This window comes from Lolium perenne, chromosome 2 (assembly GCF_019359855.2).
Source record: "Lolium perenne isolate Kyuss_39 chromosome 2, Kyuss_2.0, whole genome shotgun sequence".
Classification (NCBI taxonomy): Eukaryota; Viridiplantae; Streptophyta; class Magnoliopsida; order Poales; family Poaceae; genus Lolium; species Lolium perenne.
Genome location: NC_067245.2, coordinates 41,840,712 through 41,911,253, shown reverse-complemented (window position 1 = coordinate 41,911,253; position 70,542 = coordinate 41,840,712). Strand labels below are relative to the sequence as shown.

The following is a 70,542-nucleotide window of genomic DNA, read 5'->3' as shown; positions in this document are numbered from 1 at the left end:
GCTGGAGAGCAACTTTTTCGGCTTCAGATGACTTGCGAGATTGTTCCATCATCACAAGTGTTTGCTTCTTTGCATACTGAAGCTGCTGTCGAAGTTCGTCCAGTTCTTGCGACAAGGTATCGTCGACAGGTGCAGATTTCGGCAAAAGTTCTCCTCGCGTGAGAAGAAGAAGGCGACACATTGGAAGGAGCGGAAGTTGGAGTATAGTTATCAAATATCAACTGAAATATAAACAGGATAAAATCAAACGACAAGCAAAGATAGAATTTTTCATTAATCTCTTGGAATAATTACAAGGGCATTACAGTGGAGCTAAGGAAATACGTGTCGCTAAACGACTAATTTGGCGACAAAAGCAAAAGAAACAAAGAAAAACAGAGGCATGCAACTAGACCTCCGGCCTTGACGAGCTAGGAGTCGACGCTGGCTTAATCCCGAGATAGGCCAAGATCTTCTTCGTGTTGGGCTTGGCCGCCTTGATCAGCGACTTCCACCTTGATTGTTCTATTTGCTCGGTGTCGCCAACTTTCATCCAAATGATAGTCCTGTCGACCGTCGGCAACCAAGGCGACAAGAGTTTTCAACGGCAACCTTCATATTCTCTTGGCGCATCTTCACCCAAGGTCTTCCTGTATTGAACATCTTGGCAAGGTTGAGGAAAGTCGCAGCTCCTCCTTCTTCGGGAAGAAGTAGGGGAACAATGCCGACAATACCGCATTAGCATTCGATACACCTTCACGAATCTCGGACCCATGAAGTTCCGTATAGGAAAGTGCGTCAAGGACCGGATCATCGACAGGATTCGTCGTGTCAAAATCCTGGTTTGTTTGGACCGTCAAGGAAACAAAGTATTAGTGAAAAGACAAGAAACAAAGATTCTCCTAAAAATAGAAGGGAGCAGAAATTACCGAAAGTACGGCGACTCGAGTCTTCAGCGCTTGAGGATCCCTTCTTCACGAGAAGCTTGCGCAGCCTTGTGCTCATCTAAAGCAGCTGTAGCATCCTTAAGCTTTTTCTCGCAGTTCCTCGACACCAGCAGCTTTCGCCTTGGCTTCATCAGCTTCGGTCTTGGCTTTGCTAGCAGCGAGGTCCGCTTTCTTGCGAGCCGCCTCACTTTGCTCAAGTTTTCGAGAAAGTGCGTCGGCGCGTTCGTTAGCCTCTGCAAGTTTCTCTGTCGAGATATGAAAAAAGAGAGGAGAAGGATCAAAAATCGCGACAAGCACCAAGAGTAAAAAATCAAGGAAAAACAGCAAGTACAAAAGTCGTTACCTTCGGCTCTATTAGCATATTCACGGTACCCAACAAATTGGGAACCGATGCGGAGAAGATCCTTGATCATAGGCTGTTCAACGTGAACACAGAAAGAAAAACATCGGCATGAAAAAGAGAAAAGGTGTGAAAAACAAAATAAGGAAAATATAGATGTCGACAAGCTTACATCATCTAGGAGCAGAGTCGACGAATTGCCCAACTGAGGGGCAGGTTCAATAATCTTTTCAACCCTTGCCCTTTTTGGTGAAGGAGCAAGGGGGCTTGATGGCGGAGTAGTGGTGACGACGTTTTGTTGAGGAGGCGAGGTTTCTTCTCCTTCAACTAGCGTGTCTGAGGCAAGTACAGTACGTGACGTGCTTGTCCGAGGAGCCACGTCAGTAGTTGGAACTTCTTCCTCGTCATCGCTAATAATTAAAAAATCGGCAGCATAAAAAGCAAGACAAGCTAAATATTTCGAGTACAAAAATAGAGAGAAATAAAGACGACTTACGAGCTGATGAGGGATTCAGCATAAAGATCGTAAGTTGCCTTCGGATGAGAAGGAACAACTTCTTCAGCCTTAGAGGTGCCAGAATCTTCAACATCAGTCCTTTTCCTTTTGTTCTTGGGAGAAACAGCAGGAGGAAGGGATTGCGTCGATTCACTGGCTTCAGACTCAACTTCTTTTTCATGAGAAGCCGCAGATTTGTGAGAACCCGCGACTTCACTTTCACGAATAGCAGAACCTTGAGTATCTTCGGCAACGATGGCCTGTTCTTCGACTTCTCCACCCTCCGGAAGAGGAGGAAGGGAAGTCATGGTAGGATGGTTCTGTAAAAAATAGTGACCAGAAGGAAAATTAAAAGAGATGACAATATAATGAGGTGCAGAGAAAGTGCAAAATAAGGTAAAAACTCGGCAAGACAAAATACCTCGGAAGTGGATTGGCGGCGCTGTACGGTTCCACGCGACAAGAGGAAGGAATTGGGTCTTTACCCAGGCGAGAAAGTCTTCGAATCAACTTCTCCAAGTCCTTGGTGGAAAGATCACCGGAGATTCTGTTGGCGTCATTTTTACCAGAATATGTCCAAAGGGGATTTTTGCGAGCCTGGAGAGGCTGCACTCTAATCCTAAGGAAATAGGCAGTGATTTGAACACCAGAAAGTTCTTTGCCTCGAGTATTTTGAAGCTGGCGAATACGAGACATGAGCGCCTCTGTCGCCTTTTTCTCTTCCTCGGAAGCTTCGGCATCCCAGGAGCGGCGGCGCTGAATTTTGGCACTTCCGTCGAAAGGAACTATGTTGTGCTCAACGGAGTTGGCGCTTTATTCGTGAATTTAGAGCCACTTTTTGCGCCATCCTTGGACAGAATCAGGAAATTTGACGACGAAATAGTCGACATCATTGAGAACACAGATAACAACGCCACCTATGTTATAAGTGACGTTGTGGGAGCCATTGCGGCGGAGGCGTAAGATGCGTTTCCACGTAGCCCAATTGGGAGGGATTCCGAGGAAGCATTCGCAAAGTGTGATGAAAATAGAAATGTGAAGGATGGAATTGGGAGTCAATTGGTGCAATTGAATCCCATAAACAAAAAGAAGACCGCGGAGGAAATCGTGGATTGGGGTCGAGAGGCCGCGGATGAGATGATCAACAAAACTAACCCGATACTCCATTGGAGGCTTGGGGTAGCTTTCTTCGCTAGGGAAGCGGATGGCGTCCTCCTTCTTCATGAGGCCAAGCCTCTTCAGCATGTTGGTGTCTTGGTTGGAGATTTTGGATCTCTCCCACTCAAGATCCTCGGCGGCCATCTTGGATTCCGGAGTGCTGTGGCGAGTCAGACGCGCGCGCGGTGGCATCAATGGCAATGACAGAGCAATGTGTGTGAGTGCGGAAAATCAGAGAGAGATTGGGCGCAGGAGAAGTTTTGCGAAGAGGAACAGGTGAGCGGCGCAAGCGAGGGGATGAACGGAGGTTGAAGAAAGGTTTATATAAGAATCGGGTGAAGCAGTGTGCCGTTGGATGAAGAAATCGTATGGTGAGAATAGATCTTCTAGATACAAGGGTAAAAAGGTATTTTTACTGAGATAGGCGTTACCGTACGTGCGCCTTAAAAAGCGGAGGACGTGTGTCCCCCACTTGCACGACGTGTTAACGTGGTGGAAGCAATGGACCCACAGGCGTAAAGATCACGACTATTCGAGAGGGATGAAGTAAATTTGGTTAAGGGAAGCATGTCGATAAGAAAAGTTAAAGAAGATTGGCGACAGGAAGAATTATTCAATACTTCGGGAGCCTTTGATCAAAAACAAGTTTTTCCCCAAATGCTCGGGGGCTACTTCGACAAAAAGTAAAAATTCGACTATGACAATATAGAAATTGCGGAGCCTACAACCAAGTACAAGTTCTTGGCTGTAGCCTCGGGGGCTACTCCCATCGGGAGCGCTGTTCGCGCACCCGAGGGGTAAAAAAAAAAAAGAAGAAGAAGAAGAAGAAAAAGATCATATTGAGAAATAATGGCAATATAGCGACAAGGTGGACTAAAATGTTGAGCCTACAACCAAGCACAAGTTCTTGGCTGTAGCCTCGGGGGCTACTCCCATCGGGAACGCTGTTCGCGTGCCCGATGAAATTAACAAAGGAAAAATAGAAAAGCAAGAGAGTATATTTCGAGTTGTAGTTAACTCTACATATACTCCCATCGGGAGAGCAGTATAAGTCATATTTGACTCGATAAAATGTGCCATTCCAACAGCCGGAAAAGCACTCGACAATATATTCTCGTAACGCCGAAGTTGCGATCAATTTCTGAATGCCGCAAATTTGCGAAGGTAAGACCCAGATCCGTTCACTGGGTGTGGCATCGCCGAAGATCGCTCTGTTACTTTTATCCGTATCAACAGATACGAAGAAAAATCCTAACGGACGCGTTAGGTACCCGATAAATTTGACTGGACTCGACAGAATGGTAAGACCTTAAGCGGCACCTGTCGAAGTTTACACCAAGATCCCGAGATCATGTCCAGGGACGTGATTTTGAAGTAGGTTTTTGCGGATTGCCACTAGAGCAGTTAACTAGTACCTGATCCGTCAGATGAACTAGCCCCAACTACCATTATCCCTGTACAATATAGAATCTTATGTGAAGAAATATAAAAAAGTTAAAGCTTTCGAATAAAAATAAACAGTGGAGATTTTCCCTGATTCTACGATTCAAGCAAAATCTCGGGGGCTACTGACATAGGCATCCCAAATGGGCCTGCCGAAGATAGTACCCGGGGTTTACTGAAGGCCCACTACCCGAAGAATAAGAAGATTCGGGAGCCCAAGATATATCAAGGAAAGTCAAGAGTTGTAATAGGAAGTGTTATTTGTAATCTGGCGGGATGAGTTAGAAACCGTCCCGGACTCTGTAACTTGTATAGCACGAATCTCTCGGCTCCACCTCCTATATAAAGGGGGAGGCGAGGGACGAAAAGAGGATCGAATCATTGTCTGCAAACCCTAGTTTTCATATTCGTCGAGTACTTTCCGGCTGAAACCTTCGAGATCTACTTACCCTCTACTTCCAACTAAACCCTAGCCTACAATCCATAGGCATTGACAAGTTGATACCTTGTCACTGGGTTCTCCAGGTGTGAGCTCTGATTCCAAGTCGTATACAGGTCTAGAACTCATCATTTGTGACCTCCCTCTAATGCATCAATCATCTCGCCTCCAAAAGATGAAACATTTCCACTCACACTCCCATGTTTTTGTAACCTAGAAAATACCCCATTTCTCTTCAAGCCTTTTGGAGACCTCATAATGGGAATGATGTTTCGCTTCTCTCTATTTCCACTCCCAATCCCATGTTTTTGCATCCCTGGAAATAGATTGCCCTTCAAGCCTTTTGAAGACCTTATAATGTTGCTTTTCTTCTCTTCATCTTGAATATCCCAGTCATTACAACACCTCCCTGCCGAGCTGCATGTATCAAATTGCTTGTTCGGCATATATATCAGTGGAAGAACTTGCAAGAGAAGCAAGCTTTTAAGGAGGAAAACATAGTGGTTGGTTGAGAGAAGGATATGCATGTCCCTGGGGATATGATAAAGATGGAGGAACATGGGGTAACATGGACCTAAGAAGGGTACTTTCATGCCATTGCAAGAAATCCCCTCTCTTTGCAGGTGAAGACATGCATGCATGCAATCCCTTCTGGATTACATATGCTTCTTCTTCCTACCCCTGATTGCAACCATCTCAGCATGTGTCATCACCTGTGTGGAAGCCTCCGTTTTTTATTCACCTGTTTTGTTAGTAGATTGTAGATAGTGGTTTGGTTGGGTACGCCAGCCAGGAAGCAAACTACTTGTTGCACTTGCACATCTCAGCCTGTTAGTTACACTGCACCGGGTAATTAAACTAACCAAGTATTTGTCATCACTCATCAGATCCAGATAAAAAAAAAAATAGAATGGTTTCTTGCACAAAGCATGTGACGTCGTGGAAAAAGAAACTTAACCACATCCTTGTCCACTATTAAGACCATTTTCTATGACAGTGGAAGGAGAGGACTAACCACAATTTCTACTTGCTTGTCCGACTCATTGTTCTTTGGTGTTTTGATTGCATCTTGAGTTATTCTTTTCGAGAAAACTACGGTAGGTTCAAGGCCAACCCCGGTTAATAGTATTCAAATGGTACCAAGATCAATACTGTACAAGAGAACCACCTCTTGTTTCATGTTTGAGTTGAACTTCTCCCACCAGAGTTAATTTGTTGCTCACATTTAAACGTTTGGAATGTGATTCGGCAGGAGATTTGTGGATTTGCAGATTTGTTCTCTATCTCATGTATTTGTACGCGTGTGTTAAGATGTCATACTCCTGGGGAATCTCTACACGTAACAAGTGTGCGTGTGTGTGCATCTTCCTTGTTATTTGCAAAAACACAAACATATCCGTTTCAGGGAAAACAAACATCAAAACAAAGTTCCAAATCCTATTCATGTTCTTGAAAAAAAAATAGACTTAATATTGATAGTGTAGCCTGGGGTCCCTGGGTCCCTCTTTCTTTACAAACCAGAAACCACATTTTAAGATTTGGTTAATTCTGAAAATTTTGGCACAAGTACAAACACAACTTACCACATTTGAGTACTTGTAATTCTTCATAAAAAAATGCTAATTTGAGGGCTGCTGAAAAAAATGAGGATATGCCCACATTTTTATGTTTTCTCCATGGCCCACAAATAAAACATATAAGTAGCTCACACATATATATAGACCTGGAATTTGTTTCATATTTTTCGGTAAAAATAATTTAGAGTTTAAATATATTATGGAAAGAATATAGAGATGTACCATTTTACTCTTATCTTGTACTTACTGTTGGTGTATCTATTCACTCTAGCACCTTCCTTTGAATGAATAAGTCGTATAAATTTAGCCAAAAGTCAAAGCGTATGAAGCTTAACCAAATATATGTAATAAACTATCAACGTCTACAATTAAGTAAATCCATTATGAAAATATATTTATGGTGAATCTGTTGATTTGGTATCATAAGTATTTATAATTTTGTCTATAACATCGGTCATACCAAAAATATATTGACTTATGACTAAATTTAAATGGATTATTCATTGAAACAGAGGGAGTACAATTTATATGTAATTAATAGAATTGAGAACCAACTTGTGGTTGAATGGTTTCCCATGGCACTATGGATCAAACCCCACATTTGATGCCACATATGTCTCACTAAGCCAGTTGTATTTAGTGTTTCACACAAAAAATAGTATATGCTACAAATATGTGTTTTAATATTCAAATGAACAAATTCTCTTCCAACTTGTCATTTTGCTTGTTTTGAAGAAAATAATCTTCCAATTGAAATCATGTTACTAGGTAGTAGTATTTATTGTAGCTTGGAGGAGTGTCTATTGAATACTTGGTTTTTTATGGAACACTCAAGTAAATATTTAGAAGCTCTCAAATATTCAGACACTGATTTGTAGCACCTGAGCTCACTAGAGCTCGGTTTTGAATTTTGTTTTCAAAATGGTACTTTTGTGTATTGATAAATTACAAGAAGTGTAAATAAGTACACATGCTCTGTATATTTATGCAAAGCTTGGGTCCATTCTATTCTAGGCAGTAAAGAAGACAAAGTTGTGGTTGTATAATGAAATGAAGAACTTTTCTATCCCAATATTTGTCTTTCTGTACACGGTATTTGTAACAAAACTTCCGACGTACTGTTGTGATGTGTATATGTATTTGTTTAATTGTTTTCATACTTTTTGAAGACCTATAAATACCATTTTCAATTATTATTTTCAAAAATGGGCACACCGGTGCCTAGGTGCATCTAGCCGTGTACGCAAAATTTCCTCTTATCTTAGAGCATCTCCAACTGGTGATGTCAAATAGGGCACCAAAAACCAGTCTTACGGACATCACATGTCTTTGTGTGTTTTCTGTTTTTATATCTCCAAAAAAATTGTGTAATTCCAGGTGATGCAAAATAGGGCACCCGTGCTCCAACAAGTGATCTAAAATAGGCACCACACTTCTTTCATCTTCACAATTTCACACAATAATTCAAATTACCCCAAAAACAGTAAAAATTTGACCCAAATTAGTCCAAATAGGGCATCAGGTCTACATGCATGTTAAAAATCGATCCAAAGATATGTGTTTCGCTCGAGGGTCTCTCGGCCGCTCTGAGGCTCCCGCCCGACGTCACCGGTGTGATGCTCCTATCGAAAAATGGTGGTGGCCGGCGTGGTCGTTATGGCCGCAGGGCCATGCAGCTGGGCAGGACCCTCGTGGAGCTATGCGGGTTCATGCACGACCTCTCGCCATCGTGGAGCTAGTAATCGATGGGAAGCTGGCCAATCGATTCTGGCCAATCAATCGGTGGTGGCTTGCTCCCGCGCAGCTGAAAGAATAAGTTGTCACCTAGAGGGGGTGAATAGCGTTTCAAAAAACTACGGGTTTGGCTTGTAAGAATGTGGAATTAGATTAACATTTATTTTACAAGCACAAAACCTAAATAAGCTAAGATTACCTCACTACTAGGGAAAGGCTTATAGCAGCACTTATTACCGCCGGCAAGTCCACTTCGAGGTGGCCGGCGGTAAGTTACCGCCGGCGAACTAGTTTGGGGTCGCCGGGGATAAGCCCCTTACCGCCGGCGAGTTGGGGCTGAAAGAGCCGGGGGTAAGTTGGGCCGAGAACACCCAGATGGACCTCCCATTACCGCCGGCGATTTGGCCCGAAAACGCCGGGGATAACTTTAATACCACCGGCGAGAACGTTTTATTTTCGCGGGGGGTAAACTGGGCCGGTGTGAGCGAGTACGGCCGAATTTACCGCCGGCATTTCCAGTTGAAACTCGCCGGGGGTATTTCGCACTTATCCCCTTCCACCCCCACCTACCTCCGTCTATCCCCTTCCCCCGCCCGCATCGCTCTCCTCCGCACGGCTGCCGCCCTCGCGTCCCCGCCTTCGCCCGCCCGTGACTCCCCACGATGGCCATGCGCCGCGTCTCTCGCCTGCTCCCGCGGGCACCGACGCGACCGCTCCACGCTGTTGACTGCCAAAACCCACCGGCGGGCAGCGGCCTGTCAACACAGGTAGAGCCGGGAAGAGCCTAGAGCTGCGGCTGGCTGAGACCCCTCCGAGCGACGGCCCGCAATGCTCTTCTGGTCACACGCGGCGATGCGAAGTGCAAGGGCGTGCCACCTGACCTATACCTGGTCAGGAAGGTGATGGGGATGCCTCGCTTAGTTCCTGCATGGCATACACGTAAACATTAAATACGGGCCTCGATCGGCTCTCAGGTTATCCTGTGAATCGGCTCAAAGAGCCGATCCACCCGTGATTCGTACGGGGTGCACGAATACTTGGTGATCCTGCTTGAACAAAATATAGCTAATGAGATCTACGACGATTTAGGGTTTTCACCGCATAATCGGATCATCCTACTCCAGGTTGGGCCTCGCGGCCACGCACGGTGCTCATAAGCCGATCCTAAACAAGGCCTAAAAACCAACATGACGTTGATCCTCGGAACATCCTGTTTAGGACTTGCGAACGCCACCCTACGTGCCGCTGGATCCTCCCCCCCTTTGTAAGGCCTAACTATTGCAGATATTAAACTAATCCTTGCAGAACAAGGAGCAATCGTAACGGATCAGATCTACTAGATGATGAACAAGCAGGTGCCGCCCCACACCTGAGATAGGCGTGAGGGCGGCTAGACATGCAAGGGTTGCACTACGTAAGCATGTTATACGAAGAACTATGCTAACCCTAACACATCTATGATAACTACGTTGCTCGCCATCAAAGACGCTTCAGTACGAGCAACGCATGAACAACGTGGAGCTTGTGCTGCCTAGATCGCAAGATGCGATCTAGGCAGCATGTCGCTTACCTGATTGAAACCCTCGAGATGAAGGAGTTGGCGATGCGCCGAGATTGGTTTGTTTTGGGTTGAACGTGAGTTGTTGTTTATTCCATAAACCCTAGATACATATTTATAGTCCAGGGGACTTTCTAACGTGGGAATATCCCACCGTGCACGATACAAACTCTAATCTTAATCTAAAACATAATCTACTATAATTAAAGATACACGGCAAATCTAGCCCAAATTCTCCGTGCAAGGCCGCTTCGTAGATCTTCCACGTGTAGTCTTCCAAGCCCATCTCTCTTACGGCCCACCTCTGGATTTGTCCAAAATCTGGTGATAACACATGCTCCCCCTGGTTTTGGAAATAACATTTCCAAAATCATTATGCTTTCCTTTCGAAGGGTCATGCCGTGGCGTATCGTAGCCATCTCAGCATCCGTCATCATTATGCCCTGTCCTCTCGCTTCTCTCGCAAAATTTGACAGCTCGACATTACCCCTTCGGAAAATGTAATGGCAGAATTCCCACCAGGTTTCTCATTATTTAACCGTGCCGATCGATTAGTCATCTTTATCCCCTTCCTCTGTTCCAGCCATCGGCACCCCAAAAACCCTTCGCGCACCATGTCTTCTTCTTCCTCTCGCCTCGTCCGGACTTTCCTTCGAGTCCTCTTCTCCCGAGCCGATGCCAGCACCGAGCCCACAAGAGGTCCATGCGGCCAACATCCGCCGCGCCATTGAGGCCGGGGAGGAGTCAGACCATGACTTCTCCATCTGGTCCGAGGGCGACCAGTCCTCGACGGACGGGGAGAGCGACCTCCGCTTCCTCACCAACGGGGAATCGGAGGAGGACAGCGATGACGATCGCTTCTCCTGGGATGACTTTACCTCCTCCGAGGTGAAGGAGGAGGAAGAGGAGGAGGAGGATGACGACGACAGCCCCTCCGACGAGCCGCCGGCCAAGCGCCATTGCCCCTGGTCAGGGAATCTCAGTGATTATGATAGCGACGACGACGACGACGACGTGGAGGACGAGGACAATGAAGGTCCTGCCGGCGGCCGCTACGGCAGCGACGACGAGCCCGCCGGGAGCAGCGCCGACAGCGCTGACGACGGTGACGACGAGGGCAGTGATGGCCCGTAGAATAGGACCTCTAGAATAGGATCAGCAACAGTAGACGGGGCAATGTATCCCCTTAGTACTCCCTTTTGAGAGCAATCAGCTCTTCTATGTAAGAAATCTGGTTTATCAATGAAGAACTTTTCCCCAATTTGATTTTGCCGATTTCTTCGGAGTTTAATTGAGCCGATTCCCTCTTCTGCTGACCCCGCCGATCGCTACTTAGCCAATGCCCAACGAGCCGATGACAACGCACCGGTATCTCAATGTCCCATCCCTTTGAGCTCTGGCGGACAACTAGGCAGATCGACGTTCTCACGAGAGCCCCAGAACCACTGCCGACACGACTTGCTCGTGAAGTCGATACCACTGGGTTTTCAGCCCGATGAAATTTCAATCGGCTTCTTAAGAACGGAAGTTCTGCGCCATCAGTTGCCCCCCGAGCCTCTATCAAGGCGAGCATATCAGTGGACTAACCAAATGTGTCGCCATCGGTTCCCAAGTCATGATGCGGAACCAGCCGATTTCAGCAAAATCGGCTCTCCAGAGCAGGGAACCTTCAGGGTGAGCTGCCCCCCGAGCTTCTTCAGTCTACTTCGCGCCTTGTAGGTCACTGACCGTCGATGCCGGTCTCGCTTCGCTTCTTAATTCTGAAGTCGATGCCCTTCCATCGGCTGAATTTTTTTTTTTATTTGGCCGATTTTTCTTAATCGGCCCCCAATATTCCACTGCACGCATGTCTGCACATGTTTATCTGCACATGTTCATCATGCCCCCCGAGCCGAATCTGCCAAATGACTGCAGATATCGGCTTTCATGGTTAGTCAGGGCACTGCACTTGCACGTCGGCTTCGCAAAGATTCATGCTGACTTTCATCTGCCGACGTGGCCGCTGCCCAGTAGATCGTTGCTGACCACAAACAGAATATGTGCAGAAGATAATTTTGGCCGATTGCTGGAATCGGCCTCCACATTGCTTGTTCGATGAAGGTTTTGTAATGTTCCTCCATAAATTTTTTTTTTTTTTTTTGGGGCCGATCACAAGGATCAGCCTCGCACAGTTTGCTCATTGGTTTAATATTGCTACTCGGTCAGGCTGGATAAAACCAACCCAACCTCTGACTTGATGCGCCTGTTGTTGTCCACCTTGAGTGCATCGTAGACTCGTGGAGCGATAAGCTCTGTCGGCAAGACGAGCACCATGTTTGTGCCAGCCGATGTTTCATCATCGGCTTTCTTTTGCTTGGGACGCCACTCCATTCTCCGTGGACGACCCTCTTCATCCAGGGCTCGCTGAACCTTTGCAGCCAGATCAGGCCGTGCCTTTCTTAACGTATGCAGGTATAACCTTTCGGCTTCCTCCAGGCCGCGCAACCGCTGAACCCTGCGTTTTTGTGAACGGCTGAGTCCGTCAGGGCACCACCTTGGACGGTGGTACCTGTCTTCTTCTTCTTCTAGTCCCTCGTCTTCGGAATCCTCAAGATCTGCCCAACGAGGTGACTCAGCACGTTTGCTCTGTGGCGGGAGAGGCCCTAAGCGCTTGAACACAGACACGTTGGCTGCCTCCTTCTTCTTCTGGTTGCATTCTGGGCAATTGCCGATTGTGGGCAATCGGCTCATTCCTGAATCCCAGCAGTGTCTGAAGAAAGGGCAGTCCCAGTGTCTGGCGTTGTCATCTTGCTCCCTTGATGTGTCCGTGGCACGGCGCTCGTGCTCCTCCTCATCGCGATCCTGCCGACGATGTCTTCTGGCTTCTCTAGCCAGACGATCTCCTTCATCATCATAGTTGGACCGTCGGCGTTGGTCATACTGACTCATATATTTGTTGAGGAGGTGATCAGAGAGAGGTCGTTGATATCTTATGTTCTTCACTTCTCCCTCTGTGACGTAGCGCTTGCCATCATGATGGAGCCGATCGCGTGGAGCGGCCTCCTTTGTGTCCTTGCTATGAGAGCAATGCCCTCATCTCCATCTTTGCCAGAGTGGTTCCCGTGTCCTACCATGTTGATGCCGAACGTGGGACTGGCCGGCAACCCTCGTGGTAGATGACTTCCACCATGTTAACGGCGGGGAAGGGTTGGGTGTCGACCTTCATGGCGTACTGGTTGAAAATTAGACGCCCCTTCTCTATCGCCGCTTGGATGTGCCGACGCCACACCCCCGCAATCGTTGGTGGCATGGGAGAACGAGTTGTGGAATTTGCGTATGGCTTTCCGTTCAGCTCTTGCGCCGTGGGGAACTTGAGACCTTCAGAATCGTCAACTGTTTCTCCTTGAGCAGGAGGTCGAAGATTTGTTCGGCCTTGGTCACGTCAAAATCAAATCCCCGGGCGGCCCCGGTGGCTTTACCCATTTGCAGGACACAGGGTTCCTCCCCGAGTCCATTCAGCCATCGCTACTTCTTGGTCTCCCGCAGCACTTCACCTTCCTCTCGTATCGACCATGACTATCGCACGCTTGAACTTGTCTTGGTACAGTCCGGTGGCGCTGTTCATATGCCGATAGTTTCTGAACCATGTGCGCGCCGAGGGATAATCGCTTGGGAGGCCATGTCCTTGAGCTGTGTTGCAAGGCCACCATCGCCAACTCGATCGTCTTCCTTTTCGCTTATACGAACCGAATAACATCGGTTCCTAAGATTCCCGAAGCGCCGGATGTATTCTCGTCACCGTTTCTCCGCGCTTCGACGTAGTTGTGCTAGATCGGCAATGCTAAACTCGGAAGCTTCTGAATGGTATTGCGTGTGGAATTGTTCTTCCAATTGCTTCCAAGACCTGGATGGAGTTTGCGGCAAAGAGGTATACCATCCAAAGCCGATCCCGTGAGGGACTGTGAAAAGAGCCTCACGCGTAGCTGATCCGACACTGAAGCCGGTCCTAGTTGCGCCAAATATCGGCCGACGTGCTCGATGGAGCTGGAGCCATCCGATCCACCGAATTTGGAGAAGTCGAGGGGAGCCGATATTTAGGTGGCAGCGGGATCATCTCGTACTCGTTGGGGTACGGCTTGGAATAGCCGATTGCCCTTCTTTTCGGCACCATGCCGAACTGGTCTCTCGCATGGTACCGATCTGATCCGCCGTGTCGGGCTGCAGGAGTTGCACTCAAGATTCGCCGGGTGGCGTACTTAGCCAGCCATGTTTGCTTTTCCAGCTCGAGCCAACCGCAGGAGCTGGGCTCGAGTTTCGTCGGGGTGGCGTACTTAGTTAGCCACGTCTACTTCTCAAGCTCGTCGTTGACGTTCCTCCGTCTTCGCCGGAGTCCCCGATGTTGTGGCTCGGTTTGAGAGTGCCCACCGCCACAATCCGGCACATACGTGCACGCGTATCCTTGAGGGATCTCCTTGGGCGCCTCAGCCAAGAACCGGTAGTCACTAGGGTCACCACCAATCTTGTAGACGACGAATGCCGGTGTAGCCGCACTTCCGCCTGGTGCTGCCAACGCATATGGCAGCGGTGGACGGGACCGGAGCGGCAACTCTCCTTGATGCGTCCCGAGAGCTGGTCCCGACGGCGAGTACCGGTGGCTCATGATCTCCTGGATCACGCGCAGAGCGAGACGCTCCAACACGTTGACCAAGTTTTCGCAGTGGCGGTGTAGTGAGTGAGCCACCAAGTAGTTGATCTCCGCCGTAGGCCCTCGGGTGCGTTCCTCCGACGGGCAGAGAGATCTATCCCATCGAGTGCACCTTGCGGTGAGAATCCCTTCCATCCGATGCCATGGGAACGGGTTCTCGAAAAGAGCCGATGAGGTCGGCTTCGAGGGTGACCTTGATCTCGTCATATTTCTTCTTGAGCTCGTGCAGCAGCTCCTCGTAGGTGACCGGCGTGCCGTCCGCCGCCATCTCGTATGTAGATGGCGATGTGGTTGATGTAGACGATGGTCCCACCGGCGTGCGTAATGTGTTGACTGCCAAAACCCACCGGCGGGCAGCGGCTGTCAACACAGGTAGAGCCGGAAGAGCCTAGAGCTGCGGCTGGCCGAGACCCTCCGAGCGACGGCCCGCAATGCTCTTCGGTCACACGCGGCGATGCGAAGTGCAAGGCGTGCCACCCGACCTATACCCGGTCGTGAAGGTGATGGGGATGCCTCGCTTAGTTCCTGCATGGCATACACGTAAACATTAAATACGAGCCTCGATCGGCTCTCAGGTTATCCTGTGAATCGGCTCAAAGAGCCGATCCACCCGTGATTCGTACGGGGTGCACGAATACTTGGTGATCCTGCTTGAACAAAATATAGCTAATGAGATCTACGACGATTTAGGGTTTTCACCGCATAATCGGATCATCCTACTCCAGGTTGGGCCTCGCGGCCACGCACGGTGCTCATAAGCCGATCCTAAACAAGGCCTAAAAACCAACATGACGTTGATCCTCGGAACATCCTGTTTAGGACTTGCGAACGCCACCCTACGTGCCGCTAGATCCTCCCCCCTTTGTAAGGCCTAACTATTGCAGATATTAAACTAATCCTTGCAGAACAAGGAGCAATCGTAACGGATCAGATCTACTAGATGATGAACAAGCAGGGTGCCGCCCCCACACCTGAGATAGGCGTGAGGGCGGCTAGACATGCAAGGGTTGCACTACGTAAGCATGTTATACGAAGAACTATGCTAACCCTAACACATCTATGATAACTACGTTGCTCGCCATCAAAGACGCTTCAGTACGAGCAACGCATGAACAACGTGGAGCTTGTGCTGCCTAGATCGCAAGATGCGATCTAGGCAGCATGTCGCTTACCTGATTGAAACCCTCGAGATGAAGGAGTTGGCGATGCGCCGAGATTGGTTTGTTTTGGGTTGAACGTGAGTTGTTGTTTATTCCATAAACCCTAGATACATATTTATAGTCCAGGGGACTTTCTAACGTGGGAATATCCCACCGTGCACGATACAAACTCTAATCTTAATCTAAAACATAATCTACTATAATTAAAGATACACGGGCAAACTAGCCCAAATTCTCCGTGCAAGGCCGCTTCAGAGATCTTCCACGTGTAGTCTTCCAAGCCCATCTCTCTTACGGCCCACCTCTGGATTTGTCCAAAATCTGGTGATAACACACGCGCCGCTGCTTAATTACGGCCAGATGTGCTCCCGACTGCGGAGATTGGGGGCCACCGACGCCGATGAGGCCGCGCAGGCGGCGACGTAGGTGAGGTTTCGCGCAAATGGTAAGCCACTCCACTCTCTCCCTCCTGATCCGTCCGTCCCCAACCTGCCGATCTGCGCTGACTCGACCCGCGCCGCCCGCGCGCGCCGTACGTACGGTCTCCCTCACCTCCTCCCTCTTCTCCTTCCAGGTCGGCCACATCGGCCGCCCCGCCACCGCTGGCGCCGACCTCGACACCGTCACCACCATGGAGGTAACCCTGCCCGCCCTCCTCCCACTCCCCTCGGCCCAGATCTGGCCCTCCGCGTCCGATATTTCCCAAAGAACCATGGCGAAATCTAGTGCTCGCAAGGAGACGGCCCCAGCCCGGCCGCCGGCGACCTTGCCACAGCAGCACATGTTCCCCGGCGCCCCATCGAGCTCCTCCGCCAATCCCTCCACACCACAGCACCTGTACCCTCACGGCAGCTCCTACACAAACCCCTTGAATCAATGGTAATCATTCTCTGTTTCTAAATCAGTGGCCGCCACTACGTATTTTATTCCAGTTTGCAGCACTTGGTAATTGCCTGTATACCCGATGGTACAAGTAGAGTTCAGCTAGCCATAGTCTGATTCACTTTGCCTAAATCTGAAACTAGCTACCCTAGCAGTACTGCAGTCTAGCAAAACTGAGATATCAATGGATTAAAAAGCACTACTAATGAGTATTTTTTTTGTGTAAGATAATTTAGGACTAGACGTTGTCTTGATTTAATCTTTAGAAAGAAGGAGTATTTCTCAATTACAAACTTATTAGCTATGGAGTACTTGAAAAATGCAGCCTCCAATAGATAGGTAGCTGGTCGTAATTGAAGAAAAAATGCAAGGCTTGCTGTTATCTTATTGTCAGATGTTGACCAAGTGATTTTTGTCCAATCTTTATGATATGTACTGTACTCCATTCCAGCAGAGTTGTAATATGCTCGTGAATTCTGCTATTTGTAATAGGAGGCCAATGTATACCCCTGCAACCGATGGCTTGCTAAGTTTTGGGCAGTTGCCGCCAATGCATCCTTATAATTTCCGATCTCTGCCTATCCACCATCTTGAAGGACACCCAAATATGAAGAATTTGCACTTTGTTGGTGCTTCTCCACATGTTTAATTTATGTGTTTATCCATGATTTTATTGAGCATATTTGGAAAGAATATAGGCCACTATAGATCATTTTCATGTGTTTATCCATGTAATGCTAAATATTATTTATATATTTTAATAACATTACATTTGCAGGGCTAGAGGAGAAGAGCAGAAGCAGTGATCTAGGCCGTGCCATACGGGAGAAGAGGAGAATCACAGCGAGATGCAGGACTTGCCGGCTAGGTGCCGTGCCGGAGGTGTTGGCTAGGTGCTGGGCCGGAGGTGCCATGCTGGAGGTGCCCACTAGTAGGCGATGTTGTTGGCGAGCTGAGACGGGCAACGTCTTCGGCCCGCTGAGACGGAGCTGGCGAAGAGAAGGCGACGTCGCTGGCGAGCTGAGAAGGACGACGTAACAGTCTTTGTGTTTTCTAAACATACTGTTGGTCTATGCGTTGTAATGCGTTGTAGACTTGTAGTATAGTACCTGTTCTGTTTAAATAAAATAAAAAAGACAACTTGGCCTTTCCGTGAATGTGTGGACCCGCGGGTTTTTTTTTTTAATTCTATACAAACTTATCGCTGGCGAACTGGGCTGTGCGCTGGGGGTAGTTTAAATTAGCGCTGGCAAATCGGCATGTGCCAGGGGTAGCAAATACCGCCGGCGAATACACGAAAACACCGGGGATAATGGCATGTTACCGCTGGCGAAACGGAAGGTGCCGGCGGTAACCACTTACCACCGGCGAGGTGATCGCTGGCGAACACGAAAATGCCGGCGGTAGCCCAATTCTGTGCGCTGGCGGTAAGCAAAATCCTAGTAGTGCCTAAGTGCACCAACAAGAAGTTATGTTGGGAAAGATATAGCACAAGATATAAATAACACAAGTGATAATCAAGATATACGTACTTCAAGCTCGATAGCTATCACAAGGAAATAAACTCAGGTGTAGAGATAACTAATACACGCGGAGACGAAGTTGTATTCATGTGTTCCCTTACATGAAGTAAGGTACATCACGTTAGAGAGATGCGGGTTACCTCGAAGGTATTCCCAACTCCACGAAGGCTCACTTTCTTATCCAAGCCCCCTCACGAAGACAAGAGCCCTTTCCTTATGGCTAGCTTTTCGTTCACTCCGGAGATGGCAAGCTCCACGAAGGAGAAGCCCAGAGCTCTTCACAATGTTTCACGAAGAGGTCACTGGAGCACCAAATGCCAAGCCAACCAGGAGTTCACGTTCCAAAGAGTAACAAGCTCACAGTCTCTCACTCAACCAAATTATAATGGAAAGCTCAATAGTATGCACGGATGCAAAGCAAGAACACTAAGTGCTCAAATCCTTCTCTCTCAAAACCCACCAAAAGCAACAAATTTTATGGAGGAACTAGAGGAAGAACAATGGTGGAGGTAAACCAATGACTCCAAGATCTGGATCCCAAGAGTCCCCCCTCCCACCTAGAGGAGGAATGGATTAGTGGAGATTTTAGATCTAGATCTCCTCTTTCAAAACCCTCAAAAGATGCAACAATCATATTAGGGATGGGAAAGGAATAAAGCTTAAAAGGTTCAACAGTGGTGGGAGAAATAACCTCAAGAACCCTAGAAAACATTGGGGAAGAAGGCCTCTTTCATAGGGATCCCCAAATATGACTGTTTTGATTATTTCCCACTTCACGGTCAGACCTAGTCAAACCGGACAAGAGCTGGGCACCCACTGTTACAGAACTCCCCTATTAGTTTTCAGTCCTACGGCCAGTCCCACCGGACCAGTTGGTCCTAGGGCCGGTGGATCAATCATGGTACCAGCAGAAACTGTCCTTATGAAAAACATGACAAGTATTATATCCGGACTCCGATTTTAGCAAACTTGGGGTTTTTGAAAAGCTAAGAACAAGATTTATATCATAGAGACTTTAAAAACCAAGAAAGGTTAAGAGATGAAATACCTAATGTGGAGAGGTGCTAAACCTCCCAAGACGAAGAACCAGTAAAACCTCCAAACTCGAAAACGCAATAGAAGATGCATACGAATTCAGTTTTCGATGAATTTAGGCTTGTTGTAAAGATAGCAACAAGCTCTAAAACCTCACATAGATAAATACCAAGAAGAAAAAAGTAAGGGAATGCAAAGTATGCAAGATATTGAGCTCCCAAAAATAACGTGATCAAGCTACCCAACCAGAAGCCTCTCTTGATAGTGCGGCTATTTATACTATAAACCGATCTACCAATAACCACCTTGAGACTGGTAAAAGAAAAACCTAGCAAGACCATACCTTTGCCTTGCGCTCCATTCAAATCGGAATTTTTCACTCGATCATTGTTGCTTCGTGAAGACTCACAAATTGCTCCCCATACTCCACTATGGGATAGCTTCATTAAGGAACATCTTCACACGTCCATTATCACCGAATAGATGACAAGGTTCAAGTATATGATCTTCTCGAGATGCTCATCTCTTGAACTTTCCCTTCTCAACCTTGATAGCAGTAACCACTAGATGTCATCCTCTCATGGGCTATCTGGGATCTTACTTTTCATGCATGCCCATGAAATCATACCTAACCCACATAGAAAACACGAAGACACATATGATGTGTTAGTTCACAAAGCATAATTGATAAAGCTTAATATACCACAAGATCACATGATCACATGTGGTATATTCTTTATGTTTCATGTGTTGGCCAATTTGAATCCAATCTTCGCTCTTTGTTTTGGTCAATATTGTATCTTCTCATGGTGCTCTATCACATTATCTCGAGGCATATAAAGAACTCCTCATTTGATTGCATGCTCTAAATCTTGGTAAACCATAGCTCAACTCATGAGTCTATCATGACGTCAAATTTACAACCATGTCTTGAATTCTTCTTTTGAAAAAGAACACTCAAGATTTTTATAATCCATTGCCTAATACTTTATCTAGAGCGTAGAAATATTGATTCCCACACAAGAACTCTGTATTCTTTCTTCGTCTTGATATCATATTCTTATCTTCAATTCGATGATCTTGATGCCAATACCCAAGATATGTCATTATCTTCATGACATCCATACTTGAATCCAACACATGGACTACATGCATTACCTATGAAATATTCCTTCAAATAAACTTAAAGAAAACATTAATCCATCGGAATTGTCATTAATTACCAAAAACATACATAGCTCCATCTCGGTTGCCTCTCGTGCACATCTCCTAGCCGAGCTTCATCGCTCCCGCATGCTATCGCTGCCACTGCGCCTAATCCCACCACCGCATGTTGCCCCCCAACCTCGAATCCGTCCACTATGCGATGAATTTGAGTGCGATGAGTTGGTGAAGAGCCGAATCTGGCAGCAGCCATGCGGGATGGAGCTTGGAAGGCCGGTGCGGCATCCATGGAGCGGGATTTCGTGGCGCGATCAGGGACAGTCGCGCGAGGCAGGAACGGGGAAAAAGACAAAGTGATTGCTATTGGTTGTCGTAGGCACTGGAATAGCCTTTTTTTTACATCACCTGTTGCATATTTTTGGGCATGCTGTAAAAGTTTTGGGCCGTTTTTTCTGTTTGCATCCCCTGCTGGAGCTCTTTTTTTCTCCAAGGTGACGTATATAATTATTTTTTTGCATTTTCATCACCTGTTGGAGATGCTCTTATAACAGGAAACGCAATTGTTGAAAGTTGAAAGTACTTTATGCTAGCAGTTTCCCTAATTTAAAATTCGGGTATTATATTTTCTGGAAAGGATTAATGAAAGTGAAAAGAGATTCTTTTAGTAGAGGAAAATTTGAGGTAGGCTCCGGAGAAGGAGTGCGCTTTTGGGAAGATAGATGGCTAGGTGATTAGACTCTTGCATCTCACTATCCCAACTATACAACATAGTACATCGTAAGCATGATACGGTGGCAACTGTTATGAGTACAACTCCGTTAAATATAGGTTTTCGGAGAAGGCTGGTTGGTGATAAATGGGATCAATGGGTACATCTATGCCATAGATTAATGGAGATAAATTTAAATGACGATCTTCAGAAAAATTCTCTGCTAAATCTATGTATGGAGATATGTTAAATGGGCATACAAGATATCTTCGTAAATATCTTTGGAAAATTAAAATCTCACTAAAAATTAAAATCTTATGTGGTTCCTTAGTAAGAAAGTTCTCTTGACCCGTGATAATCTAGCAAAGAGAAATTGGAATGGAAGTACGAAATACTCTTTCTGTGACGAGATGAATCAGTTGAAAATTTGTTTATTTTATGTCCTTTTGCTAAGCTTATTTGGCGGGTAGTTTTTGCTGCATCTAATATTCCGCCTCCATCCAATGTCACAAATATGTTTGGGAATTGGCTTAATGGAACTGACAAAACTGATAAAGCTAGGATTCGCATTGGTGTTTCGGCTTTATGTTGATCAATTTGTAATTGCAGAAATGATATTGTTTTTAATAGAAAGAACTCTACTAATTTTTTGCAGGTTATCCACACTATGGTCCACTGGATCCAGCTATGGTGTTTCTTGCTCCCGGAGGACCAGCGAGAGTGCACGGTTTCTGGATGCAACCGCCTTCGAATGGTTGCCCATGATATTTTCTACCAAACTACTTGGCGGCCTATTAAGAGATTACATGATGCCTAGATTGCTTAGCAGTTTTCTTTTTTTTCGGTGGTTGATTTTTGTATCGACCCTCGTTGATCGTTGAATTGTAAACTTTAAATTTTCGTTTGATTAATAAAAAGATGTTTGCATCAACCGATGCAGAGGCCGGGGCTCACCCCATTTCGAAAAAAAAAATTCAACAAATCCCTTTCAGGTACTTGAAGATAGAGCCCTTATTGGCCACTCCTGTTCAAAACGACTACATGGACAATGCAAGACCAACTATGTACGGAATCTTGAGCTGATCGAGTCCAGAAGAACATGGAGGAGGTTTGACTAATCAGAGCTGGAGCTGTATGATATTTGGACTCAATCAATCTACTTGTCATTACACTGATGTTTACATGTACAAAGCGCGTTGAACAACTACTTCATTCTACGGCCAGACATGGGTCTACGCACTACTAACTAACCAATATGTTTTGCCCCAAAAAAATAAGAATGCCGTTCATATAATTCCATGGCTAGAAAATTAAATCTTAGTCCAAACCTAACATCCTTACTTATATTAGCCTGACAAATCCCTGCAGTTGCAACTAATAAGATTGCTGTTGCTGGCTGTCTACTCATCTACTCAGATCAGCGTGCATGTATGCACACGCTACATACACTACAGGTGTACAGCTCATGTATGTGAACTTGCGTTGGAGATCACTCACATCAAAGATCTCCTTTTCTTTTCCATGCATTATCAGTTCCTTGAGACTTAATTAGTCCTATCCCGCTAGCCACTGAAGAGCATCAACTCGTTGTCATAATGGCATTGACTTGGCCTAGCCTGCTTGGTGTGTTGCCATCCTTGCATTGAACACCGGCATGGTCAAATGAGCGTAGGCTCATCGTCCCGTCATCCATGGTTCGTTTCTTAAGCAAACCGAAAGAGTTTTGGTCAGAAGAGCAAAATCACTTTTGAGGTTGCACTTGCCACTGAGCCCCCACAGGCCACAGGTTGGCAAATGTAAGGTCATAGTTATATCATCACAGTGTTGCATATGTCATGCTCTTGCATGCAACCAACAACAACTCCATCAGCTCATGTGTGCTAAGCACATTTGCTTTCCAGATCCTCATGTGTCATCTTCCTGACATTGTTATTCATATCTATCCATGATGATCCATCGCACTAACGTGAGCAGAAGAAAACAAGCTTCTGAATCAACCTTTTCTCATGGCTGATCTAAGGCTAACTCAGAGAGACTATCATAACCCAACGAGCCGGCCGGCAGGCTGGCCATCGTCGCCGGGCGGCGGAGAGACGGCGACGGAGGCAGGTAGCCGGGATGTCACCGTGTGTCCCGGGTCAGATGAGATCTCCTTGATGGCCAAGTTGGCATGGCATCCTGCAGAAGTGCGCGTTGTGTATGTACGTATCCTGGTGGCTGGACCATGCTGGTGCTAACTGACAGGGATGTCGCCACCAGCATCGATCAGTTATTAACACTTGTCACAGACTCAGAAACAGACAGACATAAAGACAGAAGGAAATCTTGTATTTATACACCAGTTTGGTCTCTGGTTATACTATTGTTGCTGCTACATGTAGCTACTAGTACACGCAAGCAAATGTGGATGTGCATTGCCTGCAAACTGTAAACTGAGGATTCTCTAACTGATGCTACAGTGTGGCCCTCATTGTAGTGAGAAGCACGTTTTGGGGGTGAAAAAATGAATCATGCAGATGGTCAGGCAAGAAGGGTCGGATCAGGTAGTATAGACAAATAGTACCTCAATTTGCAAACATATGTCATATGTAGGTGCTGTGGAGATGAGTACGGTTATAAGTAGCAAATTAGGCATGCATGTGCATTCAGCTGCATAACAATTCTCCTCTCATGTGGACTGGATTATGCACCCAATCATTGGGCAGCCAATCAACCGATCTCTATTTTTATGTGTTCATCTTCTGTTTTTGTGAAGAAGGAATCTCTGCGCCACCACACACATGCATGTAGGCTGTGCCTGCAAAAAGCAAGCGAAGAAGTGAAACCATGCAACGCTGCCAATGGTGTAGAGAGTTGTCACTCTTCTTTTTTTTCACTTTTACTTTATCCTCAGCGCATGCCCAGTAAATTGCTCTTCTTTTCGTACATCCTTTCAGGTGTTTGGATGGATGCCACTCTTTTCCTGTCCTCCATTTGACCTGACTGACTCGAGCATCGGATGCGGCTGCACAAAAGCTAGAAAGAATCCAATCAATCTTGATGCCTTTTCTCCTCTGATGATGAAGCGAGATACCTGCAATCCAATCATGCTATGTGATGGAGGGGCGTTAATCTAGGTCACACGGGAACAGTTGTCTTGATGAACATGGCTAAGTTACGAACATTTTTGGTTCCTAAATGCAGCCTTTGAGAATGTTTCTTCTCCGTTAAGTGGTGTTGGTGAGTCAAAGTGTGAAGCCGATTTCGATGACCTTAATTAACACGAGCTTATAAAACAAAATAATCGTCACGCACAACCTTAGGACCTCTTTGGTTTGTACGATTTTAAAGATGGCAATATGAAAAATGTAAAATTAATCACATGTCATGGCATGCCTGAGAAAACAAACAAAGATGAAATAGATCAGAAGAATCCAGGAATGTTCTGGAGGATTATGTGCATAACATAGACCGTAGATGTCATCAAAAAAAAATAAAAAAATTCACATGATCCTTGACCCAACGAAAATTTATATTGAATTGCATACTGAAAAGATCAAAGGAAACAATTATATGGTTTGTAATCTTACAAAATAACAAATTTATTTAAAAAACTCTCATAAGATATAGAATCCTATTAAATTATTTTGAATGTTACCTTAATAGGTGAACAAAAATGAGTCATAAACAAAGGCTGGTTCCCATCAATTGTCAGGGTTTGATGGGAGGTTGCTAGTTAATAACCTCGATGTTGATTTCGCACACCTAGTACTAGTATTTTCAAAGTTATGACGCTACACAACATGTCCAAATGGATCTTTAATTTTGTTGGTTGCAACTTAGTGGGTGAACGGTTTCTTGAACTCCAGGGCACTAATCTTTTTCATTTGCTGGGTGGGACCAATTCCAACCTCCAATGGCTAGCCAACCTATGCTCACAAGTAATAAATTATTTAAAACGTTGCAAGACCTTGCTTACGCACATTGTACACTACTAGCAAACATCCTATGATTTGACAGCCTTTTGAATAAGTTTAATGTGCGTAATCTCCTTGTAATCGGGAAAACCCCAAAGTTTTCTGAAATCTACTGTTTTGGAACCAGCCCCGGGTACATTCAGTTCCGGATTGTAGCTGAAGGTAGGCGAGGTCCAGTGCATCGTCAGTGCTAGCACTGTGCCCAACAGTCGCACACAACAATATCCGGTACAGTTTATGGCCGTCTTCTTGGCAGCAGCAGCGACTCCAAATCTGGTCTGCTTCCAAGCTACAAAAGAGCCGATAACAACGCGTCCATTTGCCTCCGTGACAAAGTCCGATCAGGACAGTCCTTGACGAGTTGTCGCGACAAGATTCGGCGAAGAGCAAGAGAAACAGAACAGGCTAAAGAACAACGCAGGAATTGGATCCATATCGCATGCATTGGCATTGGCAGCACTGGAGGAACAACATACAGGATGACGAAGATTTTCAGTGTGGTTTTGATGTTTACCTAGGTACACCAAGCACGAGCTCATGGTGATTCAGGGACTTTTCAGGCTGGGAGCATCTCAATCTTACATGATGCCACTGCTTGTGCCAGGCAGCGCTTCCTTCGTTGATTCCCCCAAGGACTTTCAGTGCCTGGTCATCTCACTGGTACCCGTAACATCGACGATGCTCGTGACCGATTCAGGTCTGTGATAATTTAAATTTTTACATTCAACCAGCTAAGGAACTGAAGCGTCGTCAGGAATGATGTTAATGTGGCAGTGTGGTATTGTTTCTTTCCTCTGGAAAGGAACATTTTTTTGCTTTCCCGATAGCAGGTTCAATATATTGCTCGTCGCTAATGGTCGCCCAGGCATTCCATCAGAAGCAATTCATCTGAGGATGATGCTGAATATGACGCCTTGAAGATGTGAGATGGTGGTTCTGGTCCCGTCCACTTCTTCAACAAGCATTCCACGTTTTTCAGCTTCCTTCAGTACTAGTGCGTCCATGCTGGTCATATGAGAAGGGAAGCAACTTGGTTAAGAGAATATACAGGTCATTTAAAACAATGTATTAATAGAACAGAAAAAAATACTGCGAGAAAAAAATAGAGAAAATCAAATGCAAACATAAAGTGGACTTCTGAAGAGTTGGGGTTGCTCTTCGATCTCACTAGTACTAGTTATTATAACATCGCAAAGCCTCAAAAGGAGTATAAAGGACAACACTGAAATAACCTAATATTCTTTCTGACAAAAAAAACATGCCACTTTCTATTGCTGCTGTTCTTGTATCATGCAAGCTTTCGCAATAGTACATTGGCCATACCTAGTAAATGTCAGTATGCTACCGATTCTAGATGTTAGCAAATGATAATCTAAACTACTCCAAGCCAGCCTGTACATGCTATTTGCTCAGGATTGCATTTCAAACTGACAAAAGAATGGGCGACATGTCACATTATCTGTCTCTATACTGGCAGCAGTTTTGTAGCTCTACATATACACATTAATCATGCATCGTAATGTGTGCAATTTGTACTTATGGGATCAGTGGCTCATTAGCCTACGCAGTGTAGGTTGTTTTTGAGCAATTGCAGTAATTCTACTTAGAACCTTCTAATGTGACTGATGATGTATCTTTAAGCAGTCTACAACTATGCGTACCTCCGCTACCTTTTATACTAAAATATTCAGAATGGCATGACATGTTCTTCATATTGGCTAGCCCAACAATATAAAAAAAATTCAATCCATATACTGACAAATCGAAGAATCGAGTGACTCTTTATTCTAACGAAAATTTAAATTCTAATATAACATAATAATCAACTATAAGGCCATTAATTTTTTTTATTGTAATCGGACCATCATGATGTGCAGCATTTATTTCTATCTTTTAATGAGAAAGTACTCAAGAATTTGCTCAAATATGTCTTGGATGGGAACTGAGCTGAAGAAAATACATACACTTTAGCTCGTGATACATAAGCCAGTATGAATCTACATTTACCGCCCTGCATACGAAGAAACTTCTCTACAGTATCAAAGAGACATGGAATGCTAGATTGCTGGAAGCTTTCTGCGAGTCAAGGTCCACGAAACAAACCAATCGCTATATGCATAAGGAATAGAAAGAGAAAGGGTCAGAACTGAAAATTAGAAAAGTTGGAAGGATATAGATATCGGCTCCAACAATGAGGTCAAACCCAACAGGATATTCCTTCATGATATTGCTTATATGATCATTATTTCCCCACTCTAGCTTCTCAGCCGTCAGCACTGCAACAGAAGTATCAGTTCAGATCCGATCAATGGACAGTTACATTTCAATGAGTGCCATGGCCATGGAATATAATGAGCTGAAATATACAAGTGCTAACCTGCTTCAGCATTTTCAGAAGATGACTGCAACTCTATATTTTTCTTTATAATCTGTGAAATCATTCAATAGGCATAATAGTCATGTCAAAGGAAAGATGCAAGTATGACATGCGCGATGCTTGTATCATTTATGATTGATGATGTCGATTTCTTGTTCTATCATTAGATGATATATCAGTACGATGGATGATTGTCACCATACAGACTGAAAAATGCTATTTTTTATCAGTTGTAAACCCAATGCTAGTATGACATACAAAAATTACTAAAACTAGTAGTCAATATCTTAAACTGACGAGGAGTCTTAAAATCCTTCTATAAGATCTCAAACTTGAACATATCAACGAAAGATATTCTGAAGGATTGAACCTTGCCTCTAAAACTTCATCATTGTGATCAGTCAAGACGACCTCTTTACAGAAACGGCTGCACAATATCCCAGTAATGCCTAGCAAGTCACAATACATCAGCTTTTGTAAGATTGCAAAACTGAAGTGAACGCGATCGAGAATTATCTCACCAATCCCAGATCCCAACTCAATTATTGAACGTCCCTTCACAGTCTCGGGGTGTTCCGATAGGTATGTGTTCATCAGAACAGCACCTGGCCATACTAACTGCCCAGTAAGGTCATAATCAGCTGCACCAAAATTTAGAATGTATGTTAGAGGTGGTGGCGGCATGCTAAGAAAATAAGAAATACATGGCAATATGTACTATGGAGTGGTATCATGCATGTACCTAAATCCAGCCAGACAAGCTAGTGTACGAACCGTGAGGCTTAAATAAGACCACCCACACCGCTGATCGCTCACTGCACGGATGCAACGGAACTTGAGTGCAGCATGGCCAGATCTAACTTTTTCGTATGGTGGACACATGACAGAACTGTGGCCATTTAAATGAGAATTACTTTGGTGAGCAAAGCTGTATAAATGTCTGGCTGTAAAACTAGAAATGGGCAGGATGAAGTAAGGCATAAGAATCTGCTCTCCAAGTGACAGAAAATTTTAGTGACAGCCTTCATTAGTTTGATCATGTGCAACATGGGCCTTTTGACGTCTGCGTGTACTAGAATGGCACTATCTCAGTGGAAGGATCCCCAAACAAGACAGGATAAAAGTGGTCCTAAACCACATGACTGTGTAATGAAAACCCACTCTTGTTACATATGCAGACAACAAGAAGAAAATGCGCAAACCAGACAACACCGGCATGCGTTTAACATTTTACCTCAAGTGTAACTGCAACCAGAGACAAGTCTTTTATTTTCTAATACAGAGGTACTAACACTGATAGATACAGCTACTGCACAAGCGCTGCTGGGTTCTAGTTAGAGCATCCCCACTCGTTGGCGCTCCCCACGCCCAAATCCGGCGAAATTTTCGTCCGGATTGGAGGAAGATTTGGCGTGGGGGGCAGTAGTTTCCCAGCCGCGTGCCCAGGCGAAGTCGACGATGCGAATTTAAAAAACGGAAACTTGACAAACTTCGGCTAAATTCGGGTGAATATAGACTAAATTTAATGATATTTAGACTAAAACGGGCGGAGTTCATACATAGAGGCCGAATTCGACTATATTTCGAATTCGGCTAGGTGAATTCAAACGCTAATTTTAAAACACGGCGCTCTACATGCCCAAATGGCGGTAGAACACCGTGTAGTCGCCGTCGCCGTCGTCGTCGGAGCCGTCGTCGTTGGCCTTCGGCTGCGCGGCTCGGCTGCTGCCCCGGCCGGCGTCTCCCCACCCCGGGGATGGCTTGTACCGCCCGTCGTCGGAGGACTCGAGGTCGACGACGGGGACAACGACGCCGGATGGAGGTGTCGCAGACGGCGGTACCGCGCGACATCGTCGTTGGCGGTTGGAGCGGCGCGGGCGGCGAGTTGGCGTGCGGCGGCCAGGTCCGGCAGCCGCCGCTGCCGCTTCCGCCTCCCGGCGCTGCGCGCCGCGCTGGCCCGATCGATGCGGCGTCGTCCGCGCGCTTCTCCTCCTCCATGCTCGGCAAGCGACCCGGCGATCGCCTCCGCCATCGCGGCCTCCTCCGCGCGCTTCGCCTCCTCCTCGGCGAGCTGGCTTGCGGCGGCGGCCTCTTTCTTCGTCTTCTTCCGGCCGCTCGCGGCGCGGAAGGCTGTTCTCGGATGACGAGGGCGCCGCCGTCGCGCCTCGGTCGCCGGCGGAGACGCCGGCTCCTTCTTGACGCGCATCGGCGTCGAAGGCGACGACGCCTCCTCTCTTCACCGGCGCCAAGGATGACCTTGACGCCGATCCGAAGACGACGAGCCGGCAGCCATGCGCCGTGGCTGCCGACGCTTCGACGGCGGCTCGCCGATGCCCTCGATGCCGATAGAGGGCATCGTGAGCACCGGGAGTTGCCGCCCTCGATGTGCTCGACGACGGCCTCGAGTGTCCGGCCCGGCGCGCTCCACCACCGTCGGCGGCCCGCGGCGCGTTGCGCGCGCGGCAGCGGAGGCGGCGGGCCGTCGTAGGCCGCCGCCTCCCGCTCCCACCGCCGCAGGAAGTACGAGTTCCACGCCGTGTAGTTGTCGGGGTGGTGGCGTGGCTCGGCGCGTTCCTCGTCCGTCAAGGTCATCCGCGCCTCCTCGATGGCGACGTCGAGGGCGTGGCCCCGAGGCGGCGGCGGGATTGGTACGCCGCCAGCACTAAGCCGCCACCCGCCGCCGGGAGGCCTCGTGTCCGGCGGGCAGGGGTACCCCGCCTGGTGGAGGAGGTGCCCCTCCCACGCGTGCAGCGACCGGCGGGGGAAGCCGTTGTTGGCTGCGCCGTCGTCGTCGTAGAACGCCATCTTGAGAGTAGAGGGAGAGTGGAGGGAGAGTGAAGCACGGGGTACGCCTCGCGGCGAGCGGACCGGCGTATATAGGCGTGGCTGGCGCGGGGATTAAATGCCGCGTGGATTGCGACGCGTCCGCGGCGAGCTGACCGGCGGCAGCCTTTAGTGCGCGCGGAAGACGATGCGTGCGCGGAAGACGACGACATTAACTCGCCGCGTGGCCGGCGAATGCGCATCGGCGGCAGGCTTTACGCGCGCGGAAGACGATGCGATGAGGACGACGATCGGTTTCTCTCGCCGACAAGTTGGGGCCACTCGCACGCGCGGGAAGTTTCCTCGCCGTTTCGCGCTGCTTTCGTCCGAGTCCTCGAGCGCCCCCGGGGCCGGGGATGTCGTGGGATCGCCGGATGGATTTAGGCCCAAATCCGGACGAAAACGAGGAACCGGGGACGCGACTGGGCCGAATTTCGCCGTCCGGATGGAAAAAACGCTCGCCGGGGGCCTGTTCGGGGGGACGAGTGGAGATGCTCTTATCCTTATCGACACAGAAACGGTAACCATCTGGGCAGCAAACTGTTACAAAGTTCAGCCAACCATCCCCTCTTCTGCTCTAGACTAAGGAGAACCTTAACGCTTCCTAGTTGAATTCACACAGAACGCGGTAGCAACAAGATACCCCTTTACCAATTCAACGTTTCCACATCACAGACACCATACTTCCCCGCTTAGCTAGCAAGGAGAAAATGGCAAGGAAGTAGGCAAAGGGCAGGGCACTAAACTGGAGGCGGAGCTGGAGCAGAGGAGGTGGAGCACTTGGGCGCCGTAGGTGAAGGTCGTCATCTCGTACCTGCACAAACCCAGCAAACGAAAATCATCAACACAAAGGATTTCAATTCAGCTCGCCTCGCCAGCAAGCCGACGCAGCAACTGCTGTAATCAGAGTAACACCCTAGAGGCTAGAGGGCGGAGAGCAAACCCCTACTCGCGATTCATGAAGAAGGACGGATCCAGACAGACGACGTCGTCTTCCTCCTCCTCCTCCTCCTTCCGCTCCGTCGGTGCGCCGACGTCCGCCATCTCGCTCAGCTCCGCCGGCCACTGCAACCGCGACTTGGAAATTGGACTCGAGTTCCCGGCGGCGCTGCCTTGCTCTGGTGGTGCGGCCTCATGGGCTTTCACCTCCGTAGTGGGCCTGGCATGGGCTCGAACTGGCCCATTAGCGAGAACATTCTAGGGCAGGGCAGGGAGGGGCAGTCTCGTCATTTCCAGCACGCCCGCCGTCGCCCTCTTAAAACCCTAAACCCCACCAACCGTGGAGGCGTTGCGAAGAGTGTAGAAGCTTTGCTTGTTTCCCAGGAAGAAGAAGAAGAAGAAGAAGAAAAGGAGATCAGCGGCGGCGATGGCGGCGATCAAGCGTCTGCTCCCGTCGTTCAACCGGGTGCTGGTGGAGAAGATTGTGCTGCCCAAGAAGAGCGCCGGCGGCATCCTCCTCCCGGAGACCTCCAAGCAGGTACCCGCCGCTCCCTCCCATTTTCCCCTCTTTTACTGCTGCTCATGTTGCAAGTAGGCAGGGTTGTGTGGCGGAGGCCTTAGATCGTGGTCTGATGCGAGGTGTTTCGCGCATTGGCATCTGCCCAGCTGGATATTGGGGCTTGCCTGTTCCTTGTGGGGAGCAGCTGCAAACATGGATGTGTTTACCTGTTAGGTTGAGCGGTTCAGATTGCCTAGTTCGAATTGTTCGTTTGATGGTAGAATAATTGGTTCAGATTGCAGTGTGGCTACGTGTGTCGATTCAGAATTTCAGATTGGCTTTGTGTAGTCTGTAGATTGTTACTACTAGCTGGAGTTGTTTAGCTTAAGCAATTAGAATTTGAGTAGCCAAGTTTCAGTCTGATTTGCTTCCCACAATGTGAATTCTTACAAATAGTCGTATCCTTTTGGCATCTGGCATGCTACTAGATTGCAAGTAGTTCCGTCTTCAGGCCTAGTTTGCCAAAACGTCTTACATTAAGGAACAGTGGCAATATTAGTTCAGCTCACTGATTCCACATTGTCTTCGAGCATAGGTTTCATAATTATACTGGAGTTGTCTTCTCTTCTTGTTGCTTTGACTTCAAAATTAGTTCATGACCTGAGAATGTTGTTGTGAATCCAGCTGAACTCTGGCAAAGTTGTGGCTGTTGGCCCTGGAGAACGTGATAGGGATGGCAAGCTGATCCCTGTTTGCCTCAAGGAAGGCGACCATGTTCTGCTGCCGGAGTATGGTGGACTTGAAGTCAAGCTTGCTCCTGAGAAAGAGTATGCCACTTATTCACCATTATTTTGATTTGCTTAGTGTACATGCTGTACTGTTTTTCCCGTGGTGCTTGCACGTCACAAAACTGTTACCTTACTTAAGCGACATCAGACATTTTCATCACTCATAGCAGCCAGTGTTTTTCTAAGTGCCCAGTATTTTATTGTTCTATCAACCTAGGGCATGGAATGGTATTAGGACACCATATGTGACACTTTTGTGATTTGTAATATCCATAACTTTACACCCTAATATGCATACTTTCAAATGCTGCTAGAGCAACTTGGATAAGACATAGATAGTACTTGGATACCAGATGGTTATTTGAGTAGCCTTGTGATTTGTACTCCCTCCATCCCATGAAAGTTGTCTGAGATTTGTGTAGGTTTGGATGTATATGGACCGACCCGGACGATTGGGACCTGGTAACGCGCGAGGTTGATATCGCCGTCGTCTGTTGGTGCCGTGAGATTAGGAACTAATATAGTACCTGGTGAATACGCCCCTGACTTTCATTTCCGTCTGTCGCATACTCAGCATTATACATGGACATGCGCGTACGATACTGGACGAACAGTTAACGACATTTATTCGCATGGTCAGGGTAGATAGGTGCATGCTGTACCATGCCACTTAATTGCCTGCGCCGGTGTGCACAATGATCTCCTCTCGCTTGACCACCAGCTCCCCACCAGCACCCAGCTCCGTACTGTAGATCTTCTCCTACCTCGAGCAACCAAGAGAGTTCCATATTTAATACCAAATATTAAATACATAATTTTCATTTTGTACTGATTAAAAAAACGTTTTGTACTAATGGCTCTCCCCATTATAACAATAATAATGCATTATTTATTAGTACATGGAAAGATTTGTTGGCAGCTACGATAATTAAAAAATGACGGAGATAGTCAAAATGATTAGTTTGAAACACAAAATCTTAAACACACTTTTTATAAAAAATGGTGCAAAAAGTAAAAAAAAATATTTTGGACTAATAAAAAATAATCATTTTTGTACTAATGGTGCAGCTTGTAAGAAATGTGATTTTGTACTAATTCAAATCAACTATTTTGTACTAATGGTTCCCTGGTATAACAATAACAGCAGCACAATTAGCAAGTTACACATGTAAACAAGAGATTGTGAAATGACATTATTTTTCGAGATGAAAGCATTCGAGCATTCAACAGAAGTTAGACTAATTATAACTCTAAATAGTTAAACTAAGACCAAAATGAAAGGAGTAAAAAAAAAGTTGCTAATCTACAGATTAATGAATATATAATGCTTCTTCACAATGGGATCCATAGTTCGTAAAACACTTGCTAAGCTGCCGCTAGCTAATTAGATGCAAACAAAAGCCACAAATCCAAGTATGAGAATGTTACATGCAAACCGTAAGCCACAATCCACAACTCTGCATTGTTTCCATCAAATACTTCATAATTTTCAATTACAATCCATAGTGGCTTCACAATCGATATTTCAGAACAATTCAGAAAAATAGATGAATTCAAATCCACGGGATCAAATGTAAAGGATTTAAGAACGCAACAAGAAGGAACCACAACCAGAATCAAATCCATATTTGCAATCTCACCTAACAAAATAATCCCCAAATCCAACAAACTATAGCGAAACCGAATTTTATGGATCAAGCGAGAGAGAAACTGAATCCCAAATCAGGTTGCTTCCTCGTCGGTCCAGGAGCTGCGGCTCACCTTGACGTCCGCTGCGCCCCGCCGAAGGCCTCCACCACCCGAGCTCGAGGTCGAGGTCGCGCGTGCCGGTGAGCTCGAGGGCGCGTGGCGTCTTCCTCCGGTGGCTTGGACAGGAAATCCTACTCCTCCGCCCGAGCTAGCCCACCCCGCCGAACAGCCGCCGGAGAGCACGAGCGGGAGAACCGGAGGGGGAACATGCACTATCCGCCGTGGCGCAAGCCCGAGTACATGCGCGCAAACTGGCTGTCTAGCGACGATAAGGCCCCAACCGGCGCAGCCCAGTTGCCCGACACCGCCGGCGCCATGGCTGTGTCGGCGGCGAGCTTCTCTGGGGAGTTCGAGCTAAGCGCTCCACGAGCTCAGCGCCGTCGACCTCGTCTCGTCCATCCACAGCGCCGTCGAACAAGCACAACAGCCTGGGGCTCCTCTTTTCATGGACGTCATCTGAAATATAGAGCACATGAGGGCAATCAACAAGGATTCGAACGAGAACCTACACATAAAAACTAGGATTTGAAGAACCGGATCTGAATCGATTGAATAATTAGGACTGAACCAAAACCAAAAGATCCAATCGGAAGATGCGAAACAGGGAGAAGCTAATGGAGAGAGAAATCGAGAAAACAAGTACTCGGCCCAGTCACCCAGATGCAAAACGAGCAAGAAGAAGATGGACTCCAGCACCTGGAGCAACACGGGCAAGAAGAAGGCGGCCGCCGTTGTGCTCGAGGACGCGGCCGGCGGGAGCGGGTGGTGGGATGTGGGAACGGAGGTGGGGAACGGATAGGCTGGGAGGAGTTGCTCGGGAGGAGGAGGGGAGAAATTTAATGCACGCTGCCTCTTGGCCGGTGAATACGTTCAATACTTACTGGATACCGTCAGATACATTGCAGATACATAACCTATACAGCCACGTGATGCTTTCTGATTGGCTGAGTTATCATCCTCGCCCGTACCCGGGTTCCGTTCAGCATTTCCGGTATATGGACACACTAAATAGCATCTAGATACAACTAAATTTTGACAAATCTCAGACAAGTTTCATGAGATGGAGGGAGCATTCAAGTCTTCCACATGATCTGTGTTTGTGGGTCAGAACGTTTTACCTAACTTGGATAAGACATAGATAGTACTTGGATACCAGATGGTTATTTGAGTAGCCTTGTGATTTAAATTCAAGTCTTCCACATGATCTGTGTTATTAGGTCAGACCGTTTTACCCCAACTTGGATAAGACATAGATAGTACTTGGATACAGATGGTTACTTGAGTAGCTTAACATCATTACTTTCGTCATTTTATACTTTGCTATTTCAAGGACAACAGGTGTTCCACTGTTCCTACTAATACCCTGGTCTTAACATGCTCTTTGTTATTACTTACTCCTTCCCATATTTGGATGCATATTAGTCTTGGTCAAAGTCAAACTTTGTAAACTTCAAACAAATGTACAGAAATTTTTATCAACATCTACAACATTAACTCAATATTTTTAGAACCATCATGAAATATATTTTCATATTTTATACATTTGGTATTATAAAAATTTATATATTTGTATATATAGTTAAATAAACTTTATGAAGTTTGACTTTGACCAAAACTAATATGCATCCTAAATTGGGAAGGAGGGAGTAGATGAATAGATGGTCACATTCTGTCCTACATTTTTATTTTTGTGACAAAATCAACATGGTCTGTTTCTGTTTGTCCAAGATTTTGATAAGCCTAATATACTTTTTCTGTATTCCCTATCTATCTGTTTTTGCTAATGGGAGGACTCAAATTATCTTTGTGGAATTTCAGGTACCTCCTCTTCAGAGAGAACGACATCCTGGGTACCCTCTCGGACTGATTTGGATACTCACGAAGTCGTCAACTGCTCTAATGCAGGAGAAGTTGTTTTAGAGTTTTGATGCTATCAGATAAACCTTGAAAAGAAAACTCATTTTATGGTGTGATAGATTTTTGCCTAGAGCATCATGAACTTGATATGGTTGTTGCCTACTTTATGTTGTGATGCAATTGAGTGAACCTGCGAAAGCTGAGGCAATGCTGTTAATTTTTTCTTTTTATGGTTGCTTCCTAGTTGCTATCCTTTGGCCACCTTCTGCTGTGGATTGATCGCGCAGTATACAATTGTTTTAGTTTCGTTCAAATTTGCACTCCTATGATCGTACTATTTGCAGACCTTGTGCCAAACACTTCAGTGTGTAGTTGATCGACCTATCTGTGATCCAGCATGCACTATACGTGTTGTTTTAGTTCTGCCAGTTTGTTACACTCCCATGATCACTGTGCAGACTTTACTCCAAATACTTCGGCTGGATCATGTCTTAACCGACTGTTCTTCCCCTCCGTTTCTGTTTATGGTCTGTATCCGGGATTGAGGTCATCCCCCATAAACTAGTACAAATCACATCATGCGGGTGGGCTGCTTTCTGGTAGCCTAGGCGTGCCTGCTGCTGCTGCCAAAACGTGCGACACACAGATGTCTTGGAACAAGCAATGGTCCAGCTGGTCAAGTCGTTGACGTGGCTGTGCCACCACTTCTCGCGCGTTGCTGTGCGCGACAATTGCTTCAACGCACGCAACACCATCAGCTCTTCCTCTTCGAGAGAGATGAAGTCGCTCTCCTCCTCGTCCTTGTCCTCCTCGCTGTTTACAATGGGTGCCGGAGCGAGAGATTTGAACTGCGCGTAGTACACATCTGGGTGAGTGTGTGCCTCTCGTGTCCAAACTCCTCGCTCACTGATGCTGCCGCTCAAAGTGTTAGGAAATAAAATATGTGATCAATTGTGTATGGGAGGGATGCCTCCCAGGAGGTGTCTGTTGGGGAAGAGGTGTCTCCCCAACACACCCCTTCAAATGTATATGTTGCCTCCCACATCAGAAACGGAAACAAGAGAATCATTTGCTCCATTCTTTGTGTCTCTTCTCTCTATACTCTAACACGTTATCAGCACATAGACTCTATCTAAGCAATCGGCCTCGTCGGTGAAGACGCCATTGGCCTTCTCGACCGGCAGTTGCATGGACCCGTCAGTATTTGCATCGAAATCAATCGGCTGAACAGACGCTGGACGAAAGATTGAAGAAATCGATCTTCATTGACCAATACATGCCTCGTTTGTCTGTTCTTGATTTGGCTAAACAAATACTAATCAACTCTATTGTTGTTGCCACACGCACATGCATCGATTGGACAGGCACATAGTCTCTGCCTACGGCCCCGAATTCCTTTGTCCGATGGTGGCCATGCATTCACGCTAAAGGACAGGGAAATTGATGATGAAGGATGCAGACATGCAGCAGAAAAATCGATCGGAATAGATCAATTAGCATGCACCCATTCAATCTATTGTGCATCGATTGATTATTTCACCGGTACACTTTTATTGGAATTGGGAACTGATCGCCGCACTGTTTCACTTGAGATTTCAGCATGGCGGCGGTTCACTGACGAGAAGAAGCGGCGTTGATGCGCACATGCCGACGGCAAAACGGACCAAAATGGCCACGGCGTGATTGGTCTTCACGGCAGGTGGCGCGCGACTCGATTCCTCCCGAGGGCTGGCTATCGGCCCGGCTCGTCCTACGACAGCGACCATCGGGACGGCCGGCGCTCCGGCTCGGCCCACGACGGCATAACGCGGGAACGGCAAACGGCACCCTCCGCAACTGCTGGTTCTTGGCGACCACGACGGACGGCGACTACCGACACCGAATCAGGGCCATCGATCGTCGACAGCAGCCGTGATCGGAACTTCAACCAGCAGTTCACGCCAGTCCCCTTGGGGCAGCAGCGACCAAGAGGGTCGACTTGAAGGGGGCTTGCCTGCGGTGGCGCACCACCACGAATCCACGGCAACCCTCTGCCAACGCTGGTGGCGGTTTATTCCCCAATGAAATTGGTAACCGCACCGAACGGAGATTGGGATTTTCTTATCCTTTGACTGATTTTACAAATCAGCCTCCGGGTTCTTTAATAATTCTGTGAAATCCATAGAATTTTTGGTTTCACCCCAGATTTTTCATATGTTGAGACTTACAGAAATTGCAATCGAGTCTCGTTGGACTCTTGCTGTTTTCAGCAGTTCGACCATTAAGTTATTGATATTTGCGAGACTTGAGAGCAAATACATAAATGAACCATTGGTTCTGCTGAATTGCATAATAATTAATTATGCATCATTTTACGTGAGGTAAAATGACGTATATATTACGTGAGTAATACTGTTGCAAAGCAATAAGTTGAATCCATTATTCGACTAGAATATGGAGTTTGCTTGCAAATTTGGAAAACATCACGTAGCAAAGTGTATGACACTTGCATAACTATCTCAAGTTTATACTTATGAATTATAAGGTAATTGATAAGTGGCATCTACTACTTAACCGTAGATTATGCACCATTACCTTGAGGTCTATATTATGTCATACTGACATAATGACCCCTTCAACTTTGCACGCAACTTATGGTCGCATTAAAGCGAGAAATTAATTTCTTTACCAACTGTGAGGTCTACACCATCATGTGGTGATTACCTTCAATGTGTTTTAATTAACACAAGGTTGTGAGAAACGCCATAAGAGTGAGATCTACACTACTTAGTAGTGATTATCTCCATGTGTTTTAAGCAAAAGTGAAGGCACAATAGTTATGGCATGGGATCATAGCAACGGAATAATTTTCGTTTGCAACTATGATGTCTACACATCTGGTGACTACCTTGATGAAGTTTTTCCAAATGCTTCGCAACTTCATAGCATTTGTCATTGGTTGTGACTTTAGTGTCACGTACTCCATCAGAACCAAGACATTGGCGACGATAACATCGCCATGTGATGCTATGAAGAGAATTATGCAAAATACTTGCAGAATTTGGTGATTACCTTCCATGGAAACACAACTTATGAGACGCCATCATAGCTACGAATTAATTTTCAGGCACAACTGAGAGGTTTAACACCATTTTGTGGTGATTACCTTCATGTGTTATAAATAACATAAGGTTGTGGAGGCTATGATCGATGAGAATGTCCATAAGAGTGAGGCACCACTAGGTGGTTGACTACCTCCATGTGTTTTAAGGAAATTAAAGATTTGTCCCTTTTGAGGTGACTAACTTTAATTTGAAGATCTACACCCTATTGTGGCGTTCTTGTGGAAGGCTTGACGTATGGGTCACTATGAATCACCATGACCATGATTATGCTCAGCCATAGCATTTTCATCCTACTTAATTTACTGATGGTAAATTAATGCATGAACATTTCATGCATCATATAGCTGACCTTTCTCGAAAGGTAGTGCGATGAGATGACATTATGTGGGAGTAATCATTTAACATGGGTCCTGGACATTGATGATTTTGTCGACCCGTGGCCATGTCGCCACATAAACTCCACATGTAGATAATGCCATGACTATTTATAAGATAGCATAATCGCAATGACTCGATTCTCAAATTGAGTATTTAAATGGATGGTGAATATCCATTGTCCCTTTTGGGACCCCCTTAAGGAGATATATTGTTATAAGCATCACACGAATGATTATTGATTCGTGTTTGGGACTGCAAGTCCGTTAAGGCTTATAAGTCTTTTGTCTATAAATCAACATTGGGTTGAGATTATATTATAAGGCAATTTCGGATACATATCTGATTGTAAGCCCTTACTGCACTTTACATTCTCCTATGATGGTAAATATAAATACCATTAGTATTTCAGGGTGAAAATATGATGAACTTCTTAAGAAGGATTGTCATGTTCAATGGGTGTGATACCATTGCCTGAAATTCATGCTAGCTCTCTTAGTGCTAAGCAATTTAGTGGTTGAGAACCACGGAGAGTTGAATGGAAAGTGAAGGCAAAATGATAAATAAAAATGGAGTATATATCTCAAAAGGGAATGGATCATTTAAGAGAAATGATCGCAATGACAACTCTCAAGTTTGCCAAAGGGGTGGTAGTACGAAATATCGTACAAATGGCTACCAATATGTCAAGTATTGGATTGAATATACCACCAACTCCTTATCGGAGAAGGCAAATGAGTTCAATGGGATAAGATTGAAGTTCAACTTCAAACGAACAACTAGAAATATCCCGGCATTGTATAAGGAAAATAACTCTTTTACAATGATGATATGCTTGTGGATGATTATTCCCAAGATGTCCTGGAGATCTCGTGTAGTCTCCTGATTATCCCAAATATCATTAGCCTATGATTGTACTACTACATGTAGTATAATTCGCAACATTATGTCCTGAGGACATGATAGTTGAGAAAATTGAGTGTATGAATAATTTCATACTCAATTTTGTTGCGTACACAATAATTTTTCCTCCTTTATCACCATGGTATGGGAAGTTAGAGAAATTATTGACAATTCTGCTGACCAACACTTGACTGTTGAAAATTCCCAACAATCATAAGATTTTATGTGCACTAGATGTGCCATAGGGGAATTAATTTAAGGCACTCTCACCTTAAAATTCAGAATGAGCCACACATTACTCTTGAAAGCATTCAAGAATGTATGTGGATTACTCAACCATTGTGTGGGTTATGTTGGTGCTTCGTGGTTGCACAGATGCATCTTGAAGATGGTCTTATGTGTGTATCATTCACACAAAACCATGTGAATACTGAATTCAGTGCTCAAATTGACGAATTTAGAGCAGAGTGTCCTAACATGGGATAATGTCATTGGAATGGAATTGTCGTTGAATTTGATTCACGGACATTCAATGGTCATGTTCAGTATATTTTGTACATACCCATAATGGTTTGGCTAGATATTTTCTGAAAGAGAGTCAAAGTGGCATGGCCAATGTTACAGAATTGTGAATTGCCAACATTTAGTTGGCGGTAACATGCGGAATCACACGCCGCTTGTTTAATACTGCGTCCCCTTGCAGTTTGTACGTGGAAATAGGATTTCCCATCTGCGGTAATCGGTTGCATCCGATATCACCACCCCAGCGTATGTCATGGGCCCTCACATATATTTGGGATCTATGTGAGGAATAACTGTGGTATGATTGTTAATCCGTCACATACCTTAACCATGAAAAGGGAGTTAGGGCCCGTACGCTGATTGCTTTTGCAATAAGGACATTTTCTGGCATTAGGGGGGAGATGTGTACCACACAGAATGCCAGGAAATGACTAAGAAATATCGTTGACATTTGATCCACGTACTTAAGAAACTGAACTAGAGGTTCAGGTTATGAGTAATTTGCATTTTATTGCAAATAATTTGCCAATATATTTACTAGTGACAGAGGTGTCATTTTGGTCATGTATCGGATTGAGTGGAGGTACCTAATAAACCACTCGTCTCCCCATATGAGAGCAAGAGGGGGAGAATTCTGATCATATGAGACTAAGTTCTCTTTGTTTTTGTTGGAACAAAAGAGATGGTCTCCCAATCACTAAATGTGGTTCAACCTGAGGTTGAATGACACCTGAAGGATGTGTATCATCCAGGACCCAGCACAGTGTGCACACATTTTTGTGTGCTGGGACATCGAAACACCTTGACTCAGTTGTTATGGGAAGTCACAACAAGTTGAGAGGCACAATGAGAATTCCACAAATGATACTGATTCATGAGAATCGCATATGAGAAAGTCTACATATGTCGACATATAAATCTTCCGGGGAATTGCTAAAATCCTTTTGGGCCCTGAACCAAAATCCATGGAGAGTGTTGTTGCACTTATATTGGTTCAAATGAAAGGAAGCAATTGAGGAAGAATAGAGCTCGCTCATCAGAGAGAGGTATTTACGATAGTAAAACCTTCTCCTCATAAGTATTTCCCATAAGGGAAGAGAGAATGAGGTGGTGATAAAGCGAGGCTTTTGTAGCACAAGGGTTTTTCGCAGAAACCCGACATCAGTCATGATGTGGCATACCATCTTGGTATGAGTGGAATTATGTTTCGATACTAAATGTCATTGGCAGTACAGATCCATGTGGTTGATGTATGTAGTAGTGTCTGCATACTCCCACAGGTCACTCAATTTGGATTTATAGATTGAAGTCATTGAAGGACTTAATATTCTGAATCCAAAGGAAAATCGCAACATGTGTGTGGAAAACTTCTGGAGTCATTCTATGAATTGAAGTAGTCGGAGATAATTTTGTGGTACAACCGACTGTGTGAGTTCTTCCATGATGAAGATAACTCTAATATCAATGATTATTGATGTGTACTCATGGATAAATTCTTAATTGGATTTTACGTCACCTAAGTGGTGTTGATGATCTTATCATCAATGTCTTCATGCGAGACATTTGAGATACACACATTATTTTAAGACGGAGATTTGGGTCAAACCAAATCATGCTTAAGTTTTAACTTGAGCTTGTTCCCCCAGGAATAAATATATATCAGTCTTCATATATCCCAAAATATTGAATAAGTTCAATACGGATATATAATATCAGAGACACATATGGTCATATTATACCTAATATGGGATACCAATCCTTGGAAAGGTGGGAAGATGGTCAAGTGATAGATGGAGCTGAAGTTCCATATCTACCATCGAAGCACTGAGATATCTTGCAAAATACGTCAGGCCTGACATTATGTTTGTTGGCAATTTATTGAGAGTGCAATCCCCCAAAAGGTATAAAGTTTGTGTATGGATTATTCTAAGATATATCCAATGCACAAAACTCTTGATTAATTCTAGTATGAAAATCAAGATGGGACCAATGTGTGATATATGATAGTGGCTAATTATTTGATCCCAACAGTGCCATATCAAAGACTGGATTTACTGGAAGAGTATTCAGAAGGAAGCCTTCAGAATAGACTCTAAATGGGTCCTTCCGGTGATCATTCTGCAGAAATCATATGAAGCATCACAAGATGTGTATGAATTCACAGAATGATTTGCCACATGTGAGTTCATGTGGAGATTCATTCGAATCACCTATCATTATCTACCAAGATAATGTCACTTGTATTGCTTATGAGTTATATTTATCCTCATAAATTACAGAAATGTAAGGGGATAATTTGCAAACAAAATATTATGATATTCACAGTATCTCTTCCAACAGTTGTATTTCATAATTAAGTTTGTGGAATTGGTATGAGACAACCTTTAGGTTTGCAATGTTGAGGGGGAGTAAATCCCTAGTTATAACTCATTGATGATCTTCCAATCACTGATATTGTACTCTTTTTTCCCTTTATGAGTTTTCCCTAAGGTTTCTCATATAAGGTTTTTAACGAGACAATATAAATACAAGTGCGGACGTATGACACATGGTTTCTCCTTAATTTTTCCCACTGGGTTTTAAAGGAGTTTGCGGTGGCATATCGTTATAATATTTCTCCTCAATTTTTCCCACAGGGTTTTTTAGGAGGAGTCTTTGGATTGCAATATACAGACGACAAATTGATCAAGGGGGAGTGTTAGGAAATAAAATATGTGATCAATTGTGTATGGGAGGGATGCCTCCCAGGAGGTGTCTGTTGGGGAAGAGGTGTCTCCCCAACACACCCCTTCAGCCTGTATATAAGTCTAACACAAAGGTTAGCAGTGGCGACTGGATGGGTTGGAGCTACAGGATCCATCCATTGGCTTGCCGGATCTACTTGCAATTGCTCAACGGAGGCGGCAAGAGTGTGGGGCAAAGGAATGGGTATGGGTATATAGAGCCGTGATGGTTGGATATCTAGTATCTGGTTGGTGCACGGAAAAGCTTAATACCGAAAACGTTTTTCGGTATTGGCCTTTTACTTGAGATCTGCTAGAGATATTCTGATAGGGGTGGGAAAATAGTGAAGGATTGCAAACTTGCTAATGGGAAGCTATATCATTTTCCTTCACAAACTAGTTCGGAACTATATGGATTACAAGTGATGGTTTACAAGAATGGCGAGGAAATGAAGAGTACCCAACAGCATATGAATGTAGACCCATCAGACGGGATAATCGTTCGTGGCGACACTAAACCACACTCAAATGACTGCAGGAGGCTCGCCCCAGCTTCTCGAAGCTGCTATTGTGAAATACAGCTTCCTTAATATTCATATTTCAGCAAGGGGGTACTAGCTGAAACCGGCTAAACCGGTCAAACCGTTTTTGCCCACCTCTAGTTCCTGATTTGTGTAAACCGTTGTGAGAAGATTCGTTCTGATTTTTCTCTTCCTTAAGTATTCTATATATATCCTACTCCAGTTTAAATATTTTGAGGTGCTTGGGTAATCCGTAACCTTTCAGATTCTAGGGAGGAACCTCCGTGGTACCGAACATCAAAACGAAACTAAAATGTACAAGCCCCTAATCAACACCACTCCTACCTCGGTATACGATGAAAACTACCAACAGAAAAAACAAGCATCGCAGAGAAATCCTTTTAGGAAAGATCAAGACGAATGCCCCAACATTTTGCAAATAAATGAATACTATGGTTCATATGAACGACTTTAAAAACAGATGCTTGTATACTTTGCATATCTTTTGAAAAGCAGAGGAAACATATCAAACTGTGATTGCAGGAAAGATTTCATTTGATTTCCATTGTATGTGTCGAGACAAGACAGTACATCAGAGAAAGGCAGCTAATCAACAATGGATTTCTCCATCACCTTCACACAAGATGAGAAACAGAAAAGCAAATCAGAAATCCTAACATCACCAGCAGTTTCCAATGATAAAAGCAGGTCGATTGGCACTTGTGGAATGCTCAGCAGCATGCGTAACAGTTCATCATCAGTTCTTGTAGACATTCAGGAATCTTTGAGCCGCATCCAGATTCAGTTCTTTGTAAACCTGGACAAGTAGACAATCCTGTAAGATCTACAGGAAAAAGAATATAGATTACAAGTAGGTTCCTGGAAAAGATTGGTCAGTACAAGTTTGTTGTGGGCTTCTTCAAATGTCTTGCAGAACAATTCTGCCTTTGTTGCTCCAACCTGAGACAAGGAATGATAACAGTGGAATCAGAAATTATGCAACAGAGTAACCGAGATAATCAATTATAACCCCTTATCTGGATATTCATTCCATCTGGTGCCTCAAAACAATAATTGTATTTATATTAAATATTGCTGCTTTAAAGCTATCGCAGACTTGAAAAGGTAAACTAAATTTCCAACCAAGGACAAGCACTTTAACCAATCACAATCATTTTACCAGATTATCTTCTATGGACTCCCAAGTCAGATAATAACATATTACTCTATTTGCATCAATGCAAAAAATATCTCATTCATTCCGAACAAACTATTAATGAAGACAAATGACACAAAATACTAAATAATGCTTTTCAAATATTTCAGCTTTTTACTGAGTCGCTAGCTACCTGATACAGTAAAAGCAAAATAAAGAATACCTTTTTTGCAGCAGCCATCTTCAATTTTCTCAGGAAGACATCTGTCAAACGTGCAACAGATTCATCATTAACTGTTATGGGCTTATGGCATGTTAGCAGACAACTGAGTCTATTCTGTTAGTCTGCTGTTAGTACTACAATAGCAACATAGCATTTCCCTCTATCAACCGTTCATGTGAACCAGATGGGATGTATCTAATGACCTACAGGGATACAGTGATTTTTTTTTTGTTGAGCCACCGCACTAGAGAATAGAGAAGCATTTATTTCTCTTCACAGAAAAATAAGTATCTCAATACCATCTCACACTTCCTCAATGTCTTGTTTGTCTCTAGGACCGCACTAAATCTGGCTGCCAACCATTCATTCACTTTCATATCAGATACAGTACATCTAAATATCATGCATACTTTCCTATCTGACTTAGTGGGAAATCCATCTACTGATTTCTCTGGTGTCCTGGCTTCCCTATTCAAATGTGCAAAGTCTGTTTGAGCAGTTTTAATTTGTGTTGTAGGAACATAAAGGACTGTTTGTAACATAGTTTATCTGGTAGTTTGGGAAAGTGCAAGTTTGTGCCTTAACTGATTACCCTTTTGATTTTATCAAAAATGGAATTCAATTCTTCAAATTTGAAAGTTTGAGTGTAACATTGAATTCTTCGAGGACGCAATTCATAACAAGTAATTAAGACGACTTGGGTTGAAGAACAATTGATAGGACCAAGCTGTTGCTCGGTTATCTGGTTCCTGCATACGGCAGTCAGCAATCAGGTTTGAATCCCGCATACCCAACACCAGGTGGCCTATGGAGTGAAAATGTGGTCCAAAGTTCCAAACCACCCGCTTAAAATAAAATAAAAGAAATTGATGTAGGTTGAAAGTAACTGATCCTTAAAATGAACAGAATCTCATGAAGGTAGAATCAATGTGAGGAAGGATTGTGACGAAACATGACTAGTCAACAACAACAGGGCACAGGCTAAATGCCAAGGAATATGTGGTCGATAATAACTGCTTGACGGGAGAGATCTAAGGCTAATTAGGGAATATGGATGTGGGCCACGAATGGCTCACATGAACAGGGGTGCTTCAAGGATGTTATGATGATAATGGTCGCTATATTAACAATAATGGCATGGTGACAGAATATTGCTGATATACCTTCCGCAGCGGATGACTCCTTGTTCGCTCCTTTTGTCTCCTGCAAGCAATGGCTCCGTCAGCGATAGTTTTGAGCATAATCAGTCAGCACACAGCTGATCACATCAAAAATACCTGAGCTTGTGCTTGCTGTGCAGTGCCTTTGCTTGATGATTCCAATTCAGCCTTCTACATTTGGCAAGAAAAGTTTGCATCAGGATGCGTCCACAAGGTCTTCATGAAAGAAGAAGAGAAGTACTTACCATTATTTCCTTTGGTTACTTTTGCGATGAAGCATTGACCATGAATGTCTAGGATTGCATATCAAAATACTAAGTACTGCAATCATTATTGCCGCTTGACCCACTTCTCTATTTATACACTTTCTATTTATAAACATGAGCAGACCCCAATTAACCGTGTCTCAGCCACAGCCCTAAAACTCACCTAACATCAGCAACATACTATTTAGGAGAGCCGCGCAACCTTATCAACATTGTACAACTAATAGCAGCCGACTTAAGATGCTAAAATTGGCGTATTTAGGTAAATGGCACTAGAGACACAATCACATGTATCACATGCTTTCAGGGGCTAGAACTAGGAATTATTGATCAAACCAGGAAAATTTAGAAGCGTCAACGCGTAGACAATAGACCAGTCACTTTTACTGCAATCCCAAATGACTCTATTCATATTCTATTTTAGTTTAAGCTCTTCAACGGGACATATGGATGGATATCTTCTTCATTTATTTTCTTTACTTAGAGCAATATCAATCTGAAATACTCATGGATCTGTTGCTGCTGCCTCGCTGAAGTAAGATTTGACATCTTGTGAGCTCCATGGGTTGCTACAAGACAACAACGATCACATCCAAGATCAGAAACTTTGCCCCATCTAACGGGTCGCCAGAACCAACGCTAAGATTATCCAAATCCAGGCCATATTCCCAAGTACACCAGCCTACGCAAAAGTCGAATCCACGGCCATCGGCACCAAGTCGCCCATTAAAATCGCGATTTCTCTAGTTTTCGATTCAGAACTGGCAAGGGCCGCCACGTACAGCGCCGCGAACACACCAATTTCCCCCATGCCCTAGGAAACAGGAGAGGATAAGAGGGGGGTGGAGTAGATGGATTACGCAGTAGTCGCGGGATCGGACGACGGGGAAGAGATCGAGCATGCTCCGGAACTCCTGCTCGTCCATGGCGACGAGCACGCCGCCGCCGCCCCTCGCCGGAGTTGGGCCCCGCCTACGCCTTAGCCGACTAGGTAGGTTCTCCGACGCCGGTGCGATTTGGTCTCGAACTCAAGGGAGACGACGAGTCCAACCGAGACGACCACGCTACACTTGTGCTCCTAATCATGGGCCCAAAATGGCTTTGGGCTTTCATATTCGGGCCGATCGCTGAACCCAAATTTAGGCCCACTATAGCTTAGTATATATACATCCGGGAGTGATGTTTTGACACTAGCTTTCTTTATTTTTAAACAAAATGTTGGTATGTACATTTTCGCATGCTACACGCTCATAAAGTTGTTTGATGAAAAAACAAATTGTTGAATCCCATGTGAAAGAAGACAAAATTCGGTTTTAAAAATAAGGCATTTCATAAGAATTGTTTCTCTCCTTTTTAATAGACCACCTGGTGCACATGGACACAAGTTATTCCTTTTTTTAAAAATAAAAAAACATTTTTTGAGTTTCAAAAAATTCTGAAAATAAATCATTATATAGTCAATGATGTATTCCACCAAAGTGTAAAATATGAACTATAAATATTTTATATTCTAAGATACACAAAAATGATAAAAGTGTATATCTGAGTAGTTATTTTCATATCTTAAAAACATAACCGATTTTATTATTTTTGTCTAGCAAAAAATAAAAATAACTTTGGGGTTAAGATTTTGGATGTATCATTGAAAATTCCCAAAATTATTTAATGTCTTTTCATTTTTTTTAAATGGCGAGAGCGTTGGAGCTCGGGAGCCAAAAGCATTTTTCCATAGATCACAAAAATTATTGGTTTTTTTGCGAAATGTGACAAACGTACATATATTATGAAGATGTACATGTATAAAATTTAATCACAAAATTTCAACACTTCAAAAATTTTTTTTTTTTGGTAGAGGAAGTATATATACCTTGGAGCCGAATTGAATTTCCGCTTTTTAGTATAAAGCAAAACTCCACTAACTGCAATTAATGTTAGTCTATCTATACATGCAAGCCATTCACATCATCTATGAAATATGTCAAAAGTTTTTTAAATTAGAGCATCTAGTTACTAAATATTGTTTAAATACGAATTCGCAAAAAAAAGTTGTTTAAATACCCGAATTTAGCCGACATGTTTCATGGAGCGGAGGGAGTACTTCAGTAGCCAGTCAAATATCCATATCATCTCCACTAACATTCGTTATTAATGCATGTTTACACTAAAGCTATATGAAAATTTAATTGGGCTTTGAGGTGTATACCTTTACAAAAAACACATTTACAAGTATTCAAAAAATTGACAAAAAAAACTTACATATACATCTCCACAATATATGTTCCTTCATCAAGTTGCACGAAAAAACAATAATTTTTATGGTGTATGTAGAAAAGAGAAATTTATCCCGTGGAAAGCTTTATTTTTAGGACCGAATTTTATCCTTTTTTTCACACGCCACGGACAAATCTATTTCATTAGCCAATCAAATATTTATATCATCTCGACTAACATTCATTATTAATGTATGTTTACATTAAATCTATACGAAAATTCAATTTGTCCTTCGAATGCATATTCCACCTTGACAAAAAAATACAAGTATTCCGAAAATTTAACGAAAAATGTTCTGCATCTCCACAATATATGTTTCGTCAAGTTTCGCAAAAATTAATAATTTTAATGGTAAATTTATCTTGTAGAAAGCTTTATTTTAGTATCGAACTCTATCTTTTTTCACATGTCACAGCATATGTCGATTTTTATGACACACCTTTGTAGGCGCGAATATGTACATATCGTTTTTTTGTTTCAAATTTTTTACATTTAAAAATGAACGTAAACATGCATTTCAAATAAAGGGAGGTTTCCTGTACAAACACATCTTTTATCTCTGCAGAAAACAGAGGCAAGAGCAGGGTACGTGCGTAGCTAGTCGATGCTCAGCGCCTGCACTGGGGACGCGTGCTTGTTGACCTGTTCTGTCGCATTTCCAGTTCAGCTCTGCAATGCCACAACTTAGCTATTTTGTCGATTGAGACATGAGATTTCTCAATCATGTGGTGTGCACTTTGCACTATGTTACAGCAAATCTTTTGTGCTGAGCAACGTGTTATATGGTAGTACATAGCAACTGAACTAACTAGAGGAATGCCATGCTGCTGAAAATGTTGTATGTGCTTACAATGGATACTTCTATTTTCTATTTGCTCGTTAGCTCTCCAATTTCACATCTTAGCCACTTCGCTGCTACTACCAAATGACAGCTGCAGTCACAGAATGCCCTGGCTACATGGTAGTCTGGAGTGCAACCATAGCTGCTAACTGACTACCTACTGCTAACTTACGAGCTTCTTTGCTCCGGGACGCCCAAAGCTGAATCAAACTAGACGAGCACAGACCCATCGTTGCAAGAGGTTGCGGACGCCGTCGTCGACGGTGGCTAACACCTCGTCGTCTCCCTCATCTATGCCTTGGTACCCTGCATCAGACGAAGAGTCGTCGTCCTCGAGCTGAACCACACCGGCTGCTAGCTCGCCGCCGCCGGCGCCCATGCTCTCCGCCACATGCTCCTCTGCGCCTACGTTGCCAGGACCAACCTGAGATATATTTTTTGTTCAGATCAGATACGCTCCTCGCAGGTGATTACAGTTATGGTGTCGATGGGCAGCTGAACTAACCTCAAGAGGAACAAACAACCGAATATGATCATTTCCACCCCTGTCATCAAGTTCTTGCTGCTCACCGTCGCTGTGGCCGTCATTATCCAACACTCACTTCGTCGGCTGCTTCATAACCTGAATCCCCAGGACCGATCTGAGAACAAATATGCAACCACCAACTGTGCATTTTTTACTCTGAAAATGCTCTGAATCCTCTTCTTCGGTGCTGTACTTTTTACTCCATGGTCCGGCGCCAGCGCCGCCGTATCCTCCGCTGCAACCACCACCTTTGCATCGATGGGCCGATGCGTCGTCGTCGCAGCTATCGCCGCCGCAACCACCTTCGGTGCTGCATCGATGGCCGCAATCGTCGACGTTGTCGTGTCCTCTGCTACTGCAACCGTCGACGCTGCCGCACCCGCCGCCGCATCCTCCGGTGGAGCCGCACCAGCCATCCGCCCCCGCTGCCCCAATCCTGCGGCGGAGCCGCACCCGCCGCCCCCTGAATCCGGCACCATCGCCGGTGCTGCTGCGCAGGGTGGACTGCGACATGGTGTTGCTCCGGTTGAGAGACGATGGTGGACGAGAATGGAATCGGGAGGAGCGGCTGCTGCCGGCCGTGTCGGGTGAGAGGGGAGACACAGCAGCGGGATGGTGGAGTCAAATCCGTGTCTGGTGGCTTTCTGCTACTGTTTAAGGACCCATCATTTTTACAGAAAAGAAGGAAAAGGAGAAAAATAACTTCTCTCACCTAGCATCTTTGTCCGAATCTCGAAGCATCCAATGGCTCCAGTAACACCCACGCCCATGCTTGGGTGTACAAATGTATTTCCGTTATTTTTAGCATTGAATTCTATCTTTTTTCACATGTCACAGGATAAGTCGATTTTTATGACATGCCTTTGTAGGTGCGTAGTAAGCAAATATGTACATATCGATTTAATTTGTGTTTCAAATTTTTTACTTTAAAAAATGTACGTAAATATGCATTTCGAATAAAGGGAGGTTTCCCGTCCAAACACATCTTTTATCCCAGCAGTCTGCAGAAAACAGAGGCAGGAGCAAGGTACGTGCGTAGCTAGTCGATGCTCAACGCCTGCACTGGGGACGCGTGCTTGTTCAAGAACTCGATGGCCACGGCGGCGTGCAGGGCCGCTCCGACGGGGAGCGCGTCCTCGTCGATCACCAGGTGCGGCGTGTGCACGTGATGCATCTCCTCGCCGGCGCCACGGACGCCCACACCGAAGAACGCCGCCGGGATCTTCTCGGCGTAGAACCCGAAGTCCTCCGCGGCCATGATCTGCGCAGACAACCTCACGTTCGCCGGGCCCAGCATGCCCTCCGCCACCGCCTTGACGTGCGCGTACACCCCTTGGTCGTTCACCGTGGCCGGGTACGGCCGGAGCTCCTCCTCCATGAAGTCCACGGTGGCCGCGCAGCGCCCCACGGCCGCCTGCCCCTCGACCACCTCCCTGATCCTCCGCATCAGGTACGACAGCCCCTCCGTGGTCATGCTCCGCAGGGTGCCGCCCAGCGTGACCGACTCCGGGATGACGTTGAACGCCGCCTCGCCTCCTCTGATGAAGGTCACCGACACCACCGCGCCCTGCAGCGGGTCCGTCTCGCGGGCGACGAGCTGCTGGAGGCTGAGCACGGCGGATGACGCGGCGACGACGGGGTCCACGGCGGCGTGCGGCGTGGCGCCGTGCCCGCCTTTGCCCGTGACGGTGGCCGTGAAGCGCGCCGCGCCGGCGAGGAAGGGCCCGGGTCTGGACCCGACGGCGCCGGCGGGGAGGTGGGTGTCGACGTGCATGGCGAAGATGGCGTCCACGTCGTCCAGGACCCCCTCCCGCAGCACGTGGTACCCGCCGGCGTGGCCCTCCTCCGCCGGCTGGAACACCAGCTTCACCGTGCCCGCGAGGCCGTCCTTGCGCGACTGCAGCAGCTTGGCGGCGCCCAGGAGCATGGCCACGTGCGCGTCGTGCCCGCACGCGTGCATCTTGCCGTCTTCTTTGCTCTTGAATTCCCATTCTACCATCTCCTGCACAGGCCAGTGGGAATTGATTTGTCAGGGAATCCTACCACACCGATTAAGAGACTGATTCTACTACGGAATCTATCAATTCCATACTGATTTACATGGCCTTGCTATTCGCAAACAAGTGATCTACTAATCACGTGCAGCATTTCTATTGGCAGTCGATATCCATTGCATATCTTGACCAGAATCAGTTTGCGTTGTCAGTCGTCATCAAATTACTAAATCTGTTCTGTTGGTATTGTACGCCGTCGCCGTCGCCCGTCGATTTCCGTATCGGCAGTTCGGCACGGTGCGGTTGCGAGACTGTATACGGAACAACCACAATGTATGCATGATGGATCCGAGATCCCTACACTCAACTTCCTTCTTAATCCTCCTTTCCTGAACCTATAGCGGCAAGAAGAAAGAACAGGCACATTGCATCCGAAGTTGTCATGTCAGACGTTCGCCTGAGCAGTTGCGAGATGTGTAATTTCTATGAACTCGATCTCGATGACTGCTTGCCTAATGGTTCCCGCCAACCTACTTAATCAGTGATATCTCAAGTCTAAGTGGAGTAAACACTAGTATATGTTTCGAATTTTATTAGGAGCCTCTCCTTCTGCATGAGCAATTACTAACAGCGAAGAGCACAGTAAAAGTAAGGACTGTCTGCATATATTATCAGTGACAGACCTGGATGGGCAGCGCGTCCATGTCGGCCCGGAGCGCGAACACGGGGCCAGGGCCGGCACCGCCGACGATGGTGGCGACGACGCCGGTGCGCGCGACGGGCCAGGCGTAGGGGACGCCGAGGGCGTCGAGCTCGGCGCGGATGAGCGCGGACGTGCGGTGCTCCTGGAAGGCCAGCTCCGGGTGCTGGTGGATCAGCCGCCGCAGGCCCCGCACCCACGCTGCCAACTCCGGCGCCCGCGCCTCCTCCAGGAGCTCCCTCCCCAGCTCCGCCATCGCTGGACGGGTGAGCTAGCTCCCTGGATCCTGGCCTGGCTATGCGAGCGAGGAGGAGATGTGGAAGTGTGGAAGGAGACGGATGGATCGATGCGTCGAGCTGAAACTGTTGATGGAGGGCGGCAGTATTTTGGGGCCTACCAGTAACGTGCTTGTCTCTTCGATCGTCGCGACATGGGCTTGGTGCTACGAAACTCCTACCTCCATGCCTGTTCGAAATGTGAAGTATCATAAATAGATGTCAAAAATTTATCTAAATTTAAATATATCTAGTCACGATTTAGTGTACAGATACATTCGAATTTAAATAAATTTTTGGCATCTATTTATGGACGGAGGGAGTATGTTCTTTGGAAATGGAAATGAAAAACACGAGATACTTTTTCTAGAAATATGGACTGATAAGGTGAGATCGATACTTTTCTAAGAGCAAGTACAATAAGGTACAATTAACTGGCTATAAAGATATAATGTTATATCTTTTCTCAGTTTGAGGAGTGAGAATAGAAAGTAAGTGCGCTTATGCAAGAGCCAACTCTAGCACGTGCTTCTAATTACTTTATGAGAGTGAAAAATGGACCATATTTCGATAAAATAGTACATTATTAAAGTTCAGTATTGTATATGATGGCTATAAGTTGTCTATAGATGACATGACAAACCACTACATCCAGCTATTGGCTATACTATTGTTCTTACTCTAACTTAGTTCAAGATCAACGGGAAAACAAATGCTAAGTTTACTGGAATACATATTACGAAATTTTGTAACGGGATTAGGTGTTAATCAAGGATTTGTCGTCGAATTCTTCTCTGCAACCGAACCAAAACTTCCTTCCAATGAATTGGTTCCACTTTTCCTAAGCTCTCTTTCGTAAGTGTAGCATTGTTGATAATAATTTGTTATACTTTCTATGTCCACAAAAGTATGTCCCAACTTTATCAAACTATGCATGCATCTAGATGATGTGTTTTAGTGCAGTGGTACGACACGAGATAGTTGCCGACATGGACAGTGTATAAGTTATTATGAGGCCCAACCATCCCCGCGTCCTCCCCACCCCCTTCGGGTCAGGCGGCTCGGGAGGATACCCTAACATCACTGCCTCCATGCCGCCGCCAGAGGTGACCACCGGCCGGTAGCGGGGGCTGGTCGGGGGCCGGCGTCGTGGGGTCCAGGGCGGGATCTGGGGCGGCGCGTCGCGCCAAGCTGCCTTGGCGAGGGCTGCGGCAGCTGGGTGATGGCTTGGCAATGCGGCTGGCGGGGGTCACCCGGACGGTTGCGGATGCAGCGGCGCGGTCGTGCTTGGTGGTTGCCGATGGGTCATCTGCGTCCCTCCCGCCCGGTAGCTCATGGTGGTGGCCTTATTCGGTGTTGGAGGCGGCGGACGACTCGTCGATGGGTCTGTGGTCGGTGGCGGTCTCATCTTCTACCGATGAGGTTGACCGGCGGGCGGCGGCATGGGGGCCTACCGATCTTCCTAATAAAGGTGGCTGGCCTAAGGTTCCTCTTGTGCAAAGATGGGGACCTTCCTGAGGCCGGTCCTTCTTGATCTGGCCGGAGTGGTGAGTTTCGGAAGGCTCCGCCGGCAAATGTAACGGTGCAACCTATGCGTAGAGTTTTGGTGGATCATGTGGCATTTGGTCGTGCGCACCCGTGCATGCTTTTATTCCGACTGTTTGGTTCTGTAGGGAGCGGCTCGAAGCTCCGTTCTTTGTTGCCATCAGGTAACATTTTGTTCCTTGGAAGTCTGAGACGGAGAATATCATGAAGGCTAGATTGGAGGACTAGCAATGGAGGTTCGAGTCTTTGCGTTGTTGAGGGACTTGTTTGGTGTTCTGAGTTTCGTAGCAGCAGTATGCAAGTGGGATGCAAGTGGGAGCGACAACACAAGTGAATTTCAGAGTCTTACCTTTCCGGGGGGGGGGGGGGGGGAAAAAAAGGTCTGACCTTAATTGATTTTGTCTTGCAATGACCTTGTTAAAGGCATTGTTTTAAGAGTACAGACTATCTTTAGAGTGAAAACCTAAAATCTTTGATCAGGCGATAACAATGCTTGTGCTATGTTCCCTTATTGGAAGCGTACTTTTTGAGAGCCTAGAGTTCATGTGTTTTCTTTGGTAGTGGATGTATTGTTGCTGTTAGAACTAAAATACCGTAGCGGTTTTTTTCTCTTAGTTTTTTCTTTTTTTACACGTGTGCATTCGTGCTACCTCTAGGGTATTACGTTGTTGTAGATGCTTAGTGTACTTGGTGCCTCTGGATATTAATACGTTCCTTCGTCGGAAAAACAAGTTGTAGTAACCGCGGCAGCCTGCACACGGTAATGCTCCTAAAATAGCACAACTTGTGAGAGGAAGCCGCCATGGCCAGCGACAAAGTGTAGGGGCTGGCCACATGAACCTCTATGTCCTTTATGTCTACAAGCGCCCGAGACGGCCAACCACCTCTGCAAAGATTGCCCCTTCACTATGGCCATTTGGAACCGGATGAAGACCTGGGACAACGATGATAGCCCTGACAATCGCCACGTCCACCAAACTATCTCCGAGTGGTGGGATGCCTTGTTCTCCGGAAAGGCTACAAAGGAACAGAAACGCATCAGCGGCCGGTTCCTATATGTCCTATGGAATGCTTGGAAGAAACGAAACAGATGCATCTTCACTAGGCGCCGACTTACCTATCTTGAGGTTGCGGATATCGCGAAGGAAGACGTCCTCCGGAGGGATCGTGCCATCAACGGCTTCGGGCCGGCCATCCCGGCCGAACCTGACTGACTTTCTTCCTTTTCTTCTTTTTCTTTGCGTGGTTTTCTGGGGCATATTTCCACCTTAATCTAAATATGCCCTCTCCTGTACAGTGGTCGATTTTTCTCCCTTATTTAATGAAAAGGCAGTGCGGCAGTGCTCCTGTCGGTTGCTAAAAAAAAGTGTTCGAAGGATGAAGTTTGTTACGGCGGTGTGGGTGGGTACAAAAGGCATCGAGGCAGGTGCATCCCTGTCTCTTCCCCAACCTATGGCAAACCGTTGTTTAATTTGAATCGAGGCTATCAATCTCAATCAGTCGTCGTCCACGGTCCACACGGTGTGCTCCTGCTAGTGCCCTACCACAGTTCACCTACTGAAACAATAGAATATGACGAGTTGACGACGATCCTTCCCTCTGGTCAAGCGGGCGCGACCATAAATCCGTCCATCGGCGATGTTCCTTCGGCACCCATCACCAATCACACAGCACTCTTCCTTCGTAAGTGCCATCACCATTCTGCAGACTGCAGTAAAGAAACGAAGTTGGGCCTCGCTCTCGCCCCTAGCTTGCTACTCTACGATGGCGGGAAAAGGTAAGGAATCTGCATGGTCTCACCAACCGGCGTCGTCTTCGGCGTTCACGTCGAAGACGAGCAAGACCAAGCTTCAACAAACTGACACCGCTCACCCGACCTCAAGGTTTGCTCGTCATGCATGTCCTTCAGCTCTGTCTCCCTCTCCGTTTCCGCCTCGAAGTCTGTACTGAACAATGCCTTATTATCCATTATGCTGCAGTCTCTCAGGAGCTCATCTGACCTCATCAGGGGCGTCGCACTCAGCAACTCATGGGAACACATCAGGGCCACCGCTCTACTCGACAGATCAGAAAACGATGTGCTCATCAGGGGCGCCGCCAATCTCAGGAACCCACGGGAACTCAGCAGTGTCATCCTTGTACTCGAACGTGGAGAAGACGGCGAAGTCATTGGCCTCGATGCTCCCTGACCCGATCGCGATGGCGAGGAGTTACACCATTTCAGGGCCAAACTTCCAATCAGGCTATCAGGTAAAATCAATCTGCAACCCAGCTCTTTTCAGAAATATTTTTCGTGTGTGTGTGTCTATATATATATATACACACTCAAACTGCTGTGCGTTCTCTCTTTCTTATAGAATCCGCAAGGCAGCAACACGAGCAACACGGCCGTCACAGGGCTGAAACTCCAGCTTGAAAAGGAAAAGAAGTCCGCTGCAAACTTACGAGGAGAGCTTGGCAGGGAGAGAGATGAGGTGGTAAGATTAAAAGGACTGCTGCTTAAAAAGGAGGCGGGATGTAAAGCAGATCATATAACAGAGCTTAAAACGCTGAAAGATGCCAACCACAGGTCAGAACTGCAATGTTCCTGAATTCTTTCCCTTTCTCAAAATGCACCCCTTTTAAACTTTGGATCGATTTTTTTCACGCAAAAAGAAACTTCAGATCTACTTACCACGGGGAGTTGTATATTTCTTCTGGTTAATAAAGCTGACAGCTTAGTAAACAAAATTTCAGATTATCAGGCCAGCTTACGGAGGAGAGAGATGCTGTGCGGGCGTTCAAAACAGAGCTTAGAACACAGAAAGATGCAGCCCACAGGTTAGAATTGCATTGTTTTCTCAAAATGAAATACAGTACCATATTTATTTATCACAACTAGTGGTACTCATGTAGTACAACTATGATAAAGAAAATTGACTCATATCATAATGCTCTTATCCAGTTTTACAACCATAAAAGCTCATAGCTAGTTGTTAGATGGGGTAGAGCACATTCTAACTATGACAGTACATCTCAGATTAATCTATTCTATTATGACTGGTGAAAAGGTTGAAGACTCAGCTTACACTGGAGCAACTCCAACTTGAAAAAGAGAGAGCGGCCATCAAAAGCATGCGAGGGGAGCTTCAAACCAAGGGAGCTGAGGTGTTACGGTTAAAAGGACTACTACTTATAAAGGAGACGGAAGTCGGGTGGGCGTTGAAAGCAGAGCATAAGACAGAGCTTAAAAAGCTAAAAGATGCCGTCGACAGGTCGGCACTGAAATGTTCCTTCGTTCTTCCCCTTTCTCATAATGCACGCCTTTAAACTTTGGATTTTATTAATTTCCTAGCAAAAAACAAAACAAAAAATCAGATATATTTACGACCGGAAGTGTCGTTTTTCTTCTGATCAATAAAGCTGTCAGCTTATCGTAATGGTAAACAAAACTTCAGGTTATCAGGTCAGCTTAAAGAGGAGAGAGATGCGGTGCAGGCGTTAAGAACAGAGCTTAAAACAGAGAAAGATGCGGTCCACAGGTTAGTATCGCAATCTATTCTCAAAATGAATCATCGGATTTTTTTTCACCAGAAATGGTAGTCATGTAGTACATCTATGATAAAGAAAATTGACTAACATCGTAATGCTTTTACAACCATAAAAGCTCATAGCTAATTGTTAGATGGGGTAGAGCAAATTCTAACTATGACGGTACATCTCAGATTAATTTATTTTATTATGACTGGTGAAAAGGTTGAAAACTGAGCTTGCACTGGAGCATCAACGCACTCCGGTGTCGCTTCAAAAGAAGGACCAAGAACTTATCAGCATGAGGAAACAGCTAGGAGAAGCAGAGTCAAACCTTAAAAGTTCAGTTGAGGTATCAAATATAATTAGAACATGAATATCCAATATGTGTATCCTGCATGAACTCAAATATTTACCTATGTTGCAGTCTTGGAAAGAGCTACAAATATCATATGACGAACTCAACAGAAAGAAAGAAGAACTCATTAGGTCGAAAACTATGGCGGAAGTTTATGAATATTACCGCCGATGGAGCGAGGATCAATCTAGCAGGTCACTTGGCATGAAAAAGTATGATTCTTGGCAGCTTGAGATGGCAGTGAACAGGGCAAGCAAGGAGTCTACTGGGAAGACCAGATGTGGCGCCGTGTATAATTCGGAACTTGACCACAAGGAAGTAGCCATTGAAATTCTCAATAACAAAAGCTACCAAAGGCAGCAAGATTTCAATCAAAAGGTAAACACACTATACTCCAAACTGCATTTTAGTTTAGCTAGCATAAGTTCAGTTTAGGAGGGTGAATTATATGTATGCATATGCCCTTACATCTTGCACGAATAATAAGTTCATTCTAGAATATGACGGAACCATAATAATGCAACAAAAGGCTATATGCATCAATCGATGCAGAGGCCGATGTCCTTCCCCTTTCCGAGAAAATGTATTATCACTTATCAGCAAAGTACACTTACATTCTCATTTATGACAAAAACTCTGAAATTTCAGGTTGATACCCTCACAAATATCAGGCATCCAAACTTGGTCAGTTATATAGGAGAATATGAAAAGAAATACGCACTCATCTGTGAACATTTACCTGACGGCACACTTCAAGATCGGCTTGTTAACAAGAGGCAAACTTCATGGGAAGAAAGAATTAGAATATCTGCTAGCATATGCTCCACTCTTTTGTTCCTCCATAACATGAAGCCTAGTCCGGTCATTCACGGCGATCTTGAAGCACAAAACATCTCTTTCGATGCAGACAACGTATGCAAGCTCAGTGTTTTCGGAATGTCCTATTCAACGCAACACACCACCACCACCACCACCAACAACAACAACAACATAGTTCCCTCAATTCAGTCGGACATATCGGCTTTTGGTATTGTGTTGCTGCAGATAGTTACAGGGCAAGCAGAAAAGGATTTGGTGAGAAAGGAGGTACTTAAGATGGGAGATCTTAATCAGTTCCAGGAGAAGGATATAGGGTGGCAGAGGGAAGTGCTTAGAAATAAAAAGATTGTGGATGATAAGTTAGATAACTGGCCAACCGAAGATGCTGTGAAGATGCTGGTATTGGGCCTCAGATGCAGCCACCCGGAAGAGAATGAGCGTCCAGACCTCGCAACTGAAGTTTGGACTCAAATATCGTCCATGAAACGGGGTGCGTCCGAAAGCCAGGGGAGACCAGGAGGCCTATTCGGACGATAAAATCCAAGTGCCTTATACTTGTACATGGTGTTTTAGTTTCCTTTCCTAAGTGTGTCTTGGAACATATACTTGTATTTTTTTTCTTTTACAAATTATCTGAATATTCTCGGACAAAATAAAAACTATGATTAATAATTTTTTAATGATACATACTTAGTGTTCTTTGATATCTTCCTGTTTTTTTTTTTTTTTGACGATCTTCCAGTGTTTTGATCATACACTATATAGAAGTGCAATTTCTGCTTTGTGAGGTGTGATTACTATTGAGGAGAGTGTCGCCATTTCTATTGTATATAGAAAAGGCCTCCCGTGTCACACCCCAGGTCGACACCGGGGGCGCAACTCTAGCGCGGCCAGAGACTCCTCCCTCACCGGCACCCTTCGCCGCCGCTGCCGCCGACGGTCTTCGCAGCGGGTGCTGGGATGGTGTGTGTCTAGGGCATCCACACGAACTGCTAGGGTAGCGGCGGTGGTTTTCCCATGTGCAGCGACCATGGTGGCACCTTTGCGTCGGGGTGGTTGTGGAGATCTCTGGCGTTGATGAAAGATCGAGATGTCGCCTAGAGGGGGGGGGGGGGGTGAATAGGCAATTACAAACTCTTGCGGATTTGTCTTGTATGAATGCGGAATTAAACTATCGTTTAGTTTACAAGCACAAACCCTAAATATGCTAAGCTCAACTAAGTGTAACAATAGCAACTAGAGCTAAGCAATATAGGCACAAGATATATGTAGCACAAGTGATAGCAAGATATATGTACTTCAAGCACGATGGCTATCACAAGGAAAGAGAGCTCGGGTATAGAAATAACCGAGGCACGCGGAGACGAGGATGTATTCTCGTGTTCCCTTGCTTTGCAACAAGGTACGTCACGTTTGGAGGAGTGGAGGTCCCACGAAGGATTCCCCGCGCCACGAAGGCTCACCCTATTCTCCGAACCACACCCACGAAGGATAATGGCCCTTTCCTTATGGTTAGCTTTTCCTCCGCTCCGGAGATGGCAAGCTCCACAACCACTTCACAAGCTCCACGAAGGAGAAGCCCGGGCCTCTTCACAATCTTCTTGAAGAGATCACCGGAGCACCAATCACCAAGCCAACTAGGAGGTCACCCTCCAAGAGTAACAAGCTCACGGTCTCTCACTCGAACAAATCGTGGTGGAGAGCTCAACACTATGCAATGATGCAAAGCAAGAACACCGGAGGTGTTCAAGTCCTTCACACTCAAATCCCACCAAAGCAACGAATGCTAGGATGAGATTGGAGAGGAAGAACAAGGGGGAAAGTCAACCAAAGACTCCAAGATCTAGATCCCAAGAGGTTCCCTCACTTAGAGAAGAAACGGTTTGGTGGAAGTGTAGATCTAGATCTCCTCTCTCAAATCCTCAAATATGAGCAAGAATGGTTGGAGGAATCAAGGGGGAGAGCAAGTTCTTCAAATAGCAACAATGGAGGTGAGAGAATAGGAAGAACTACTTGGGCTCAAGGTGGAAGAAAGGTATTTATAGCCCAAGTGGAAAAATAACTGTTGGGGGAAAAAGACAGAAAACGGGCAGCAAATTGGGCAGGAAAACGCAGCCGGTCACCAGGCCGGCCGACCGAGCAGCAGCCGGACAGCCGGTCGGCAGCCCGGTCGGACCGGCCCAGCAACCGGGCTGAGCAGCAGCCGCGCGGGCGGCAGGAAGCTGGGCGACGCGGGGGTTGCAGTCATGGGTGGGCCGCGCGGCGGTGAGGCGGCCCAGCTTGGGAAGCCGGTCGGACCGGGGCAGCGGCGGCAGGCCGGTCACGGACCGGGCCTGCGACCGGACTTGGGCCAAAAGGCCCCGGGAGGCGGCCCGGATGGCACCAGCGCCGGACCCGGTCGCGGACCGGGTGGGCCGGTTGCTGGGCCGGTCGACCGGCCGGCTCCCACCCCTTTTTCCCTTTTTCTTTTTATTCTTTTCTCATATTTCCTATTTCTTTAATAACTAATGCTCCCGAACTCCGATTGACATGAAACCAATTTTGTTGGAAAGATAACGACGAATAGAACCCCAACAAAAACTGGAAATATGGAGACTCCTCACATAACATTTTTAGATGATTTTAGAGAGGGAGTCTCCCACCGTCAGGAAACGGTAAAGACGTCCAAACTCGAAAACGCAATAGAAGATGCATGCGGATTCCGTTTTCGATGAACTTGGGCTTGTTGTAAAGCTAGCAACAAGCTCAAGAACCTCACACAGAGAAACACCAAGAAGCAATAGGGATATGCAAAGTATGCAAGGAATTGAGCTCCCTAAGACGATGCGATCAAGTTACCCAACCGAAAGCCCCTCTTAATAGTGCGGCTATCTATCCTATAATCCGGTCTCCCATCAACCACCTCGAGACCGGTAAAAGGAAAACCTATCAAGGTCATACCTTTGCCTTGCGCATCCCATCACTTGATCATTGTCGCTTCGTGTATACTCACAAATGCTCCCCCATACACAATGATGGGAAAGCTTCATTGATGCACATCTTCACATGTCCACTATCACCAAATGGACGGCAAGCTTCAAGCATGTGATCCACTCAAGATGCTCATCTTGAACTTGCCCAACTCAACCTTGTATCTTCACATACTCACATAAGATAGAGCATGGCTAATATTGAGTCTCACATAAGAACTCCATCTTCATTTCTTCTTATTGATCATATCACAAATATATATCTTCATACCGATGATCTTGATGCCAATATACAAGATATACCTTTATCTTCATGGCATCCATACTTGAATCCAACACATGGAGAGCAAGTAGTACCTATGGAATATTCCTTCATATAAACTCAATGAAAACATTAGTCCATAGGGGTTGTCATTAATTACCAAAACCACACATAGGGGCAATGTACCCTTACAGTTGACGATCTAGCAGTGGTGACACGTGGATTTGGGGATCTTCGGAAACCCAAGGTCGTGTGATACGTCTCCGACGTATCGATAATTTCTTATGTTCCATGCCACATTATTGATGTTATCTACATGTTTTATGCACACTTTATGTCATATTCGTGCATTTTCTGGAACTAACCTATTAACAAGATGCCGAAGTGCCAGTTCCTGTTTTCTGTTGTTTTTGGTTTCAGAAATCCTAGTAACGAAATATTCTCGGAATCGGACGAAATCAACGCCCATGTTCCTATTTTGCCCGGAAGCATCCAGAACACCCGAGAGCCGCCAGAGAGGGGGCACTGGGCCCCCAGACCATAGGCCGGTGCGGCCAGGGGGGCCCGCGCCACCCTATGGTGTGGGCACCCCTTCGACCCTCCTGCGCCGCCTCTTCGCCTATTTAAAGCCTCCGTCGCGAAAACCCTGAGGCGTTCGACGAAACCCACAGAAACCTTCCAGAGCCGCCGCCATCGCGAAGCCAAGATCTGGGGGACAGGAGTCTCTGTTCCGGCACGCTGCCGGAACGGGGAAGTGCCCCCGGAAGGTTTCTCCATCATCACCACCGCCATCTTCATCACCGCTGCTGCTCCCATGAGGAGGGAGTAGTTCTCCATCGAGGCTCGGGGCTGTACCGGTAGCTATGTGGTTCATCTCTCTCCTATGTACTTCAATACAATAATCTCATGAGCTGCCTTACATGATTGAGATTCATATGATGATGCTTGTAATCTAGATGTCGTTATGCTAGTCAAGTGAATTTTACTTATGTGATCTCCGGAGACTCCTTGTCCCACGTGTGTAAAGGTGACAGTGTGTGCACCGTGTGGGTCTCTTAGGCTATATTTCACAGAATACTTATTCACTGTTATGAATGGCATAGTGAAGTGCTTATTTATATCTCTTTATGATTGCAATGTGTTTTGTATCACAATTTATCTATGTGCTACTCTAGCAATGTTATTAAAGTAGTTTTATTCCTCCTGCACGGTGTAATGGTGACAGTGTGTGCATCCGTGTTAGTACTTGGTTTATGCTATGATCATGATCTCTTGTAGATTGCGAAGTTAACTATTGCTATGACAGTATTGATGTGATCTATTCTTCCTACATATGCATGAAGGTGACAGTGTGCATGCTATGTTAGTACTTGGTTTAGTCGAATTGATCTTTCATGCACTCTAAGGTTACTTAAATATGAACATTGAATTGTGGAGCTTGTTAACTCCGGCATTGAGGGTTCGTGTAATCCTACGCAATGTGTTCATCATCCAACAAGAGTGTAGAGTATGCATTTATCTATTCTGTTATGTGATCAATGTTGAGAGTGTCCACTAGTGAAAGTCTAATCCCTAGGCCTTGTTCCTAAATACTGCTGCGTTACTACTGCTTGTTTACTGTTTCACTGCGTTACTACTGCTGCAATACTACCACCATCAACTACACGCCAGCAAGTTATTTTCTGGCACCGTTGCTACTGCTTATATATATTCATACCACCTGTATTTCACTATCTCTTCGCCGAACTAGTGCACCTATTAGGTGTGTTGGGGACACAAGAGACTTCTTGCTTTGTGGTTGCAGGGTTGCATGAGAGGGATATCTTTGACCTCTTCCTCCCTGAGTTCGATAAACCTTGGGTGATCCACTTAAGGGAAAACTTGCTGCTGTTCTACAAACCTCTGCTCTTGGAGGCCCAACACTGTCTACAGGAAAAGGAGGGGGAAGTAGACATCAAGCTTATTTTCTGGCGCCGTTGCCGGGGAGGAAAGGTAAAAGGTACTCACACTCCGGATCTCGGCTACTAAGCTATTTCCCGCCGTTGTAAGTACTCGAAGCTATTTCCTTTAGATCCTGCAATTGCATCTTTTTGTTTCTTGTTTACACTAGTTTGGCATAATGGACAAGAATGAGCTTCTTATTCTATTTCCTGATTTAAAACATGGATTGTTTGATGCGAAAATTAAAAAACCTATGGAATCTTATTTGCATGTTGGTAGTAATATTAGTATGAACGCTTTGAACACCATTGTTGATAATGATATAGAAAGTTCTAAGCTTGGGGAAGCTGGTTTTCATGATCTTTTTAGTCCCCCAAGCATTGAGGAGAAAATTTTCTTTGATGATACTTTGCCTCCCATATATGATGATTATAATGATAGTGGTCTTTTGGTGCCACCTACTATGGAGAGTAAATTTTGTTGTGATTATACTATGCCTCCAACACTTGATGAGAATAATAATGATAGCTACTTCGTTGAATTTGCTCCCACTACATCTAATAAAATTGATTATGCTTATGTCACTACAAGAAAAGTTCTGATAGACAACGTCTCAAAATCGTCCGCTAAGGGGTATTTTTCGTCGCCTATGGGCCTAACCCGACGATATGGGTTCTGTTGTGGAAACTGCGTCAGGCAAAGTCCTACGACGATTTTTTCGGTCCGTCGCGCTTGGGCGCCCTTCCGCCACGGAAAATCGGACCGTTGCCCAAGTGTTTCCGGGAGCCCGTTGATCGCCGACGTCATGCAAATCGACACGTGCGTACGCCGTTAATCGCGCTAACGGCGTTAACCGCCGAAACCCCGTGGTAGATGGTAGGCCCACACGAGGCCCGCCACGTCTTAAGCGGGCCGCCCATTAAGTTTACGGGCCGGGCCAGCTGACTTAGTTTGACCGGTCAACTATATAGCTGGGCTGGTCCATTAGTTACGTGGGCCGGGCCTAACCTCTAAAGTTGACTGGTCAAAACTTTAATGGGCCGGCCCACTAAGCATGTGGGCCGGGCCGAATGCACTCGTTTGACCGGTCAACAGGCAAAAGGGCCGGCCCACAAGACATGTGGGACCCACTTTCCTGGTATCGGGCCGGCCCATTTACAAAGTGGGGTCCACATTATGGCAACTGGACCGGCCCAAGAAGTTATTGGGCCGGCCCAATTAGCATGTGGGTCCTACTTTCCTGCTATCGGGCCGGCCCATTTAGTACGTGGGGTCCACATTTGATCAAATGGGCTGGCCCAACAAGCCAAGGCCGGCCAAAAGCACCGTGGGTCCCACTTTCTGTTAAAGGGCCAGCCCATTTAGTATGTGGGGTCCACCATATAGCAAGTGGGCCGCCCAACAAGATAGTGGGCCGGCCAAAAACACAGTGGGTCCCACTTTCCACTTAAAGGGCGGGCCCATTTAGTATGTGGGGTCCACCATATAGCAAGTGGGCCGGCCCAACAAGATAGTGGGCCGGGCCAAAACACTGGCGGGTCCCACTTTCCTGTTAAAGGGCCGGCCCATTTAATATGTCGGGTCCACCGTATAGCAAGTGGGCCGGCCCAACACGCTAGTGGGCCGGCCCAACACGCGCAGCGGGCCGGCCAAAAACACAGTGGGTCCCACTTTCCTATTAAAGGGCCGGCCCATTTAGTATGTGGGGTCCACCATATAGCAAGTGGGCCGCCCAACACGCTAGTGGGCCGGCCAAAAACACAGTGGGTCCCACTTTCGTCTTAAAGGGCCGCCCGTTTAGTATGTGGGGACCACCACAAAAGCAATCGGGCTGGCCCAACTAGTTAGTGGGCCAGCCCAAAGAAGGTGGGGTCCACCTTAAAGCAAGTGGGTCGGCCCAATAAAAGTGTGGGGTCCACAAGAAATCAAGTGGGCCGGCCCAATAAGTAAGTGGGCCAGCCCGTTTAGTTGCCGTTTATATGCCGGCGTAATAGGCGCTTTAGGATTTTGCGGGCCGGCACATATGTGATTTCGCTTAATTGGGCCGTTTAAGGGATGGGAATTCGTGATTTAGATATCGAGAATATTTTCGCAAGATTGATTTCATCGATAGCCTCACTTACCACAAGCACCAAAGAAAAGATGTGCGAAAGAACTATAAAAACTAACTAAATATTACATCACCAAGGCATTGAAAAATATTACAGAACCCGTAGAAATTGAATGGTAATTAAACCTAGCAATACAATGAAGGGATCCGGCAATCTTTTAAGTTGTCCATGCGGCACCTATATCCGAAACAAAGACATTACAAGTTAAGACAGCAACAATGGAAAGGCAAAGACACTACAATATTGTTTGCCGAAGAATTTGGAACTCATCATTTCGTCGTTATAACAAGATCATTGTAATGCGCACAATAAGCAAACAAAGAGTGCATGCCGCATACCAACACCAATATAACAGAGCATGTTAGAATGAAACAAATAGACTTACTACATCGTCGAGTCCCATGCAAACCAACATGTTCAGGGAGTACAAAATTAGCATGAACAACATAGTAGCAAAGCTATAAATTTTGTAACAACGATCGAGCAAGATGAAGTTATGATGGCTACATCTACAGAGCAGGGAATGTAAACCAAAAATAGAAGTTACGATGGCAAAAGCTAAAGAGGAGGGAATGTGAACCAACATGTGCCAAGTGCAATTACTTCATTTTGGCCGTGAACTAAATAATACTCCTGAACTTATAGTGAAGGGGATGCAAATCAAGATGTTTCGGGATATAAACTTGTAATGAGCAACACATAGAGGATAGTTAATGCTGGAGCTTAGGATGGACCAGATACTTAATATTGTGGGATCACCGTGAACTTGTATAAGAGGGAATGCAAACCAATATGTTCAGCTTTCCATATGTGAGCGTCATGCCAAGTCGAGAGAAACAAGTCAATAATGCAATTTTTGAAGAACAAGATGGCACGCAAAATTATTATCAAGTAGTATGACAAGTTTATTTGTACTACGGGCTAGATAGCGAGTGATAGCATGCCAAACTAAGTCCTTACTTTGTTAGCTTACAATGAACTAGATACAAAAAATGGCATCACCCGTAGTACAGGGAATGCAAGCCAACATGTTCATGGAGTAAAAAATTGGCACAAACAACATAGTAGCAGGCCATAATTTTTGTAACAACGACTGAGCAAGATAAAGTTATGATGGCTAGATCTACGAGCAGGGAATGTAAACCAAATATAGAAGTTACGATGCCAAAAGCTATAGAGCAGGGAATGCGAACCAACATGTGCAATTACTTAAAATTGGCCATGAACTCAATAATAGCAGGATGTTACTCTAATTCCTATAATTTTTGTAACAACGATCGAGCAAGATAGAAGTTATGATGGCTACATCTACGAGCAGGAATGCAAACCAAAATGTTCAATCGCTTAAAGTTAGCAATGAAGTAGAAAATAGCAACGTGTTACGGTCATAGCTAGGAATGAACTAAAAGAGCTTCAGACAAACAAGAATCTGAACCCCGAACATGGCGCTAAAACAAGGCACTTACATTAGGAGAAGCACTCATGGGAGTCACAAGAGATCTTCCGGGGTTGATAGATCCGGTGATGAAGTACGCTACATGTGCTACTTGGGGTTGGAGAGACGGCCATTACACTTCATGATTACTCATCTCATCTCGCAAAAACGTAACGGCGCGTCGTTAGCACAAACAGGTTCCCCAAGATTAAACAAGAACTTGCAGGCAAGCAATAGAAAAGCGACAAGAGAAGAGTTTAGATCATGCACGGCGCCGGTGAAGGCAGATCCGGTTCGTGCACAGCGGTGCTCGGTGAGCAAGATCCGATGCGGTGGACGACGGATCCGGCGAAGCGGCTCCGGTGGGGTGGACGATACCGCAGCTGAAGCGACTGCGGTAGACTGCTAGATGAGCATATGGTTTCGAGGTTCGGCGGGGATGATCCGATCCGGTTGATGACGGCGTCGATGAAGCAGCTCCGGCAGGCAGCCGGATGACGAGGATCGCGAGGGCTCGGGTAGGCCAGGGAAGTCCGGCGGGGATGTTCCGGTGCGGTGGTCGTGGAGGTGGGAGAGAGGGACTTGGGAAGTTCCGGTGGGTGGTCTGAGGGAAATGAATTTTTTTTGGGAGGGTTTCCGGGCTAGGGAGGTGGTGATCCAAAAAATGACGGGCAGACCCCCCCACCAACCGACTTTGCTGCCATCTCCACAGGGGTAGAATAGGAATTTGGAAGCGTGTGAAATTTTTGTATTTTGTGGGCGGCAAGTTTTGCCGCTATGAGATTTTGAATTTGGCCACCGTCCAAGTATAATGATAAAAAATTGTGACACCGTACTAGTACCTCTGTTCAAGGCCGAGTGCAAAATCAAATCATCATCACGTTGAATATAGGTCACTACCATGATCATGATCTATCTTCTGGACAGAGATCCAGGCTCCCCACGTTCACAGGGCACAACGTGACCTGAGGCTTCCCATCCACCATTCGTTTCAATCCAACGGCAAGGAAAGCAACAGCGTGACCCGATTAATTTCTGCTAAGCTGAAGAGCTGCTGTGTTCTCTCGAACCTGAAGAAATAGAGAAGGGAACAGAAGATGATTTCGGTTCCGAGCGCATCTGTCCGGGCCAAAAATGTATCTGGTACAAACTCCAGCGGGACGACGCATAGTGACTGGGCCGTTCACAGCGACGCAAACATGCCCAAATATGTGTCTCGGATCCGTCGCGCGGACGCTGCGTGGACGCGTAAAGTGTCCGCTCGCGTCTGGAGAACGTTTCGTCGGGCCCGCTTGGCAGTGACCCAGCGTCGATGCGTCTTCTCAGCGGCGCCGCTTCGGCAGTCTGCGGTTGCGTAAAATGGCGATGCCTCGGGTGGCACGCGTCGTCACCTACCTCTGCGAATGGCGATGCCACGCGTGCAGCGGCCGTCGCGTGCCTCCGACCTATATAAACAGGAGCGTACGCATATCATCTCCTCCCACACTAAACCCTAGCCGCTGCCGCTCAACCTCCTACTGGGTTTTGTATAGAACTAGAACGCATAATTTAATCTCAAGTTTGATGTGCCCTGTGAACGTGGGGGCACTGGATCTATGTCCCTATCTTCGACCTATATAAACAGGAGCGTACGCATATCATCTCCTCCCACACTAAACCCTAGCCGCTGCCGCTCAACCTCCTACTGGGTTTTGTATAGAACTAGAACGCATAATTTAATCTCAAGTTTGATGTGCCCTGTGAACGTGGGGGCACTGGATCTATGTCCCTATCTTCTTAATCCCAATCAAAAATGCGTTTGAAATATTTCAGGATTGGTGGGAGATTTTGCCGCCCGACTGAGATTAAATTAAACCACGCGTTCGGCAATTCAAACTTGAGACCAAGGCTATGATACCATTTAAGTTCGAACTGATTGAAAAAGGCTATGCAATTAATTTATATAACATCCACAGGAACAACTACCAAGTTGATCCCAACCGCAGATAAATGCATCCACCAACAATAGTAGGAACGGTGCCTTATTCTAAGGAAACATTTCACAAGACCAATGTACTCACTATGTAGTGTTCATCTCCAATTATCTATGGCATTTTCTAAGTCTTTGGAAGATTATAACGAACTTGATTGGCCTCGTGCAATAGGGCATCACATGCTTCTAATCTCGATCTCAACATGTTAACTTTTGTTCTTAGCATAGCTGTTGCAACTCGTTC

The 70,542-nt window shown here is 45.8% G+C and overlaps 5 protein-coding genes and 1 long non-coding RNA gene across 7 annotated transcripts; 3 read left to right on the top strand and 3 right to left on the bottom strand.

Moving 5' to 3' along the window:
- Positions 1 to 16,165: 16,165 nt before the first annotated feature.
- Positions 16,166 to 17,502, top strand: LOC127329894 (uncharacterized). Its single transcript, XR_007869046.2, has 2 exons — positions 16,166 to 16,394; positions 17,176 to 17,502. It is a non-coding gene; the product is annotated as an uncharacterized lncRNA (long non-coding RNA).
- A 7,987-nt stretch (positions 17,503 to 25,489) lies between these two features.
- On the bottom strand, positions 25,490 to 31,089 carry LOC127331917 (protein N-terminal and lysine N-methyltransferase efm7). The gene is made up of 8 exons (XM_051358151.2): positions 30,934 to 31,089; positions 30,731 to 30,798; positions 27,683 to 27,802; positions 27,537 to 27,610; positions 27,162 to 27,213; positions 26,959 to 27,060; positions 26,749 to 26,857; positions 25,490 to 25,789 (listed from the first exon to the last, which is right to left on the bottom strand). The coding sequence occupies exons 1-8, from the start codon at positions 31,026 to 31,028 to the stop codon at positions 25,669 to 25,671; spliced, it is 741 nt and encodes a 246-aa protein (XP_051214111.1). The 5' UTR covers positions 31,029 to 31,089; the 3' UTR covers positions 25,490 to 25,668.
- A 184-nt stretch (positions 31,090 to 31,273) lies between these two features.
- Positions 31,274 to 36,019, top strand: LOC127331918 (10 kDa chaperonin, mitochondrial). The gene is made up of 3 exons (XM_051358153.2): positions 31,274 to 31,461; positions 32,107 to 32,249; positions 35,778 to 36,019. Exons 1-3 carry the CDS (start codon positions 31,351 to 31,353, stop codon positions 35,824 to 35,826), a joined length of 303 nt encoding a protein of 100 aa, XP_051214113.1. The 5' UTR covers positions 31,274 to 31,350; the 3' UTR covers positions 35,827 to 36,019.
- An 8,482-nt stretch (positions 36,020 to 44,501) lies between these two features.
- Positions 44,502 to 47,827, bottom strand: LOC127331916 (uncharacterized). 2 transcript variants are annotated; one of them, XM_051358149.2, is made up of 6 exons: positions 47,630 to 47,827; positions 46,621 to 46,674; positions 46,507 to 46,546; positions 45,344 to 45,384; positions 44,865 to 44,924; positions 44,502 to 44,781 (listed from the first exon to the last, which is right to left on the bottom strand). In XM_051358149.2, exons 1-6 carry the CDS (start codon positions 47,693 to 47,695, stop codon positions 44,722 to 44,724), a joined length of 321 nt encoding a protein of 106 aa, XP_051214109.1. In that variant the 5' UTR covers positions 47,696 to 47,827; the 3' UTR covers positions 44,502 to 44,721. The 2 variants fall into 2 exon arrangements, with proteins under 2 accessions (XP_051214109.1, XP_051214110.1); XM_051358150.2 differs by lacking the exon at positions 47,630 to 47,827 and adding an exon at positions 46,749 to 47,503.
- Positions 47,828 to 51,346: 3,519 nt separating this feature from the next.
- LOC127331914 (IAA-amino acid hydrolase ILR1-like 3) lies at positions 51,347 to 53,472 on the bottom strand. Its single transcript, XM_051358146.2, has 2 exons — positions 53,085 to 53,472; positions 51,347 to 52,409 (listed from the first exon to the last, which is right to left on the bottom strand). The coding sequence occupies exons 1-2, from the start codon at positions 53,355 to 53,357 to the stop codon at positions 51,447 to 51,449; spliced, it is 1,236 nt and encodes a 411-aa protein (XP_051214106.1). The 5' UTR covers positions 53,358 to 53,472; the 3' UTR covers positions 51,347 to 51,446.
- A 3,128-nt stretch (positions 53,473 to 56,600) lies between these two features.
- On the top strand, positions 56,601 to 60,248 carry LOC127331913 (uncharacterized). The gene is made up of 9 exons (XM_051358145.2): positions 56,601 to 56,804; positions 56,901 to 57,171; positions 57,279 to 57,490; positions 57,658 to 57,741; positions 57,972 to 58,175; positions 58,359 to 58,442; positions 58,657 to 58,783; positions 58,859 to 59,167; positions 59,438 to 60,248. Exons 1-9 carry the CDS (start codon positions 56,686 to 56,688, stop codon positions 60,143 to 60,145), a joined length of 2,118 nt encoding a protein of 705 aa, XP_051214105.1. The 5' UTR covers positions 56,601 to 56,685; the 3' UTR covers positions 60,146 to 60,248.
- The last annotated feature ends 10,294 nt before the right edge of the window (positions 60,249 to 70,542 follow it).

Bases quoted from the DNA above. Each gene is read 5' to 3' on its own strand.
- LOC127331916 (XM_051358149.2), bottom strand. From the start codon at position 47,695: ATGGACGAGCAGGAGTTCCGGAGCATGCTCGATCTCTTCCCCGTCGTC. The intron at 46,675-47,629 runs GTAATCCATCTA...TGCCAAATGTAG, and splicing joins TCCGATCCCGCGACTACTGC to AAGGCTGAATTGGAATCATC. The intron at 44,782-44,864 runs GTACTGACCAAT...CTACTTGTCCAG, and splicing joins AAGAAGCCCACAACAAACTT to GTTTACAAAGAACTGAATCT.
- LOC127331913 (XM_051358145.2), top strand. From the start codon at position 56,686: ATGGCGGGAAAAGGTAAGGAATCTGCATGGTCTCACCAACCGGCGTCG. The intron at 56,805-56,900 runs GTTTGCTCGTCA...ATTATGCTGCAG, and splicing joins ACCGCTCACCCGACCTCAAG to TCTCTCAGGAGCTCATCTGA. The intron at 58,176-58,358 runs GTCGGCACTGAA...ACAAAACTTCAG, and splicing joins CTAAAAGATGCCGTCGACAG to GTTATCAGGTCAGCTTAAAG.
- LOC127331914 (XM_051358146.2), bottom strand. From the start codon at position 53,357: ATGGCGGAGCTGGGGAGGGAGCTCCTGGAGGAGGCGCGGGCGCCGGAG. The intron at 52,410-53,084 runs GTCTGTCACTGA...TGGCCTGTGCAG, and splicing joins TGGACGCGCTGCCCATCCAG to GAGATGGTAGAATGGGAATT.
- LOC127331918 (XM_051358153.2), top strand. From the start codon at position 31,351: ATGGCGGCGATCAAGCGTCTGCTCCCGTCGTTCAACCGGGTGCTGGTG. The intron at 31,462-32,106 runs GTACCCGCCGCT...TTGTGAATCCAG, and splicing joins TCCCGGAGACCTCCAAGCAG to CTGAACTCTGGCAAAGTTGT. The intron at 32,250-35,777 runs GTATGCCACTTA...GTGGAATTTCAG, and splicing joins AAGCTTGCTCCTGAGAAAGA to GTACCTCCTCTTCAGAGAGA.
- LOC127331917 (XM_051358151.2), bottom strand. From the start codon at position 31,028: ATGGCGGACGTCGGCGCACCGACGGAGCGGAAGGAGGAGGAGGAGGAG. The intron at 27,803-30,730 runs GTTTAGTGCCCT...ATTTTGGTGCAG, and splicing joins CTGCTCCAGCTCCGCCTCCA to CTGATTATGACCTTACTGGG. The intron at 25,790-26,748 runs GTATGTATTTTC...TCATATGACCAG, and splicing joins TATGTATCACGAGCTAAAGT to CATGGACGCACTAGTACTGA.